Source organism: Lissotriton vulgaris, chromosome 4_1 (assembly GCF_964263255.1).
Source record: "Lissotriton vulgaris chromosome 4_1, aLisVul1.2, whole genome shotgun sequence".
In the NCBI taxonomy this organism is placed as follows: Eukaryota; Metazoa; Chordata; class Amphibia; order Caudata; family Salamandridae; genus Lissotriton; species Lissotriton vulgaris.
Window position 1 is genome coordinate 1,880,879,165 of NC_141691.1, and position 72,089 is coordinate 1,880,951,253.

At 45.2% G+C, this 72,089-nt stretch overlaps 1 protein-coding gene across 1 annotated transcript; it reads left to right on the forward strand.

Moving 5' to 3' along the window:
* Positions 1 to 35,565: 35,565 nt before the first annotated feature.
* LOC147724669 (zinc finger MYM-type protein 1-like) lies at positions 35,566 to 42,264 on the forward strand. The gene is made up of 2 exons (XM_086918079.1): positions 35,566 to 35,590; positions 41,267 to 42,264. Exons 1-2 carry the CDS (start codon positions 35,566 to 35,568, stop codon positions 42,262 to 42,264), a joined length of 1,023 nt encoding a protein of 340 aa, XP_086774205.1.
* The last annotated feature ends 29,825 nt before the right edge of the window (positions 42,265 to 72,089 follow it).

A 72,089-nucleotide genomic window follows, 5' to 3' on the forward strand; every position in this document is an offset into this window, starting at 1 on the left:
CGAAAAATAGTTTACTTTTGTTTTTCAAGTTCGTAATTTCAATTTCAACACTTTGTTTTCATGGTTGAAAAAATCTTTGACATTTCTATCCAATGCATATATCGACAAGTTATATATCTCAATGCATTTCGGGCTATCCTTCAGCCCTTCGTTAGGGGATTGCTCTACAGGAAAAAGAAAGAGGTGGCCGTCAGCCTGTGTACTTCGGATGTTATACAGATTCTGTAATTACAGAATCGGTATTTGCCATTGATTCCTATGGACCTTGAAGCGCATAGGAATCAATGGCAAATACCGATTCTGTAATTACAGAATCGGTAAAATTACCGATTTTGCAAGGGTGACAGGGTGTCACTTTGACACCCTGTTGCACCCCTGTTTCTGGCTTGTGTGCCATGTGACACACAGACATGCCCTTAGGGCATGTCTGTGTGCCACATGGCACAGGTGTACATGCACAGATGTGCATGTACACTGGAATTCGTTATTTACCATGGAATAGTATTCCATGGTAAATAACGATTCGGTAAGGGCCTGTGGTACTGATTACAGTGCCACCTACATCTTGATTTACAGAATCGGTAAATTTACCCATTCGGTATTTTACAGATTCTGTATATTTATCGAATCGGTAAATATACCGATTCTGTAAATAAAATGCCCCCTACATCTCAAAAGCAAAATACCGGTCGGAAACGGCCGAAATCGGCCGTTTCCGACCGGTATTAAGGCTCCTACATCTGGCCCTAAGTTAGATCAGATTGTGACCCACTCTGAATCTGAATTTTCTGTACCAACCTATGTAGGTCAGCATGGAAAATGATTTACTGGTCACAAAAATACTGGTTGCAATTCACGATCAGTGTTTTGTGAGCATTATATACAGCATGTTTCCCCTTCTAATTTAAATGGTAGGTTACTGCTTTTAATTTTCCTCTACTGCATACATAAGGCTATTTTTGAGAACAGTGCAGGCCTTGGCAATCCCACCACTCATGCAGTTGGAAAATTGAAACAAGACATCACAAACCAAACGTAAAGGTTACTTGAGACTGACAACAGTCTTAGTAGTCAATCAGCAACTAAAACAGTTTGTCCAGCTGGGGCAGAGTTGGCATCTATCACCACCTTCTTCTCAGCCCTGTGACCAGGTGAGATAGTCAAAGAATGTGGCTAGTGGCACTGGTAATTAACCCCAGGTAATAGATAATTTGAAGCAGATCTTTTTAAGGTGAATTTGAAAAAGCTTACAGAAGTAATAATAAAGCATGTCAACAACTGTTCATGTCATATGGCTACAGAACAAGGCATGATGGAACTCTGTAATTCTCGTTCACAGACATGGCCCAGGTGATTGGCACTCATCCTGTACAATGTTAATGACAAGGCAAAGGATGTCCTGTAGCCACCTTGTAACTTTTGCTCTCCAACATCCACCAGCCCTCAGACTCGTCAGTCACACACCACAGCTCTGCATCTTTAAATGTTGCAATGGAAGGTTTCTCTTATTTTTAAATGTTGTTTTAATTTTGCATTGAAAACTATGGGAGGTGTAAATTATTTTTAATCACAAGGGGCAACTTAAACTTTTTTTCCTACGAAATAACATAAGAACCCTCCAAAGTCTGTCAAGAGTTAACTAATTACATACGCTTTCCTGTCGCACACCCCCTTTCATTCCTCTGTCAACCATCCTTCCTGCCTGCTTGTCACTTTCTTTTAGCCATCCCATCATAAATTACTGCCCTCTGCTGCGACTAATACTACCCAGTGCAAATCAATCACTCCAGTCCGGACTCAGTTTGTACCGCTCCTGCCACCCAACATAGTCTCCCTTTTGTCTCGGCACCATCCCCAGGCAGCATTCTTTGACCCTGTCTTGGCACCAAAACCACTCTACTTTAAAATGTGTTGTCCGTTCACGCAAGCCATCCCTTCTTCTACCCTCTTCTGCGTCACCCAACACCTGCATTCAATCCTTCCATCTGCCCCTATCCGCAACCATCCTCATCATGCAACTCATGTTCTTTCTTGCCACCTGTACATTAAACCTCCTATCTGTCACAAGTCTCCTTTCACCCTCCCTGTCAGGCATCAGCTATAACACGCTGTTTGCATTGGTTCGCGGCTCCCACCTTTATGGAGTGGAGTGGCGTGGAGAGGCAGATTGCTGCAGCATGGCAGTGAGTGGAATGGCATAGTGTGAGGTGAGATATATGAAGCGTGGAGCAGAGTGGAGTGGGATGAGAGTAGTACTGCACAAAACGTAGAAGCATTGGCAAAGCCAGTAGCTCTTGCCTACGTGAAAGCTATTGGTTTTGCCAATGTATTTCAGTCAGGTTGTACAGTAGCGTGGCTGCTGGTCAGCATGGTTAAAATGTTACAGCGTGGCATACAGGATAGTGACTTCGAGTGGAGTGGTGCAAAGTGGCATATAATAGAGTGGTGAAGAGTAGAGAGGCACAGATTGGCATCGAGTGTCACAGATGCTGCAGTGTGGAGTGGAATGACTCAGAGTCACCCTAAGCAGGGAGCAGAGTGGCGTCGCATGGAGTGGTGCTAGAGCCCCAAGGGATGGCATTGAGTAGACTGGCATAGGATGGAGTAAAGTAGTACAGTATAAGTAACGAAAGCATCAATAGAGACAGATAGGGTGAAAGCATCATAAATAAGAAGCTAGGTGCCTGTGTTAAAAGTAGGAAAGCACATTGCACGTCTAGGAATAATAATGAAACATTTATACATTTTAAAAACAATTGTGCACTGCAAAATGACGAGGAATTACAAACATGAGGAAGAACACATGTATGTGGTCCATGCTCCAGGGAGGAATTAACACAAGAAAAAGAAAGGGAAGCCTACAGGAGCTATGACATCAAAAGATTGCACTTGACACAAACAACTAATGGTATGCTTTGGGTAGGTTGTAATCCCACTGAACAGTTAACAATATTTTTGGAAGCACAGTGCTTGCACTGTGTAGGCGACACCTAAAAAAACATTATCTCATTGCATGAACCATTATTGCAATGTTGTACCAAACCAGAACTACAATGTGAAAACACATTCTCAGGTGGAGGTGTAGGGAAGAACACTGGCGAAGAAGGAAAGAAGCAGGATCCACCTCTTTCTGCTTCTACCTGAAAGATAGGTGGGAGAAGGAATAACATAAGAGAGTGAGGAAGGCGTAGATATCGGGGAGGGATCCAAAGACAGACAATGAATGAGAAGAGTGAAGAGAACTGGAGAAAGTAGGATTAGAGTGCAACAAGGAACATGGTGAGAAAAAAAAGTGGAAAGAGGGGAAGTGGAAGGGACAAAAAGTGGACCTAGAAAGGAGAGTGTAGAAGGGGAGAGAAAGGAAAGTGGAAGAGGAAGACAGGAAAGTGAATAGCAGTTAGTAGCAAGCAAGAGTGGAGAGAAAGAAGAAAAGCAGGCAGAAAATGAATGGAGAGCAGGAAATAAATGAGTTGAGAAGGGGAGTAAGAAAAGCAGAGAGTGAGGGAGAGCTAGAAAGTCTATACATCTGCTACATAATGTATACATTAATAACATATGTAACGCTGAGTGATGACGACTATCGTTCCTGGACCTGCCTCACCTAATGTACAGCTTAACTGTCCAAGACACACAAAAGTGAATATTTCTTCGTTTTAGGGTTTCCTTCCGTCAAAGGAAATGTTCATGGCATCACAATAGGCATTCCTGATAAGGGATGATAAAGTGTTATTCACCCCATCAGGATACGTTTAGGTGGAGAATCACACTGACACTTCAGACAGACACATAACAAGATCAGGCTTTGAGACATACATTCCCAATACCACCTCTTTCAAAATGAAGTCGCACATTCAACTGCATTCAGATAGACTCCCACAGAAACACTTTTACATTTATAAAACATAAAAGTCAACAGAGCCCGCCCCATTTGTGTTGTGAAGCGAACTCGTCATCACCCTCAAAAGTGGTGGGGGAGCCACTGATGCCGTGAGGCAATGTGGTCTCGGAAGTCTGAACCCGAAATGAGCACAACTTTCACAAGTGACGAGATGTTGTCTAGTGGTTAGAAATGCCAACCCTGGCACATGGTGCCAGTAGTATAGCTAATGTGTCATGGGTCCTAGTGCAAGGAAGGAGGTGGCCCCAACCCACACCCATAGCTACTGTTTGAATTGTAAAATACAGAAATAATCAGGGTTCCGTGTGAAACTCAGTCCTACTTGGTTTAGTGCCTCTGCACCAATAGAAGCTATGCCCCTGGGAACCAGGTTTAAATCTCAGCCTTGGCTCAACATCCTCTAAATCTGGTCAAATGTCTCTTTGCTGTCAAAAAAAGGGTGTAATGTAGTCTGTGTGTTTTTGGAGTGCCTTTATGCCATTGGGCGAAGTGTGCTTTGTGCCATATAAAACTGCTACAAAAGTGGTTTCAGACCATCACCTAGACGCATCACATATGGCAACATTTAAAGACTGGGCATTACTTTTGATGGGAAAAAAAGATTCCCATCTCATGGTTGAATGGCTCATTGAAACTAGGAACCCAGGATCAATCATGGCTTCCCAGCTCGACCAAACTGAGTAAGCCTAGGCAAATACTAAGTGTTTCCTTTTTGAGGCTCCTTTTTAGGTCGATCCCTGAGGCAGCGCCCAAGCGCTGCTCTGGGTTTGATCTGGGGTACTTGAGTACGCCCACTCCCCCGCCCATATTTTTCATTGGCTTGGAGCCTTTGTCCTTTCTAAATGCTGCCTTCCGATTGGTTTTTTATAGGCCTGTTAGTCCCTCCTTGTGACGGCCATGTCGTCATTTGTATCATTCCATGGCTACTGGCCCCTTTACTTCGAGTGTTGAACCGTACGTGGTATTTAGATTCTTAGCACTATTTTCTTCCCGTGCCTTCTCTCCCCTCCTACAGTCTGTGCCTTCCCGCCCCCCCGCCTGCACTCCAGTTGGTCATGCCTTCTTGCACCCCTGCCCCCACACTACTGTTTGCAATGCAATAGATCTGGCATAAATGTGAGTCCTATTGCAATGCAAATGCTTGTTTTCATCAATATAAATAGATACTAGGTACTGCGCCACCGTTGCCATTTCAAGGTTAGGCAAATGATTTCGTTTTTCAAGCGTTCTTCGAACCAAGACTTTGTTGCGGCGTTCCGGAGGTCCCGACAAACGCAGCTAAGTCTGTTCTCTTTCCATATCTATTCTTCATTCACGGGCGCGATAGAGGAGAGTCATCAGCTCAGCCAATCACACTCCTGTTTTTTTCTCTGTGGTTGGAAATCTTATTCTCTGGTTTCAGCTGCTGCCTTGAGGATACGACGTCCGTGATTGCTAGTGAAAGCCGGACCTTATTCTTGTTCAGGTGAGGGTTGAGTCCAGAGGGGGGAAGGTACAGAGAAAATAGCAGTGTCGCAAGCTCAGAATGAAAGCTGATGGGCCTAGTTATTAGATTCCCGTTAAGGAGTTGGGTGCGAAATCTCTGCGCCCCCATAAGCAGGTGGTGGTAAGCGGCCCGTTTCCTGCTCACTGCGTGATCTCAGGATCACATTAAATGTAATATTACGACTGCGTCTCCAAACTCTGTAATCAATAGACTCCCATGGGGGCCATTAGGGACTCGGGCAACATGGCATTGTTCTACTAGAATCCCAACCTACAGAGAAGCGTAAGGAAATATATTCCGCTAACATGTCCGTTGAATGTCTGATGCTTAAATACACCAGTAATTGCTGCAGTGAATACAATGGATATGGTAATGTCGTGCCTTGTTATCTGCAGATGCTAAACTCTTTCAGACAGCAATCGTAATCTCTGTTGTTTGCAGACTGAGGCCACTGGCCACATTCATTTAGTCCATTCACTGCCTTGTTTGCCAGAGCTTGAGATACCTATATTCTCTTCTCTTTATGGATTCAACGACAAAACCCCTGGATTAGATTTTTCATATTGCAGTTCCTACTTATTAGGTAGTGTAATAGCTGTACTTATTGGGTAGTATCATAGCTGTAATGATCTCTAGGCTGTTTGTGGGTTTTGATAAAACATAACACTGTGATCTTGTGTTAAAAAATATCACGCAGTTGTGTTTGTGATGATCGTGTATCGAACTTAAAATGCTATTTTTGGCGACCCCTTCTCTGTTCATGCCCCACAATCCGCTGCGTTGCATCGCTGCTTGCCCCAGCCACCCATTCTCTTAAAAATAAAAAAACTATTTGCGTGTTTTTTCATTCCAGTTACCAATCCAACTTCGATCTGTAGTGGTCACAAAATAAGTTTATTGGGACACATGTCCGGAAAACATCCAAAATCATGCAACATCCAAAAACAAGACCTAGACTAAAACCAATACCCAATGCAAACTTAAAATCTCGCAATTCCTACTGCAACATCATAAAGCTGCATTTCACACAATAAAGCCATTCCCTCCCACCTAGAAAGTATCTCATGTTTAAAATATAAGGGTCTTAGAAAGTATATACGAACAACCTTATAAAAAGTACAATCCAACAAGATGTGGCATACAGACCATTGTGTTGAAAGAGGACACACTCAAACTATTATCATTATGTGACTCATTTCACCAAATGACTAGAAAAGATAGCATTACACTCCAATCTTATTTTCAGAGTTTCATTATGAAGCTTAGAGTCCAGCAACTGGAACAAGTAGGGAAATATATAATCCAGGCTATACGTTGTCTACGTAAAAATTATGGATTGTAAACATTATGAATGGGATGTAGGTGACGTCCTGCACATAACCCTCTTTCTGGGCCGATTTCCCTCAAAGCCTCTGTACTGGGGAATGGAGACTATCTTTCAAATTCGAGATCTTGTTCCCTGTGCCAATGTTAACCGCCCCCCAATCTTTCACTGGCAAGCACTGCCGGACTGGCCATAGCGGGCATAGGGCGTTTCCCCGGTAGGCCGCTAGGTTTTTGGTCCCCTGGGGGGCCGTTTTGGTACCGGGGGTCAGCAATGTCGGCCCTCGGTAACAAAATCGGCCGAAACTAGCCCTCGCAAACTGCTCACCTGGACTCTCCCTGACCCAGGGGGTGGCCAGCTGAGCAGTTTCCCAAGGCCGGTTTCTGTTCTCAGTCCGGCCCTGCTGGCAAGGATTCCTACCCAGCATAATTTAGAGATTTTTTTTATTCCTTCATCCTGTCCTAGCTTATTTAAAAAGTTCAGCGTGCGATACTTAGCCAGTATGCACCAAGGAACAGAGTTCAGTTTGCTTTGTATACCCTGAACCATTGAGCCTTGGGGAAAACATAATAAGCCCTTAAGGACTGACCTCTCTACCAAGTCCCAATTAAAAGAAGTGTTGAACGCATGAATTTCAGCACCATACATGACAAGAAGAAGAATTTTACCTTCATAGGCTTTCACAACAGGAAACAAAGACTCCTCCCCCATACTCCTGATTGAACTTAGCCAAACATTTGTATTGTATTAGAGCCCTAGACCTTGTACTCCTCATATGGACGTCCCACTGTAGATTCCTAGTAAATTTGAGCCCCAGATATTTATAAGAATCCACCACTTCTACAGGAGTTGAGTGCTAGACTTGTTTGAACTTAGATGTTCCCTTCCCAAACACCAATATTTTTGACCTATCCATATTTATCTCCGGTCTATATAACGTTTATTATAAATAAGTATGTAGTGAATCCAGTCTCTTTTGTAAATCCAGAAGGTATAATCTAGCAAAATGAAATCATCTGTATACAGCAAACATGGAATGTGCACAGCCCCCACGTTTAAAGAGCAAGAGTTGCATAATTTAAAAACTAAGTGTTGACAGGGGCGGCCGATTTTGTTACCGAGGGCCGACATTGCCGACCCCGGTACCAAAACGGCCCCCAGGGGACCAAAAACCGGCCCCCACCCTAGCGGCCTACCGGCGGCTCCTCCATGTGGCCGGAGAAGTGTCGCCGCACTGCTTTCTCGCAGTGCAAGAAGCAGAAACATAAATTGGTATTTTAAATACCATTTTATGCTCCCGCTCCTAGCACTGTGAGAAAGCAGACGGCAGGGTTTGGTTGGGGGTAGGTGAGTAGGTGATCCTGCTCAAGGGCAGGGGAGGAGTGGAGGGCCGACCAAACCAGTCATACGCACACTGCATTTTCTCTATCTAGGCTGTATCGAGAAAATGGTCTACCCATAGACGCCTGTAGGGTCGACGTACCAGCCAATCACAACGCTACCATTGCAGTGTTGTGATTAGCTTTGGGGAGGGGAGGGAGGCTGCCTGCGGCTGCTTCCTGTTGTAGAGAGGATGACGTGGGACGGGCCGGCAAAGATAAGTTAACGTAACTTTTTTTTTATTAAACCCCTCCCCGCAAGCCCTCCCGCCCATGAATCATACCGGCCACGACTGAGGGTAGATCCACTAGAAAAAGACTAAATGAGGTTGGGGCCAAGACACACCCCTGCCGGAGACCATTATAAATTGGAATCCTCCTAGACTATCACCCAGAGCTATCAAGCTCAACCTGCACCCAATTATTATTATGATGATTGTTAGACTTGGCACCATTGGTGTGGGTCTCCCTTCCATTTTTCCTGTTGCCTCATGTGTTTTTGCTGGTGTTAGATGCTTTGGGCACTGTGCCACTGCTGTCCAGTGCCACAATGCAAGTGCTCCCTTATGTAAATTAATGTACTGATTAGTGATTCCATGATTGACTAATTTGGTTTACTTGTCAGGCCCTAGTATAGTGCACTGAGTGTGCCCAGGGCATGTAAGTACAAATGCTGCTGGTGGGCTGGCAGCACTGGTTGTGCCACCCACAGAAGCAGCCTTGTAAAATGTGTCTAAGGTCTGCCATTGCAGGGCCTGTATGCAGTCTGGTACTGTCATGCTGACTGGGCAAGTACACCCACTTGCCAGTCCCTAAACCTTCCCTTTTTTCACATCAGATACCCCTATGGTAGGCTCAAGGGCAGGGTGCATTGTAAGTATAAGGTAGGACATGCTATAATAGTGAATTACAGCCATTTTTGTGTTTTACTATTGCAAGGCTACCTGTTCTCCAAAGGCCAGAATGGGCAGCTAGATTATTACATTCTTATAATCCTAACTGACTCAGGGAACATGGTAGAAATTCGAGTTTAGTATGCTTGAACTCAGAATGATAAAATACATCTTTTAGTGAAGTTGGTTTTAAAATTCTGTGTTTGAAAATACCACTTTTACAAAGTAGGTATTTTCTTGTCTAACTATCCAAAGCCTGCCTCTGCTAGCTTGTGTATTCCTTGTCTGGAGTTTGAGTGACAGGGCTGGTTGATTCCAAGAGACAGAATGAGTCAGTCCAGTGGTGAATAGAGTGATCTGCATCGAGAAGGGCGGGAGTAGTTGTACCTGAACCTTGAATAGGGATGTGCTGGCTCCAACTCCTGTGGGGCGTCTGATGTTTCTGCCCTGCAGTGTGAAAGGAAAGGAGTCCTTCTGAACTGGTTTGGACTGGGCAAAGGTCCCTCTCCCCTCAGAGAACAAAGGATTTTGGGGTATGAATATTGGGACCCTGATCCCAAGAAATTAGATCACTTTTGGACAAGCAAGAAGAAACCCCTGCTGAGGAGAGGAATCTGAAGAAACTGAGGAGAGAGTATTCCTAAGCTGAAGTGCTGCTTAGGGGATTGGGCTGCAGTGGTTGCCTTACTGAGAAAGAGAGCAGAAATAACTTTGTGTGCTTTACTTTCAACTTGTGAAGGATCTCCAAGAGCTGGGAAAAGAGCTTGCCTCCTGCTGAAGTCTCAGGGACAACAGACTTTCCCCCCAGCTCCCCAGAGTTCTTTGGGTGTGCCTGCTGCTTTTTTGGGTCTTCTGAGGGACTGCCTGTCGCAAGGAGCTGGAAGCACGACTTAACGACAAAGAAGTGTGTCGCCGTCGCTGCTGCTGCCATCGCATCTTTAAACAAGGGTGTCGCCGCTGGAGCTGCCGTATGGCACCGCAGCAAGAGAAGCATCTCGCAACGAAGAGGAAGCGTGTCACCGTTGTGCTGCTGCCGTCGCACTTCTGACCAAGGGCGTCACCGCTGGAGGTGTTGTATTGCACTGCATCAAGAGAAGTATCTTGCAACGAGGAAGAAGTATGTCGCCGTCGCTGTGGCTGCCGTCGCATCCCTGAACAAGGGTGTCACCGCTGCCGCATTGCACTGCATCGAGGAAAGCGCCTCGCATCCCCGGTGAAGCGAGCCGTTGTCGGAGCTGCTGCCGTCGCATTTCTGAACAAGGATGTCGCCGGTGTAGTTGTCGCATCGTGCGGAAGCTTCTCGCAACTGTCGGAGAAGAGTGTCGCAGCTGAAGCTGTTGCCGTTGTATCGCTGAACAAGGGTGTCGTCGCTGAAGCTGACGCATCAAATCGAGGCTTATCGCATCATCGAAGAAGCGTGCCGCATCTGGAAGATCTTCACGTCTTTATTTCTTTGCACCTGAACTTTGCTGCATTTCCATCGCTGCAACATTACTTGTTGTGGAAGCGCAACGCATCGTAAGGTACATTGATGCAAAATGTCGCATCTTAAGAACTGAACTGAACTAAGCTAAAACTACAATTTTTAAGTATAGTATTGTGGATTTCTGTTGTTTAATGTTCTTGTGTTAAGTCTATATAAAGAATAATTATTTTTGATATAAACCTTGTGTGTTGTCCATTTATAGGGTTGTCACTGGGTTACTGTATGTGGTTACAAATGCTTTACACACTGCCTCTGAGATAAGCCTGTCTGCTCGTGCCAAGCTACCAAGGGGGTGAGCAGGGGTTATTTTAGGAGTGTACCCCCTTACCCTGACTAGAGGCAAGGGTCCCCATTTGTCACAAGAACGTACCTGTGCCAACTGGAGACCACCAAATCTAACATTGGTGGTTAGCGGTGAGGATTCTGGACTTGCATTTGTGACTCATGTGCAGTGATTGGTGAACACTACTGCAGACCATAATGCAATCACATACTTTTTGGTATATTCCTTTTTGAATTTTTTTTTTTTAAAATGCCAAAGTCATTTGTCATGGATGAAACAGAATCCATAGCCTCTATTGATTGTGATTGGGAAGAGGAAAGGCTGGAAAGCTACAAAGTAAGGCACCTGAAGTACTTCTGCAAGAAATTCAATGTTTCCACTGCTGGATTCAAAAGGAAGGAAGAGTTCTACAAGGCGCTGAGGGCCTGAGTAGAAGCTAGGAAAACCCCTGAAATTGAGGAGGGGGATGACCATGCAGATGTACAGCTGAAATGGCCAGTGGGCTCAGGAGGAAGGAAGGCACCTTCCCCGCAGGTAGCAGTGCTTCTGGCAAGAGTCTATCTCCAGAGGAGCTGGAAGACAGAGAGAGATCTAGGAGGCATGAAATGGAGATGACCAAGTTCAAGGTGAATAGGCAACTGAAGATAGAAAATAGGAGATTAGACATAGAGGAAAAGAAATTACAGTTTGAGCATGAAAAGGTTTGAGGGAGTTGGAGTTTGAAACCAAGAGTTTAGAGGTTACTCCTGGTGGCAGCATACCGTCAGTGCCTGTGGAAGCTAGAGTGTAGATTCCCAAAGATGTGGTGAAAGAGTTTTATAAAAATGATGATATTGGGCAGTGGTTTAGAGCCTATGAGGTAGCCATGTCTTCCCACCGGATCCCTGAGAGAGATTGGGGAGCGGGGTTGTGGGGAAGGTTCTTTAGTGAGGGGCGGGACACACTGTTAGTCTTGCCTTCTGAAGTCCACAATTCATACAGCCACATGAAGGATGCATTAATGTCTAGGTATGGTTTGACCCCTGAACTCTATAGACAGAGGTTAAGGAAATTCAAGAAGTTAGAAAACAGTACCTGGGTAGAATATGTCACTTTCTTTTGCAGAGCATTGGATGGTTGGGTGAAGGGCAGCAAAGTTAATGATTTTAAAGGTCTCTTTGATTTGATTGCATGGGAGCACTTTTCTGATAATTGTTTTCCAGATCTGCGCCAGCACCTGATTGATAGCAAGCTGACTGACCCTAGGAAGCTTGCTGAGGAGGCGGACCCCTGGGTCAGTACCCACAAGTATCACATGGGAGAGTCAGCCAAAGGTGGGCAGGGTCCCCAGCAGAAGAGTGGGGGGGACAAGGGTAAACAAAAGGAGTTCCGCAAAGGGCCCCAAAGTAGTTCCCAAGGGAACCAAGGGAAAGGTTCCCTGCCTCCCCCTGAGAGAAAGCAAGGGGTCTCGACAGGTAGTCCTGTTCCACAGGGACCCCATAAGTGTGGAGACCTGGGTCATAAGGCGAATGACTCCAGGTGCCGCCTGTTTGGAAAACAAGACCCACTGGTGCTGCGCCCCAGCAGATGGCAAGTGTAGCCTTGGAGGAGGAGATTGATGTCCAAGGTAGGTGGGGTCCCACACAGATGACCCTTGTCTCTTTAGGAGACTGTGAGGTGGTCCCAGACACTCAGCTGACAAGGAACACTAAGAAATATGGGCAGTGGGTGACCATCAATGGCCAAAGGGTGGAGGCTCTTATAGATAGAGGAGCCAGTGTTAAAGCTGTCAGGTGTCACCTGGTGTCTCAAGAGCAGATTGTCCCTCATGCATTTTGCTGAGTTGTTGCAGCCGACAACACAATGACCAATGGCTCAGGTTCCCTTTGAGTGGGGGGGTCTCTGGTACTCTTCAGGTAGCTGTGAGGCCCACCATGCCTGTTGACTGTTTGTTGGGGAACGATTTAGAGTGCTCACCTTGGGAAAAGGTGGAGAAGAGTACTCACTTGAAGATGGTGGGTTTGCCTGACTGGGCGTGCGTGACCACCCGGTGAATGGCAGCCAGTAGGGGTGCTCAAGGGGACCTGGAGCCTGAGAGGGAGGCTCAGGAACCTGCCTTGGAGAGAAGAGGCAGGGGCGTAGGAAACCGCCCCCCGAAGTTCCCACGGCCCAGGAGGAGGTAGACCCTGAGGGGGATGCCCTGGAGCTACCGGGGAACAGGTAGCTGAACTGGGGGACCTGCCTGAGCTGACCCATTGGCAGCAAGAAGAAGGCCCCTCCAGGGAAGAATACTGCAAGGAGCAGAGAGAATGTCCTTCTCTTGAAGGCTTGCAGCAACAGGCTGTAAGCCAAGCAGCAGGTGATCAGTCAGGAGCATATTGGATCTACTGGGAGAATGGTCTCCTGTATAGTGAGCCTAAGGTTGCTGAGCCAGGGTCAGCCCATGTGTTGGTGGTACCCCAGAGCTTCAGAGCCTTCATAATGGGGCTGGCTCATGATGTGCCATTGGCAGGACATTTGGGGTAGGACAAGACCTTTGAGAGACTTGTCACCCACTTTCATTGGCCCCAAATGTGCAAGAGTTCAGATAGTCTTTGCAGGACATGTCAGACTTTCCAGGCAAGTGGTAAGAGTGGGAGGAAGCAGAAGGCTCCTCTCCAGCCATTCCCTGTGGTCAGTACCCTCTTTAAGTGGGTGGGGATTGGCCACTGGACCCCAAGACAGCCATGGGCAACAGGTCCATCCTGGTCTTGGTGGACCATGCCACCCGATACCCGGAAGCCATACCTCTGAGGACAGTGACTTCCCCCGTGGTGGGATGAGCACTTATGGGAATTTTCTCCTGAGTGGGATTCCCTCGCCAGGTAGTGTCTAACCGGGGAACCAACTTAATTTCTAAAGTATATGAAGTCCCTGTGGCAGGAGTGTGGTGTAACTTACAAGTTCACCACTCCTTACCACCCCCAAGGAAACGGGTTGGTTGAAAGGTTCAACCAAACCCTAAAAGGCATGATTCTGGGTCTTGAGGAACCAATGAGGCATAAGTGGGACGTCCTCTTACCATGCCTACCGTAAAGTGCCACAGAAATCTCTAGGGTTCAGTCCCTTTGAGCTTCTCTATGGACACCCAGTCAGAGGACCTCTGAGTCTGGTCAAAGAAGGCTGGGAGCAATCTCCCAGGACACCTCAAACAAGATGTACATAGCTACATGCTGGCCTTCAGGAACCAGACTCAGTGTTTCAGACAACTCGCTGAGGCGAATCTGGAAGCCAGCCTGGAGGAGATGAAGCGATGGTATGACTGTCTGCAACAGAGCAAGATGGGTCAGTGGATGGTGTTAACCTCTCTTCCACCCTGACCCATGAGCAATAGAATGACTGCCGCCAGTTGCTGGGACAGTTTTCTGATCTGTTATCCCTAGTTCCTGGTGTCACAGATTGGTACGTCCATGATGTGGACACAGGAGACAGTTTACCTGTGAAGCACAAAACTTACAGGATAACTGACAGGGTAAGGTCTTGCATCAAAGAGGAGGTCTCAAAGATGCTTGCGCTAGGGGTGATTGAGTCCTCTAGCAGTCCTTGGGCCAAGCCAGTGGTCTTGGTCCTGAAGGCTGTAGCATCGGGTGCCACACCCGAACTCCGGTTCTGTGTGGACTACAGAGGGCTCACTTCAGTCACGAAAACTGACGCGCACCCCATCCCCAGAGCTGATGAGCTCATTGATCGGCTAGGGGCTGCAAGGTACCTCAGCACGTTTGACTTGACGTCTAGGTCCTGGCAGATGGCCTTGATTGATGGGGCAAACAGAGGTCAACATTCTCCACACCAGATGGGCATTTCCAGTTCCGTGTTATGCCCTTAGGGATGAAGAATGCCTCTGCTACCTTTCAGAGGTTGGTTAACCAGGTGTTGGTTGGACTGGATGATTTCAGTGCCGCCTACCTGGATAACATCGCAGTGTTCCGTGTCAGCTGGGAGGAACATCTGCGCCACCTCTGGGAAGTGTTGTTGGCACTGCCGAAGGCAGGCCTCATGATCAAGGCGAGTAAGTGCCAGATCGGGTATGGTTCCGTGGTGTACTTGGGACACCAAGTTGGGAGAGGTCAGGTGGCGCCCCTACAACCCAAGATTGAAACCATCCTGGCTTGGGAGCCTCCCAAAGCCCAGACAGAGGTGAGGAACTTTTTAGGTCTCACAGGGTAATACAGAAGGTTTGTCAAGGGGTATGGCAACATTATTGCACCCTTGACAGAGCTGACTTCCAGGAAGCAGCCCAAGAAGGTGATTTGGACTGACACCTGTCAGAAAGCTTTTAAGGCCCTGAAAGCTGCCATGTGCACGGCGCCCGTGCTCCTAGCACCCAACTTCTCCAGAGAGTTTGTCATTCAGACAGACGCTTCAGAGCATGGGGTGGGTGCTGTTTTGTCACAGATGAATGAGGAGGGTATAGATCAACCTGTAGCCTTCATCAGTTACTTCCACTGGAACAGAGGTGGAGTGCTAGTGAGCATGAGTCATTTGCTGTGGTCCGGGCACTGAAGAAGCTGAGACAAACCTGTTTGGGACTCACTTCCTGGTTAAGACAGACCACAGGCCCCTCAGATGGTTAATGCAGATGAGGGGTGAGAATCCAAAGCTGTCGAGGTTGTCCACTTCCCGACAGGGTATGGACTTTACGGTGGAACACCGCCCTGGTACAGAACACGCCAACACTGATGGTCTGTCCAGATTTTTCCGCCTTAGTGATGAGAACTCCCAGGAGTTAGGGTAGTTCTCCCCACATTTCAGTTGGATGGGACACGTGTTAGACCTGGCACCATTGGCGTGGGTCTCCCATCCATTTTTCCTGTTGCCTCATATGTTTTTGCTAGTGTCAGATGCGTTGGGCACTGTGCCACTGCTGTCCAGTGCCACAGTGCTCCCTATTGTAACTGTTTTTATTTTTTATTTTTTATTTATCGTTTTAGCAACAGAAAACCACAGTACAGCTGGGAAGTGTGCATGCATTCCTTTCTCAGATAATACAATAATCAATTAGTGTGTCGCAGTTGCATAAATCAAGCATGAATATCGTCAGGAGTGAGAACATCAGTTAGGGTTGAATCAATGCAGCCATAACAACTTTTATATGCAGCATTCACACAGTCACTCACAAATTAGGGCATCAGATCCGGTAACCAAGATCCAGCAGCGGCTTCTAGCTGCCTATCCCGAGGCAAGCAATGTAATATACAAAGAACTTTGTATACATCATCCTGTACTTAGTCAGCATCCGACTGTGTCAGCATATATGTGGTATAAGGTCCCCAGATGTCTCGCGGCCGAGACGTTGACGGTAACCCCTCAGAATAGCAGGTAAGCTGGTCACGGCAATATGCCAGGTCCTGCTGCCATTGCTTCAACTTATACGCCTGCCTTCCACCCCAGCATAGGGCGACCCTTTGTTTGGCTAATTGCAAAGAAAGCACCACCAATTTGCGCACTCCCGCTGGGACTTTGGAAACTATCCCCAACAGACATACCTTAGGATCACACCCAATCTGAACACCCGTCATGGCAGACAGCACCTCGGTCACGCCCATCCAAAATGCAAATATTCTAGAGCAAGCCCATGCCAGATGTACAAAATCAGCGCCCTCCGCACCACAACGCACGCAACAATGAGAGTCCCTCAGACCGTATTTATGCAACTGTGCAGTAGTGTAGGATGTCTGGTGGAGGTATTTATAATGTATGAGCTTAAAATTGTCAATGACGGCAAAACTCCCGGTCATTCTACAACTTTCCTCCCATTCTTTATCTGTTAGCGGTTGTGGAAGGCTTTCATCCCATTTAACTCTGGAGTGCGACACTGCAGCACCTTCGTCCAATTGTGAAGCATGATATAATCGGGAGACCAATTTAGATCTATTATTGGCCGTATAAAGAAGCTGTAACGGCTCCAAGGTGACCGGCTCTTCAGGAAAGGCCGGGTACAAGCTACGCATGGTGGCCCGGAGTCCGGCATAGATAAACATGGCCATGGCTTCATTCCCCCCATCTTTTAAAAAGTCCTGCAGCGTGAGAAATGTCCCATCGATAAAGGCATCACCCGTGGCCTGCACCCCGGCAGTCTGCAGAATCCTAAGTGCCCCTGCTTTGCCCGTCACCGATATGTCGGCATGATACAACAAGGGCATTGCTGGAGCGTACAATGGCAGCCGACCTGCTCTTTTCCCCAGCTCCGCCCATGCTCGAGTCGTACATTGCACCGTAGCCACTTCACCTTTGTCGTACACTGAGTGTGGATTCACTATCATAGCCTTAAGGGGCAATGGGTGTACCGCGCCAGCCTCAACCGCCACATGTGGCATGAATGGCGGCGTCGACTGCCAGTATGAGGCAAAGTGTGCCTGTGCACAAAGATATATAAGTGCATATCCGGTATCGAGAAGCCGCCCAGTTCATAGGGCTTCGTCAGCGTTTCCCATCCTATGCGGGGTTTCTTACCCCCCCCCATGCGAGCGTGATTAATAAAGAACGAAGAATGGCGAAAAAGTGGCCTGTCAAAATAATCGGGATGTTAACAAATAAATATAAAAACTTGGGCAGCACCACCAACTTGATCAGTGCAACTCTGTCTGCGGCAGACAAGGGTAAACGTATCCACCGAGAAACCTGATCTTCAAGTTTTGACACTGCCACCCCATAGTTAGCCCTAATAACTTCTTGCGGGTCCCGATGCACCCAGATGCCAAGGTACCGTACAGGATTAGACGCCCACAAACGTTGTGGTACTGTGCGTGAGCAGTAATATTATTGATTTAGCCCAATTAATGGTTAAGCCTGAGAACCATTCAAAATGGACATCCGAATGACCTGTTACAAATATTGCTCTGGCTCCCGTACATACAGTACCATATCGCCAGGATACATTGATACTGCTAATGGCCTTTGAAAAAATCGGAGCGCTAAACTGGCATGCCTCTGCCGCAGTATACACGACAGCGGCTCTAGCACGAGGGCAAACAGAAAGGGCGAGAGCGGGCACCCTTATCTAGTACCCCGTTGAATTGGAAAGGCCTCTGAGACATGTCCATTAACCCGCACCCGAGCCACCGGGTCCGTATAAAGTAATTTTATCCAGCTAGTGAAAAAGAAAGGCACCCCCATGCGGTGAAGCACTGCGAACATGTATGGTCATGCGATCAAATCAAGCGCTTTGGCAGCGTCTAACAGAACCGCCGCCGCCGGTAGTTCTAGTTTAAGCAAGTGCAGGACAGCGAATAGGTCTCTAAGATTATGCGCTGTGGACCGCGTTGGAATAAACCCTGATTGGTCCGGAAGAACCATAACATTAAGCAGTAGGCGCAGCCATGTCGCCCGAACTTTGGCAAGGATTTTCACATCAGTGTTCATAAGTGACAGTGGTCTGTAGGACTCGCACTCATCCCGCGGTTTACCTGGCTTTGGTAACGCAACTATCAACGCCTCTCTAAGTGTAGCAGGTAGCCGCTGCTGCTCAAGTGCCTCTGCATACATGGCCGTTAGGTGAGGCAATAACAGTTCAGCATATTCCTTGTAAAATTCAGATGGAAGACCATCAGTGCCTGCTGCCTTCCCATTCGGCAGGGCAGCTATTTCATCTTTAACCTCGTCTGCAGTCAAATGGTGCATCAAGAAGTCCTGCTGTCCCTTTGACAGCCAGACCAAGGCCACATCGTCCAGATGTTGTGCTATGTCCTCCTCACTAGCCGTTTTCCTACGCCCATACATTGCTTTGTAGTATTGGACAAATTGTCCCAATATATCAGCAGTGTCTGTCATGACCCCTCACCATAGTGTTGGACCCTGCATCACCTTGCCAAATGTCTCACTTCCTGCTCAGCCAACTCATTGTATTCATCCACTTTCAGTCGTATAGCAGCCAGGAGAGCTGCAGCTAGCGCTTCATCATACTGACGCTCCAACCCTGCCAAATGAGGCTCCAACCGTCCCATGGAGTCGCGTAAGGACTTAAGCACCCCTGCCTGCAGGCCTATGCATGCCCCCTGATGGTCACTTTGAACGCTTCCCAAATGGTGCCCATACCTTCCACTGACCCGGTATTCTGTGCAAAATAATTCTCTATAGCCTCCCGTATGCCTTCCCGAAACACTAAATCTAATAAGGCCGAGGGTTGCAGTTTCCATGTAAATGGGGCAGGAGCATAAGCAGGGAGAAATGTGTCAAGCAAAAAAGGTGCATGATCTGATAGTGTGCGGGGTAAGTGCATGGCCCTCGCTAACCATGCATTAACATCACGTGTCGCCAACCAGTAGTCCAAGCGGGACCATGTGCATACGTGTAACATGTCCCATCCCGCACACTAGGGTGCCTCAGCCGCCACACATCAACCAGTCCCAAATCACCCATGCCATCCCACACCACCTGCGCCGCCTTTTTGACATGACCAATGTTGCACGACTTCCTATCTATGTAGTGATCTAACACCACATTAAGGTCCCCCCACAAATAATGGCAGATACCGGCAGGGCATATACCTTGTTCCACTGTACAGTATAAAACTCAGGATCATCTATGTTTGGTCCATACACATTTATCATCATGATCAATGTTCCACACAGTTTCCCTTGCAGTATTATGTACCTGCCCTCTTTATCAATCTCCTCATGCGTGCTCACAAACGGGACATTCTTCTTTATCAATATCATGACCCCCCTTGCATAAGAAGAAGAAGCAAGGCGCACCCCCACCCATTGTCTGGCTACAGATGCCGCAGTATGCCCTGTGAGATGTGTCTCTTGCAGGAAGGCGATCTGAACATTATGACGATTCAAACATGCCAGAACCTACCTAGTCTTTTTCGGGTTATTCAAACCCCTAACGTTCCATGTGAGCCAAGTGATTTTACCTGCTCTATCCATTAAAGGTCATTATTATTATTATTATTCTGAGTTTTATATAGCGCCTGGTTACCAATAGGCATCCCAGCGCTCACCAGAGAATGAAACTACAGAGTAATGCGGGGGTTAAGCAGAAAACAGAAAAGTTTTTAAAAGCTTGCGGAACCGAAGCAAACTAGCTTCCGAGCGGAGTTGTAGGGGAAGGGAGTTCCACAAAGTGGCTACATTTATCGAGAACCTTCTGCCACCAGTTCTTACCTTCTTCACCCTCCCAACCTGCAAAAGATGTTGGATCATAGTGAAGTAAACTGCAACAAAATAGATCAAATAGCACTCTGTCGCGATTGCATGGTTGAGGCAGGGAATGTTATCAGACCCAAGCCCCGCGCGACACATACACCTTCCTTACCTACGTGAAAGCCCATATGGCCGCTGCCACACACACAGAACTACCAAGACCAGAAGTCCCTGGGGCGCACTAACTGGAACGAGACTCCAAGCCAGCAGGTGCCACCTGGCCGCATTTAAGCCCCGCCTTTACAGGAAATCGAGGCTTGACAACCTTCGCAGATCACAGAGCGGATGGTGTTCCCCGCTGGAGTTCTGTTCGTGGCAGCGTCTCTAGTACGCTGCATTCTTCGAGAAGAACGTCGGAAGCCGTGTAAGCACTCGGGTGCTTTCGAAGTGCACAGAGGTCGCGTGAACGTTACTCCTTGCCCGGGAGTGCAGGTATTAAGAAGCGAGGGAGTGGAAGACTGTGCACGGAGCGCTCTCCTCCCCGTTTCATTGCTGGGTGTGTTTGAAGCCGAAGCGTTACTTAAGAGCTGGTGGCCATTAGCTCTTGTAAGACGCTTTTTCCTGTGCGAGTGAAACCGTGTGTTTTTCCTTTTTTTTTTTTTTCATGAATATTGACCGTATGCTGTGAATTTTAACTGCGCTGCTTACCTGTTGTTTGGATTATTCAACTGGTACCAAGATATGTATATTTATATTCCGTTTTTGAGAGGACTCTGAATACAGGACATTCTGATTATATTCCTTAGAGTATCTAGGTGGACTTGCTGCGAAGCTCTATGTGAGTTGTTTGATATTCGGCCATTGTATTACTATTTGTGTGTAATGGGCTTTCATTGTGTTTTTTCTTACACCTTTCAACTTTCTGTGTACAGCGCTGATAGAGAGATAGGTGTTCTGTCCTAGACCAGACCAGTCGACCAGAGCCATCACAGTACATCTTTCTTATTTTATCCCCTTCCCTTTTCCCCGGTGTGCTCCCTTCCAGAAGTGTGTATTCAGACACCTTGTGGGGGTTAGTGCTCAGGGTAAGAGGGAAGCTTTTTTTCACGACATCGTTCCTGCTGGCTGTTGTGCAAGGTTAGTGGCGTAGATTCTTTCTTGTGCTGCTGACAACCTGACATACACCTTCAAATACTGTTGACGAAACTTGTGAGTACCCAGCCCACAGCTGTACTCATGAAACAGCCCCAAAACAGTCACCTCTTCCCCTCCCCAGCACCAGAGCATTGTAAAGAACAGACCAAACTTCCCCTTCCCCCTCCACTTCAGCACCCCAAACATGCCAAAGCCTCCCCTAAACCCTACCGATAACCCCCCTCCCCACCTGAAAAACGAGCCATTTGTGGGGTACACCCATATGTGGGGGGCGTAGAGACAATACACTCCCACTTTAGTAGGAGTTGACCAAGCATTAATAACAGAACAGTACAACATGCATCCCATACATAACAACACACAGCTTCTGCTGCTACGCTAGGATTGCCGGCCATGCACTTTGGAGTAAACTTGATTGCCACAAAATGGAATGAGAAGAAGGATCTCCGGCCCTGGACCCCAATCCAATCGTAGCAGATAGACTACCAAAGGTGTCGAACCCCCACTGAGGTCTCATGTACTAACGGATGTCTACATGCCCAAAATAACAGTTGTCCTGTACAGGCTGATCGGTACCCAATCCAACACAGAGTAATGTAGGCAAACCACCCAACAAATGTCCCGTCGTATTCCGGAAATAGAAGTGAGAAAGCATACATATCAGAAATGGTATATCAAAACCAAAGTCCAGCCTTGTAACCACCACCTCCTCCAGTTGTTCGTCATATTCCCTTTGTCACCTCCCTTCAGTGTGGGCCAATCGCGTCCTACAGGCACCAGGAGGGCAGTGAGCACTAAAGACCGTAGCCATAAACTGCACATGCACATGATAAGCGGGCATACAGTGAACACTTCACATCGGGGCAGCCAAAGAAGAAAAGGAGAACTTCGAACCACTTGCCAGAGTCCAGGACACGGACTGATACACCAGCCGGCTGAATGCCACGTTACTCCACCTCCTCCAGCACCGCCTCAGAGTCTCGCTGCCGCCGCTTCAATTGCTAAGCATGTTCCATGGCCGCTTTTGGCGAGGAGAATATTTTATTATCCTCGACAGTCCCAACCTGCAATCGGGCCAGATACAGCATGGCATATGGAACACCTTCATTTCTCAAAAATTGTTTTACCGCTCCAAACTCCCTCCGAGCTGCCTGGACTGCCACTGTAAAATCCGGGAAAAAGGCCAGCGTGTTACCCAGATGTACAATGGTGCCCCTCTCCCTAGCCAGGCGTAGGATAGCATCTCTATCCCTGTAATTCAATACACGGGCAATTATAGGGCGAGGGGGTGCCCCCAGAACCGGCCTAGCCGCTAAACAACATTGAGCAGGCTCCACACTAAACATTTTGGATAGCTGTTTCACACCAAAGATGTCGGAGATCAGGCGCTCAACAAAGGTCTCCATTTTGACAATGTTGGTGGATTCTGGCAAACCAGTCATTCGGAGGTTATTGCGCTTGGAGTGTGCCTCCAAATCCTCATTTTGAGCTTGAATCAGGGCCAGAACCTTTTTCATATTGAGGGTTTTGTCCGCCACCATACTCAAGCCGTCCTCGGCTGCTGACGCTCTCTGCTCCACCTGCCACACGCACGCCGTCTGCTTCTCGAGCTGCGATGACAAATGATCCAGGCAATGATTTGCCACTGCCATCGTGCCCTCAATAGATTGCAGCATGCGTTGCATGGCCATCAACGTGGTTTCCAAAGTGGGGGGAGTATCCACCTGCATATCTGCTTCAGAGTCGGTGGCCGCATTTTGTGCTCTCCTAGGGGATTTGCGCTGTTCAAAGTTCAGTCGCGGCTGGGATTTATCAGTCCTCCCCATCATTGGTAGGCCCTACACAAGCACGATGCGACACGGAAAGAAGTCAGCACCACTGGGGGCCAGAATATGCAAAGCACAGGCTAGGAGCCACCCTTCACTCAACAGGCCGTCGCAGCAGGCCTCTCGCAATAATTTTTGCAGTGTTGTGATAGCTCCCGGGTACAAAAAACAATGTAGAGTTTGGGCCCCCCAGGTACACCAGGCAGAATATGCAGAACAGCTGTGAGGCACGCGGGCATACAGCAGAACCGGGGCAGATTCACCCCCAGCAGCTCACATGCAGGGCTCATCCCCCCTGGGCCAATGCCGATGTCCTCCTTGCCATCGCATCTCTGAACAAGGGTGTTGCCGCTGCCGCTGTCGCATTGCACCGCATAGAGGAAAGCGCCTCGCGCCCCCGGGGAAGCGTGCCGCCGTCGGAGCTGCTGCCGTCGCATTTTTGAACAAGGATGTCACGGCTGTAGTTGTCGCATTGTGCAAAAGCTTCTCACAACCGTTGGAGAAGAGTTTCACAGCTTAAGCTGTTGCCGTTGCATCGCTGAACAAGGGTGTCCCCGCTGCAGCTGACGCATCGAATCGAGACTTTTCGCATCATCGGAGAAGCATGCCGCATCTGGAAGCATCTTCAAGTCTTTATTTATGTGCACCAGAACTTTGCCGCATTTCCATAGCTGCAACATTACGCCACACCTCAGGAGCCTCACCGTGCCCCCAAGAGGCCTCCGACGTCCCTCCCAGTCCTCCGACCCAGCACCCAGCACCGCCCGCACAGGCCACAGCTCGCAGGGCGAGACCCGGCGCGAGGCCCAGCCAGCCTCCACAGCCTGGGGCGGCGCCAGGCTCTGTCCCCACTCACCGCCACTGGCACTCGCAGGCACCCAGCACCACAGCCGTCGTTGTCGCACCTCCCGGCAGGTCTTCCCGGCAGGACAGAGGCCTCCAGGTAGCTTTTCCCGCGGTGCCTCAGTCTGCTGCCTCCAGCGATCACAGTGGCAATTCGCCCCTCTCCACGCTTGACCACAGACAAGGCCAGGCCGCAGACATCAACACCCCGCAGGCACCGCCGCCAGCCACAGGATCGGAGAATGCAAGACAGCAGCGCAATGTCGTTCCGGCCGGCAGCAGGGCCCTCTACACGCCGGCAGACGCCATGCCATACGGCCCCAATGGTAGTACCCTCACTCTCAGTGGGCCAGTTAAAGAGGCTCAGCAATGCCACAAACCCTTCACTACTGTTCAGGAGGCAGTCAGATGTCCATCCCAGCCGGCAGCAAGTCGCTCTGGTAAGGGATGCAGCGAATATTTGATGAATAGAGGCTTGGTCAGGCAGAGCCTCACATCGGTGCGACCATCTTGCCGTGCACCCTCTAGCGCCCCTCCCTATTGTAAATTAATGTATTGATTAGTGATTCCATGATTGGCTGATTTGGTTTACTTGTCAGACCCTAGTATAGTGCACTGAGTGTGCCCAGGGCTTGTAAATACAAAAGCTGCTGGTGGGCTTGCAGCACTGGTTGTGCTACCCACAGAAGCAGCCTTGTAAAATGTGTCTAAGGTCTGCCATTGCAGGGCCTGTATGCAGTCGGGCACTGTCATGCTGACTGGGGAAGTGCACCCACTTGCCAGTCCCTAAACCTTCCCTTTTCTTCATATCAGACACCCCTATGGTAGGCCCAACGGTAGGGTGCATTTTACGTATAAGGTAGGACATGACCTGGTGTATGTGGCATGTCCTAATAGAAAATTACAGCCATTTTCGTTTTTCACTATAGCAAGGCTACCTGTTCTCCATAGGCAGAATGGGCAGTTAGATTATTACATTCCTATAATCCTAACTGACTCAGGGAACATGATAGAAATTTGAGTTTAGTATGCTTGAACTCAGAATGATGAATTGCATCTTTTAGTGAAGTTGGTTTTAACATTCTGTGTTTGAAAATACCACTTTTAGAAACTAGGTATTTTCCAGTTCCATATATAGAGTCAATCAGTTGAATATAACTGTTAGTTTGGTCCTTGGCAGCCAGATCAGTAAATAGTGGTACCTGCCGTACTTCCAAAAGGATCCTGGAATTTTAGCAGCGTCCTAAAAGCATTCGTGGTGTATCAGCAGTGGAAAGCTTCAAGCTCAAATTCTTTGAGAAATGCAGGTTTGCGTCCAGTAGCAGTATGGATGATATTATCCAAAGACGTGCGCTTGCGTTAAAGGACCCAGTTTGATATCCTCCCCGTGCCGGTCCAAAGGTGGAGTGAAACACTGCTTTCTTTTCTTTTGGAGACTCCGGGGGACGTCGTCCTGACAGCCTGACAGAAGATACTGATAGAGCGTGGTGGCTGGTTTTTTTCAACTCCTGGAGCAAAGAGACGGGGCCCAGCCCGGCTTCGAACGGGCTATGTGGCATGTCCTAATAGAGATTACAGCCATTTTCGTTTTTCACTATAGCAAGGCTACCAGTTCTCCATAGGCAGAATGGGCAGTTAGATTATTACATTCCTATAATCCTAATTGACTCAGGGAACATGGTAGAAATTCGAGTTTAGTATGCCTGAACTCAGAATGATAAAATGCATCTTTTAGTGAAGTTGGTTTTAACATTCTGTGTTTGAAAATACCACTTTTAGAAAGTAGGTATTTTCTTGTCTAACTATCCAAAGCCTGCCTCTGCTAGGTTGTGTATTCCTTGTCTGGAGTTTGAGTGACAGGGCTGGGGGATTCCAAGAGACAGAATGAGTCAGCCCAGTGGTGAATAGAGAGATCTGCATCTAGATGGGTGGGAGGAGTTGCACCTGAACCTTGAATAGGACTATGTCTGCCTTCCACAATGCTAGCTCCACCTCCTGTGGGGTGTCTGATGTTTCTGCCCTGCACTGTGAAAGGAAAGGTGTCCTGTAAACAGAGTGCTACAGAACTGTTTTGGACTGGGCAAAGGCCCCTAGCCCCTCAGAGAACAAAGGATTTAAGTGTATAAATATTGGGGCCCTTAACCCAAGAAATTAGATCACTTTTGGACAAACAAGAAGAAACCTCTGCTGAGGAGAGGAACTTGAAGAAACTGAGGAGAGACTATTCCTAAGCTGAAGTGCTGTTTAGGGGATTGTCCTGCAGCGGTTGCCTTACTGCCAAAGAGAGGAGAAAGAACTTTGTGTGCTTTACTTTCAACTTGTGAAGGATCTCCAAGGGATTGAAAAAGAGCGTGCCTCCCTGCTGAAGTCTCAGGGACAACAGACTTCACCCCCCAGCTCCCCAGAGTTCTTTGGAAGTGCCTGCTGCTGTTTTGGGCCTTCTGAGGGACTCCGTGTTGCAAGGAGCTGGCAGCATGATTCAACGAGGAAGAAGTGTGTCGCCGTCGCTGCTGCTGCCGTCGCATCTCTGAACGAGGGAGTCGCCGCTGGAGCTGTCGTATTGCACCGCCTCAAGAGAAGTGTCTCGCAACAAGGAAGAAGCGTGTCGCTGTGGCTTCCGTCGCATCTCTGAACAAGGGTGTTGCCGCTGCCGCTGTCGCATTGCACCGCATCAAGGAAAGCGCCTCACGTCCCCGGGGAAGCGCGCCGCCGTCGGAGCTGCTGCCATCTAAGCATGAGCGAATTTTGCGGATCTCGCGTTCGCGAATTTTGCGGATTTGCGGATTCGCAATCCGCAAAATCCGCGAATTCCCGCGAATTTGCGGATTTTTTTTTTTTTTGTGTTCGCCCGTGTTTCTGCCAGTTCGCGAGGGTTTTTACAATTTCGCAATTTGCGAACTTACCTGTCGGGTCGCAAGTTTTGCGAACTTGTTGTTTCTACGTGTCCAACCTGTTTGGGACACTCTTCTTCATCACTGCCACTCTCTGTCACCACTGCCACTCTCTGACTACTCATGCCACCCTCTGGCCCACCCATGCCACCCTCTGTTTCATCACCACACCCTCTTTTTGTCCAGTGTACATTATTTTCGGCAAAGCAAAGCACACCTTCCCTGCCTCAAGTGACCTGAATTAATTTGGGGCTGATTAATGTGTCACAGAATATTTTTTTAGCTGGCACCTGCTTCCTTAGTGCGCCCTGATTAGTGATCTTTTGCACTTGCTAAGTGCTTTCATTGTTGCAAAATTAGTTACAACACCTGCCCTGCCCCAACTGACAATAATGAATTAGGGGCTGATTAATGGATTTTAACTTCCAGCCTGGCTCCTGCTTGTCTCCCTTAGCTGTAATTCATGACCTTTGTGGCATATGTGTAACTATTCTGAGGTTCAGAGCAGGGTCACATAATAGTTTCAACTGGCAACTGAACTCTGGAGGGGCCCCTCAGGAAGCACTACAGGAAATGGCTACTAATGATGTGCCTGAACTTTTGAACCTGGTAAGTAGTTACTTTCAGTTTTGCTTAGATCGTATTTCTGCAATTTCGCACTTATTCGCGGGGCGCGAACTCACGCGAACAGTGCGAGCAGTGCGAGCAAAATCCGCTGCTCGCGGATTTGCGGATTTTGCAGGAAATTCGCAAATCTCGCGGATTGCGGATTTCCCGAAAATCCGCAAAATCCGCGAGCGGAACGGATTTTCCGCCCATGCCTACTGCCATCGCATTTTTGACCAAGGATGTCACGGCTGTAGTTGTCGCATTGTGCAAAAGCTTCTTGCAACCGTTGGAGAAGGGTGTCGCAGCTGAAGCTGTTGCCGTCGCATCGCTGAACAAGGGTGTCGCCGCTGCAGCTGACGCATGGAATCGAGACTTTTCGCATCATCGGAGAAGCATGCCGCATCTGGAAGATCTTCACGTCTTTATTTCTTTGCACCAGAACTTTGCCGCATTTCCATCGCTGCAACATTACTTGTTGTGGAAGCGCAACGCATCATCAGGGGCTTTGACGCAAAGTGTTGCATCTTAAGAACTGAACTGAACTAAGCTAAAACTACAATTTTTAAGTATAGTATTGTGATTGAAACCAAGGCTGGGTTTTCAAAAAAGTAGTAACTAGTACTAGCTGACAACTGTCTCCTCACCTGTACCAACACTCTCTGAATCTTTGAGAATGGGGGAAGTGCACAGCATCTAATTCCCCTCCAATCCTTCATAAAAGCATCTATCACCACTGCATCCGGATCTGGTCTCCTACTTACATAACTTGGCATCTGAAAATGTCAGTCTGGAAGCAAACAAAGTCTATTTCCAAAGGTCCCATCAGCCTCTAAATATTGAAAATGATCCTCTCTGTTTCCAATCGCTGTAATCTAGCATGTTTCTTGAATTCTAATCTGCTATCATATTTTGATTTAAAGACGAATACACTGCTTTGAAATCTATTTTGTTGTCCAAGCAAAATTCCCACATTTCTTTGTTAATTTGGTCAGGCACAATGTGCTTTCCTTACATTCAGCGCACCATGTGCGCTTTCACTTTCAAGGAGCCTCGGACAATTGCAGCCGCTTCTTTGAAGTGAAACAGGCCTCGTGTTTACAAGAGTTTGAGCTATTGCCATTGTAAATGCCAATAGCTTAAACTCTCGTAAATGTGAGACCTATTGCCTTGCAAATTCTTGTTGTTGAATATCTCATGAGAGAGGAAGGGAGAGAGACAGAGAGAGAGAGAGAGGCAGCAAGAGAGAGAGAGGGAGTGAAAGGCAGAGAGAGGGAGGGAGAGAAAAACAGAGAGAGAGATAGAGAGAGAGAGAGAGAGAGAGAGAGGGAGGGAGCTTCTTCAAATAATCGAGTGCAGGATATGTTAAAAAACTCTAGTGTTTCATTTTATTAACTATGATGCTACTCTAAGAAGAATTAGAATCTAGCCCACATATACATTTACATGACAACGTAGTTTCCTCGTAGTTTACTAACATTGTTAACAGGGAGGAGGCATGAATGTTTCTCAGATCACGTCACTTGCAATAAGCACTTATCAATACTGTGATATTATCTGATGTTCTAATAAGAAACACTTTTGCAAGTGAAAGAAATTATTTTCAAGACACCTTATCATATTCTAGCATGATATTTGTTGCTTGATTTACATGCAAACAATTTCTAAAGCTAGACACGTACATAGGTTTTAAGAGCCAGATCATCTCTTGGCTCAGGTTTAGCTCGGCTCCCCCTTTTAACTTGCTAGCTCTTCCACCTCTACCCCACCATGCAACTGCCTCATTCAATGGTCCATGCAGGGTTTCAAAGGCCCCACAGTCATGCAAACCATTCCAACGTTTTAAAAACCAAAGCCACAATTGGTAAAGATCTCCCAAACAAAGCAGTGGGTTCAAGGGCTGCAATTTAAATGACAGGCTCCTCCTGCCTTTTAAACAAAGCACAGTACTTACAAAGAACCCAAAAGGGGGAGGTGAGGTGGTAAATCACACCCCTTACTTTCTGTCTCTCTTCATCCACACCCCCACCAAAAAGGCGGAACAAAACTGGACAATAATTTCTCCTTCTCTCTAGGAATGCAGCACCAAATCCATGCGTGGATCGACACAGTAGCACCTTCTCTTTCTCCCAGCCCTCGCACAACCATACTGCATCAGTACTTCCGCTCTGATGCAAAAGATACACATTTGCATAAAGGAAACAGACAAAGGACTGCAGCAAATGCACAGTGCAATACTTAACCTGGTGGTCATAAAGCAGTGGCAATGACAATACCAGTGTCCTAATTTATAAAACATGCTACCTAAAACCTCTCTGCAGATGGGCGCACCATCTATAGAAGCTTTAGCTTGTTTTCTTATTCGAGCCAACTATCTTAGAAGCAGGTGAGACTCTGCTGATATTTTAATTTGTTTCAAAGTGAAGCATTTAACTGCAGTTGTGTAAAGCTCGAACTTGACCAAATTGGCATCAGAGCGCTTACACGAAAACTCAATATTTGTACACTTGAGAGGCAGACATTGTACTTTTTTTTAGGTACAAGGAGGATCAGTTATTTACACATAATAACGGAATGTGGAGCAGAGGTCAGGACTCAGAGAAACAGTTGTGTCAAAGCTTCACTTGGAATATTATTCATTTAATATAACAGCCACGCGTATTATTACTATAACAACCACATATATTAGTTATTCTTAGAGCCATTGGAATTATCCTCAAATTATTATGAAAAAGTATTTTTAATTTGAAAACTGTGGTGGTATTGAAGTAACCCGACAGTCATTGCCAGACAATCTTAAACCACCAGTAGCAATGCATCTTGTGAAATAATCAGGTACTCAGTTTCAAGTAATCCTCAAATCATCAGGAACAGTCACACCTTGTGAAGTCATCAGATAATCATTTTCAAATTATTGGGCTCAAGTTTCTAAAGTCTGCTGATGACTTTAAAGAGCTTGATGATGTCTGATGACGTGAAAATGACTTCTGATGTAGTTGGATAATAATCCAATGATTTCTAAAGCCATCCTGGGTGACCTGGATACAACTTAGCCCTGCATACCTGTCTCAACCAAAACACCCCAAAAGAAAAAAAACTTTATAACCGCTATAACCCCCCTCCAAAAGCCAAATTCAAGAAACGGGAGGGTGAAGACACAATGTGATTCTACTCCCTGCCACCAGGTCACCACACATAAAATAGTGACAGGGGACCCCAAAGCCAAGTCATTAAATAGCCTTTAGGCTATACTGGGCTACTCCAACACAGCCCAAACATAAAAAACTAAGTTGGCAGTTCTCTAGACTGCACGACAGCCCCAATCTGCGGGGATGGGGGGGGTGTTGTAGACAGAAGCCGACACAGGAGGATGATGAAAGGCTTTTATTTGTGAAATACAAAGGCTCAGAAGGAACCAATAGGAAGCATGTGTGCACGGCTGATCGGAACAGCTAAATCCTCGATAGAGTGTGTGACATCACATCAATACCATCTGTAACATTCTGAGATGGAATTTAGTGAAGTAACACAGTAAACATAGAAAACATATGGTGCATACACAGGAAGAAAAGAAATACAATCTCAGCATCTCCCTTCCTCAATTATTAAAACAAAAATGTCATTCTAATACATAACCGTCGAAAAACGCTTAGGAATACATATTTCTCTCCCAGATTTAGTTTGTGTGCGCATGGCATATTGTCTATTGTCAATAACATTTTCATTTCTTTCGCACACTTCTCTGCCACTAAGTTCATAATGGTTACTGTCACCTGACCTTCCTTCTAAACTGTTGTGTTCCACTTCCTTACACTTATTTCTCTCTTCCTCGTGAGTTGATATATTTACGCTGTCATCACCTCTTTGGTCACTTTGATTGACTGGAGTATCATCCCATTCAAGAATACTGTCATCAAGACTGCTTTCATTTCTATCCATTTCTCTCATTATGATCATTTCTTGCCCTTTTTTCAATTTTACCACATCGTCTTTGCTGCGCCATCCTTTGCCATCTACATATACAGCACCTTTAGATGTACCGCTTACTTGTTCTGGTCTTCCAAATACGGGCTCTCCTTTGTAAACTTTGAATGGTTTCTTAATTAGAATCCAATCTTCTCTTGCTACCTCTTTATTTTTGACTTTGTTGGTCTCGTCTGAATACTTTTTAGTCTTCCTTTGTTTACTAACAATGTTTTCTTTCACCTTGAGTGCCTTGTCTTCTATGGTTTCAGCAGACACTTCATCCTTGTACCATTTTTGAAACTTGGGTGTCAGTTCGTTGTTGCATCTTCTTCCTCTCATCAAGTAAAATGGGGTGAATTTGATGGTTTCATTGGGTGTGACATTATAAGTGTTTATTTTATCTCTTATAAATCCTTTCACGTCCAGCTTGGAGGCAACTGCCAGTTGGATGCCTTCCTTTATGAACTTCTTCATCCGCTCAACCTTACCATTACTTTTTGGGCTGTATAGTGGCGTCTTTTCTTGTCTGACTCCTATACTATCCAAAAATTCAGTCATTTGTTTCGACACCAGTTGGGTTCCATTATCAGACACCATGACTTTTGGTTGCCCCTCTACAGCAAAAAGTTTCTTTAGAAATTGTATCACATTATTGGTTGTCACACTTCTTACAAATTTATAGTACACTCATTTTGAGTAATAGTCTGTCAGTACTATCATGTATCTGCAATTCTCTTGTAGAATGTTGAATGGTCCAGCAAAGTCTACTGCAATTTTTGACCAAGGTCCATTTGGTATTTCTACCATCTGCAATTCTCCCTTACTAATCTTCCAATGCTTGTCTGCTTTTAGACATTGCTCGCACTTGTCAATGAACTCGCATACATCACTGTCCATTCCTGGCCACCAGTAGTGCATTCTCAAGATGTTTTTAGTCGCACTACTGCCGGGATGACCCTTGTGAGCTATTGTTATTAACTTAGGTCTAATTTTCGCAGGTGGTACAAACAGGTGACATCCTTTCAAAAACCCACTCTCTATGGTTAGCTCTTCTCCAATTTGCTGGAAGCTTCTTAACTCTTTATGTAGATTTCTGATGGGTGGCCAACTTGTTCTTATATGACTCATTACTTTTTCCATTATTTTAACATCGTTCTGACATTTCATCCATTCCTCCTCCGTTATAGATTCACTACACATTTCTGTGGCATCTATCCAAGCTACAACACACTCTGTTTCATCGAGTGTATTATCAGGTGGGCTGTTCACTGGTAGACGTGACAAACAGTCAGCTCTACAGTTCATTCCACCCTTTATGTGATGTATGGTGAATGTATACTCCTGAAACTTTGATAATAGTCTTATCAATCTTGAGCTTGCTTTTCCGTTGCCACGCCCTTCTCCATCCATCATATATATCAGGGGTTTGTGGTCCATGACGATAGCAAAGCTTTTTCCCCACAGGTAATTTTTGAGTTTTTGCACTGCCCAAACACATGCAAGTGTTTCGTGTTCAATAGTACTATAGTTTGTTTCTGTTTCATTTAATCTCCTTGAAATGAACGCTATTGTGTTCTCTTTCTTTCCTTGCCTTTGACAGAACACTGCACCTATGCCTTTTGCACCTGCGTCCACTGTGATTACATTTTCTAATTCGGGGTCATATGGTTTTAAAGCTGGTGCTTTGGCAATATCAGTTTTAATTGCGATGAAAGATTTATTTTGCTCTTCTGTCCAATTGCAATTCTGTCCAATTGTCATTCACATTTTTCCGGAGAAGTTTCCTTAATGGTTCAACTTTGGCTGCATATGCTTGTATAAACTTTGAATAATACACGCTTAACCCTAGGAAAGATTTTAATAATTCTTTATCTTTAGGTTGTGGTGGATCCCTAATTGCTTCCACTAAATCATCTTTTGGCATTATACCTTCCGAGGTTAACACATGGCCTAAATATTCAATTTTACTTTCCATAAATGTGAATTTTTTCTTGGACACTGTCATTCCCCTTTTCTCCAGTGTGCTCAGTACTTTGTCTACTAACTTAAGATGTTCTTCTATTGTCTCGGAATGTACCAAAATATCGTCCTGGAAGGATATCCATAAGTTTTTGAAATACTCCAGATGAAGAGCCAAGACCAAACGGCAGTCTGATATATCTGTACGCTCCAAAGGGAGTTATGAAAGTGGTCTGTTTCTTTGACACTTCTGTCAAGCAGACTTGATGGTAAGCCGCTTTTAGGTCGATTAATGTAAAATATTTTGACCGTGCAATAGACTGTAGTATGTCCCCTATTTTAGGAAGTGGATGACAGTTAACAAGAATGTTTCGGTTGAGTGATCTTAGATCTACACACAGCCTTATTTCCCTTGTCTTCTTTTTCTTGGAAACAACGATCGCTGACACCCACTCAGAAGCATCAGTTTCCTCTATCACACCTTCTTCTCTCAGTTTTTCTAGTACTTCATTTAACTCTTTTCTGATTGACAGCGGTACAGACCTCACTTTATGTTTAGTTGGCATTGCACCATCCTTCAATTTTATTTCATGTGTGAAACCTTTTACGCACCCTATCTTGTTTCTGAAAACATCTTCGTACTTGTTCAGTAGCTCTTCTATCCCATTTTCTTTTGCATCAAGACTTATGCTGTTTATAAAATCCTCCCTTAGCATTATAGGATTTTCTGCTCCTGGTTGTAGGATCACTCCTAGCTTAGCTAGATCCTTCCAGCCTACCAATATTCTACCTCTCCTGGCTACATATACTTTGGCATTAATCATTCTTCCCTTGAATGTCAGCGTGCCACAGAAGTAACCCACCATATCGATGTCCTGTTCCCCAAATGCTTTGGGGTTTATATCAGTTTCTTGTAATTTTAAATTTTCCCATTTTTCCTCAAATAATTTGTCAGATATTATTGTTATAGGTGAACCAGAGTCCGCAGTAAATTGTAATTCTACATTCCCTATCATAACATCACCTATAGGTCCTTTTATTTTGCCATCTACCACTTCCACATATAGCACAATGTTGGCACACATTTCCTCATCAAAGTCTCCTACAGTTTTTACATTAACATTACCAGTTACTTTCCTGTTTTTGCATAAGGCAGTATAGTGACCGTATTTTTTACATTTCATATACTTTTTCCCAATTGCTGGACATGACTTAAAATCAGCTAGGTGCTCTTGTGAACCACATCTAAAACAATTCACATTTCTTCCTCCTACCTTTTTATCACTCCAGTTTCTTTCATTACATTTACGTTCATTTTTTCTCTTGTCCTGTAAATAAAATACATTAGAATTACTACTGGTACAAGCCAATTCTTTTGTCGATATCAATGACCTTTCAATTCCTTTGGCAATGTCCACTACTTCCTGCAATGTGGGTTTCCTACATGCTAACAATCTTTCCTGCACCTTTTTAGAGTAACAGTAAAACCACTTGGTATCTTATATATGTATCTGTTAAGTCTTCATATTCACAATCCCTTGCTAGAACTCTTAGGCACGCTATGTATGCTTCAACTGTCTCTCCTTCCTCCTGCTTCCTTAACGTAAACTTGTGCTTTCCCACCATTATGTTGCTCTCTTCATCATATTAGTTTTTCGAGTCGTTTTATAGCCTCCTGATACTCATTCATTGGTATAAAAATTCCTGGTGGGTATTCAAATTCTGGCAGGCTATCGAATACCTCCTGACCAACTTTACCTAATAGTCCAAATAATAGTTAATTTTTCCGTTCTGCATCATAACACTTGCCATCTATAGATACTATGTAGTTTTCGAATGCTCTTAACCAACTCTTCCACTTCATGGCTGGCTTCCCTGGTTCATCAAGGAAAAGAGGTGGCACACATATATTATTACTTTGTGCCATTTCACTTGACGTTTATATAATAGTTTTTACTTTACTTATAGTTAATTGACAAGTTTTAGTTTATTCATACGCTATTTCACTTGTTATGTCTTTCAGCACTGTTGTCCACAAAATATATGGCAAAATTTAATTTTCCTAACTTTTGTTTTCAATGAATCTGTTGCTTTGCTTAATAAACTTGTTCTGTTTACACTTCCATACAGCTTATGCTTTGCTTAGTGTTAGCGCGTCATTTATTTACTTTTCTCAGGCTTAGATTTCCTCAGTTAGTGTTCAGCTGCAATTTTAACGCTGAGCGCCGTTTCTGATTAGATTTCCTGAAACTGAAATCAACAATATGGCTCCACGCACGCTGTTGTAATGACGTGTAGAGCTGTATAACCAATGGCAAGGGTTTACACGCTCATGTCACACCCAGAATGCCTCACGTGTGCTCCGTGACTGAAATCCTTTGCGCATTTACTTCGATCAGCCCAGCTGACGCATATTGTATCCAACACTTACTTCGTCAGTTTCACTGCTTTTCCTTTACTGGTAAGATGTTTCCCAGTCAAAACATTGCGGGTAAATTTCCTTTTACCCGGTCTTTAAGTTTTCCTCCGTGAGCCTTTTGTTTCCATAAACGCGTTACCCTCGTCGCCAATTGTTGTAGACAGAAGCCGACACAGGAGGATGATGAAAGGCTTTTATTTGTGAAATGTAAATGTATTTGAGCTTGTAAAGCGCACTGCTACCCGTAGGTTTCCAGGCGCTGTATAACGCTGGGGAACCCGTCCTGGCTTTCCCTGTGAGATGGTCCCTATTGGCCACCCCCAAGGTGAAGCCAGGCACCCCCAAGGTGAAGCCATTGATGGGGCCGTTTGTGGAGATTAAGCAAGCTATTGCCAAGAGTTGCTGAGTGGAACCCATGGTTAGAGTGACACTGAGGCGAGATTTATCGAGCCCACTGACATTGGCCCAAACACCCTGCCGCGTCGGGAATTGAACTCTGGTCCCGGGCCGTCCTCTGCTTCTGGGTCTGCCGCTCTAACCAGTGAGCCACACTACTCCACACAAAGGCTCAGAAAGAACCAACAGGAAGCATGTGTGCACGGCTGATCAGAACAGCTGAATCCATGGGTGTAGGAACTGTGGGGGACGAGGGGGACATATCCCCCCCAGATTTTGGAGTGGGGGGGACACAGGGGACAAGGGTGGGGGGGACGAGGGTTCAAACAAATTTCCCCTCTACCTCCTGAGAGGGAAATTGGCAGGCCATTAGCGAGCGAAAAAAAGTGCGAGAGGTGCTGTGTGTCCTAATGGCCCTGCACTTGACCTGGCGCCTCTCCAGTTACCAACCTGTCTGTGAGCCGCTAATGATCCAATAGTCACAGCATAAGGTGACGTCAGAGGCCTCTCGTCCCCCTACCTTGGCCCTTTTGAACTTTTTGTGTGGCGCAGCACCCCTGAGGCTCCAGGAATTATTTAGCTCTCACCTCAGCTGCCTGTAGCAAGTGCTCTGGTTGATTTACTGGCTGACCTGACCTCGTCGTCAGACTCCTCGCCCCGTGTCTGATGGAAGGGCTGCAGGCAGCAGCACGCTCTGATGCTCGGTTAACTTGTAAGTAGGGGCAAGGGCTGTTACACTGCATTGCCAGGGGCGCCTGATGACATTTGAAAGTGGTGGGGGTGTGGGGTTTACAAGTTGTGACTGAGTGGAGTCTGGAGTGCAGCCTGAGCCTCGGCTTAGCAGCCTCGCCCTCACCTCTGCTGCCAGTGCTACTTTTTAAATGTTTTTATTTATAGTGCGTGAAAGCCCTCTCCTCGTCCCATTTTGTTTAAATTGTGCCCACGTATGTTCTGTCTTAATTCCGCACTTTGAATAACTCCTGATAACAAAGGGCCCTTTCACGCCGTGTTCCTGTAATTATTAGATTGGAATTGTGTAAATGTCACTGCGGACTAGTGTTTGCAGGCCTGTCTCTAAATTCGGCTATTCACGGGCATTGTGGCTCAATATGCTTGCTTAAATGTGATACTTTTCTAATTATCTGAATGAGGCTTACAAAGTAGATTTAGTTTTATGAGCGCGGACGTGAGAAATCTAACCTCATAAGGACTGGGAATTAATCAGACGGCCGCTTACAAGGCTTTCAAGGGGCGAATGAAATATCTGCGAGGTAGGAAGATGGGAAAAGATTTTGGAGATTGTTGTGCGAAAATGGACATTCGTGTGTTTTTCACGCATAGGCTGGGGTTGCTAGCGCTACCTTCTGTTCTGTCATTCTTGGCACTGTCCATTTGTGAGCAGTGTCCCGCACCGTTGTTCTTGGCATGCAGTCAGTGCAGTGAGTGTATACATCGCGGCCCCAGGTCACCTCACACAGCCGCAGCTCCGCACACACCTTTGGTTCTCTGGGCACACCAGGTGCAGGCCTCTTCTCGGGCCCGGCGCGGCGCAGCCCAGCCGCAGATTGGACACTTATATAATGCTCTGTGTTGACGTGCTGTAGTGTTCTTTAAGAACTCTGAGGAAGCCTTTTGGAAATTTTCAAGACTTTCTTCCTTAAACTACTGTGATAGTTAAGACTGTCAATGTTTTCAGTATAACTAGATTCGTACTGACACATCTGACATTAGGTCAAAAGGTGTTTTTTAATATTCATTTAGGTGGTGGTGCTAGACATTGCTGTATTACATTGTGTATTCAGATTTGTCAGTGTGTGAAATGATATGTGATCACCTTATGCCTACACTGTAATTTTCATAGTGTATTTTCATTTAAAAAGCAGGGGTGGCTGGTGACATTTGAAAGTGGTGAGGCGTAAATACTGCACTGTGACGAGCGCGCACAGCGAGCGAGGCCCAACCACCTATGGGGGATTCGGGGGTTCTCCCACGAGAACATTTTGAAATGGATTGGGCAAATGGTGCATTCTTAAGCACATTTGAGAAAGAGGTATCTTGGCCAATACATCTCTGGGAGTAGCCAGACAAGTCTCTTTGCACTTGCACAGATACATCTCTCTCCCTGCATTTGCATAGGCACAGTCACCCTGCACTCATAGACCCATAACTCACCCTTCCCTGACACATCACTAAGCCAGCATTCACCCATCCACATCACTCACTCTGGACTCACACAGGCACACTGCTCAACCTGCACTCACACAGACATCACTCACCCTGGACTCACACAGGCACACCGCTCACCCTGCGCTTACACAGACATCACCAACCCTGCACTGTCACAGACATCACTCACCCTGGACTCACACAGGCACACTGCTCACCCTGCGCTCACACAGACATCACCGACCCTGCACTGTCACAGACATCACTCACACAGGCACACTGCTGACCCTGCACTCACACAGACATCACTCACCCAGGACTCACACAGGCACACTGCTTACCCTATACTCAAACAGACATCACTCACCCTGGACTCACACAGGCACACTGCTCACCCTGAGCTCACACATACATCACCGACCCTGCACTGTCACAGACATCACTCACACAGGCACACTGCTGACCCTGCACTCACACAGACATCACTCACCCAGGACTCACACAGGCACACTGCTCACCCTGCACTCACACAGACATCACTCATCCTTCAATGCACTGCACTCAATATGTTTCATGTCTTTCAGCCTGTCTAGGCCCGACATTGCCTGGTGACAGACTCCAGTACATAACTCCACGTCAGCTGGGGCCTCTGAGCAGCTGGGGGTGCTCAGCACAGACCCAAGAATGCAAGCAGCCCCCCTCAGACACTGGTGTTATTGTAGGCTGTTAGTCACTGCAACACCCTACACTGCAAAGGAAAGTGGGACCGTGCTGGCATTCAGCCACTTTTTACAGTTCCTGGGTATCTGGCCTTTTTCTTGAGCTCATCACTTTAGTCCCTTTGCCCACCCTTGCGTTGTATACAAAAGCCTCAAAGGTGAAGCCCAGCCATGTTGGTTGGTGCTGCTGTGAACTAAATGTATTGGCATGCAGATTAGACAATAGTGAAACTTGCCATTTCGTACTTAATTGGTCATATTTCACAGGTATGACATGACAGTGACTTCGTCCGGGAAGGGGGGGGGGGCGAATTACTACTACTAAAACAGCAATGAAATCAGCTGACATGAAAAAATAGAATGATCCAGAAAACCAAAATCCTGTTGTGATTGGATATGTTCTGTGACACACATTACATGTGTTTTTATAATACATGTGAAAAACACATGACTTTAGTTTTGGTTAAAATTCTTAATTTAGGGGAACAATTAATAATTTAAGGAATAAGTTTCTTCCAGTGAATTTTGACATTTTTACACATACCTCCAGTCTCTGCAAAGATTTTGCCTCGTTAGTACCAGTGTAACATACAAATGCAGCAATGAGAAAGGTGACCAGTCAACCTTTGCAAAGGGCCCTCCACTTTGCAGCAACATAAGTCACATTTTATCAGTAATTTTTGATCCCGGTGAGCTACAAACCATTTTTTTGTTAAAATTGTCAGATTATTCAGCAGATGATGAATTATGGGGCAAATATGGTACAACTATAATTATGTGCAAAACATTTGCAAACTAGGATATTTTGCTATTCATATTTGAACTGCAGAATAGAGAAAAGTACTGATGACAGAAACTGCTTGGCTCAGAGCCAAATGGCGTGTGATTCCACTTTTAAGCGTATTTGGGGCATTCAGTGATTGGAAACATATCCCACTTTGTGAATGTATTTTAATATCAATAACTCATATTAACCTTAAATAAGCATGTGCCGCTATTGGTTGAATTAGATAGCGTAGTATTTTGTAACTGGTCAGTGAAATGTCAAACAAGTACTAAAAATAGGGAAGTTTTGCTCTTTCTGGCCCACCTCTGCAGGGGTCACACCTATCGTACAAACAATGAACATAGTATTTGCACAATTTTTTATTTGATTTTTAGGTCTGGGAACTGGCAATTTGGTACTCACTCCTTTACATATTTTGGGAGCAAGGGCAGGCTATGGCAGAGTACTGGTGCAATAAAGGCTAGAGGTTCCATGCACCATGTTTGAGCCTTCGTGCATCTCACACACACTCACACTCTTTCATAGTTCTGTGTTTCACAATTCTCTATTGCTCTCAAAACTATGTGGATTTTTACACATGATGGTATCTTGGCTCAGGATACTGCTAGTGAAGATTTTGTCTCAAGTCCCTCAGTTTCATTTCTTTGTACTTGTCACCATTTAGCAACTGAGCAGGATCATCTTTGAGTAGCCAGCACCTCTTCCAAGTCCACAAACTGAGCTCCGGCTCACCTGAAGCATTGTCTGATGGTAAGTCTCCAGAGTCCCAGGGCAGAAGGAAACGCAGCACTATCAGCCGTCGGAATCCAGTAGTCAGTCCGACCAGCAACTTACTGCCAGTGAGTGGATCAAGGAAATCGCAAAAGAGGGCTACGGCTGCCACTACTACTGCTAATAAGTAAATGCACTATAGTATTGTCTAGTGTAAAAAAAGAATGATTTCTTGGCCAATCTGTTTAGATACTTTTTGTCAGATTGTGGTAAAGCACTCCCTTTCTCAGCATCACATTATTTGTGCATTTTTTCTTTCTATGCTAAGTTCTGAACAATTCTGTAGTACAGTACTTTTATTACTCAGACCAAAAGCCTCACAATGTATTATAATTTTCCCCAACAGATTATTTTTGCTACAAGTACAACAATACTTCGCTTTTGAAAACCTGCTTGGCCACATTGTCTCTCATCTACAGCTAAAAGAGATTTTTTAGGTAGGTTCCTTTGCCACCATAAAACATATACTGCAGTGTCTTATGTATTGCTGAAACACTTTAGTCAGGTAAGATGCTGACTAGAATGCTCTTCTTGCTGTGGAAACCTAAAGGTGTTATAAAACAACTGTGAAGCCTTTGCACATGCATCATTTCCCCTCATTGTTGCACTACATTGGAAGAGGATCTTATACTGGAGGCAGGTTTTGCTCCTAACACTCCCTGTGTTGATTACATGGGAGAGTGCACACAAAAGATTGTTTGCAACTTTTAAACTGCAAGGAAATATTCTGTATGTCCCCAAATTGCAACTGCTACAAACTTTTGTGTTCCTTTTTTCTTAGAATGGATATCCGCAAATTCTTTGCCAAGAAACAGCCCAGTGAAGTGAACCTATATTCAGACAACTCAGAAATTAACTCGATTCATAGTGATGATATGTCAGAACTGCAGCCTGCATTTCAATATTGAGTTGGGGCCACAAATTTAGAAATATCAAGTAATTGCACACCACTCCCAGGAACATTTTGTGGAGTTGTCACTGCCTCAGACGAATCAAGCAACAGTTCTTATGCATCAACAACTAGTCTTCAGGATACAGAGGAAACACTTGTAAGCACAGTGGCACCAAACCAACCGCACGAGAACACATTGCCAGTTCAAATCATTGTAACACAGTCACAAATGAAGAAAAAACGCATTCTACATTTTCAAGGAAGATGGTTCCAGGATTTCCCCTGGCTTCATTACAGCAGTAGAGTGGCAGGAGTACTATGCTTTTACTGTGCAAAGGCTAAGTCACTGAAATTGACTGAGCTTTCCAAGAACACAGAGAAGGCATTTTGCAGCACCGGTTACACCAACTGGAAGAAGGCAATAGAATGGTTCAAAAAGCACCAGACCAGTTATGCTCATTCATATGCTGTGAGTCAACTAGTACAGTATAGAGGAGGCCAGTCAATCAATCAACAGTTATCACAGCAAGTCCAACAACAACAGAAAGAAGCTTGGCTTTGTCTTAACAAAATCATTCATACCATAGCTCTTCTGGCAAAACAAGGCCTTGCACTACGAGGTCATGATGACAGCAATGGAAATTTCCATCAATTTCTTAGTGCACGAGCAGAGGACGTACCTTATTTGAAACAGTGGATTACTACAAATCGAGCAGAATATCTCAGCCCAGACATGCAAAATGAAGTTCTTCAATTATTGTCCCATGCAATTTTGCATCAAATCCGTAAAAATATTGGTGACAATCCATACGCAGTAATTGTTGATGGCACACAGGATATATCTAGTCAGGAACAAGAAAGCTTTTGTATTTGTTACATTGACCAAGATCTGTATCCTCATGAGGATTTTATTGGACTGTATCAGGCTGATAATACCACTGGTACTGCAATTGCTACAATTGTCAAAGATGTTTTATGCCGTCATGGTCTTTCTCTGTCAAAGTTGAGAGCATAAACATATGATGGTGCAGCAAATATGGCAGTGAAATACCATGGTGCACAAGCATTACTACGCCAAGAACAACCATGTGCTCTTTATGTCCATTGAGGAGCACATTGTACAAATCTGGTGATGCAGGCTGCAGCACATAAATCTTCCATAATGGAAGATGCACTACTTTATGTCCACAAACTTGGTAATCTGTTTGGGCAATCTATGACATGCCGTACAATATTCTCAGACCTCATCCAACACAGCGTAGAAGGCCCTGCAAATGTGTTAGAAATAAAGCCTCTGTGTCCAACACACTGGACGGTCCGTGTAAAAGCTGTAAAAAAAAGTCATGTATAGTTATGAACCTATTCTGGAAACCCTAGAACACTTATCAGCATCCAAGTCCAGTGGCGATGTGTCTGCTCGTGGTATGCTGGCACAGTTTCAGAGAGGAACAACTGTCCTAGGTCTTCAGATTGCTCTCCAAGTACTTCAGCTTCTGGAATGTTTGAATATTGCCTTGCAAGGACGCCAGCAAACATCAGGGCTACTAGCTGCTGTTAATGTAACAACAAATGCAATACTAAAGCTCCGTAGTGAAGAGTCGTTTGACAGTCTGCTTGATGCCAATAACCACATGATTGCTACGTACCATCTTAATTCCATTGAAGTGCCATGACTGCGCCGAATCCCTAAACGGATAGATGATGGAGCAGCAGAAACTTTTCATCCTGAAACCGTTAGGGACTACTATCGCCCTCAGTATTTTGAACTTTTAGATACTGTTTCTCTTCATCTCACTCAGCGTTTTGACCAGGAAGGCATCCAAACATGAAAAACTTGAACAAGTGCTTTTAACAGGCAATGACATTGACTCTCTTGATCAGTACAAAGAAACAGAACCTTTGCTGCTTTCTGCTCAATTGACTATGTTATTAAGTATGTTCAAGTACTCTTCAGTTCCAGAACTGGCAGACATTCTCAGAAAAATGCTTCCGGGAGAGAGAGCTTTCTTTTCACCGGTTGAAAAGCTATTACAGATTCTTTTAGTTATACCAGTATCATCTTGTGAGGCTGAGAGAAGTTTCAGTGGTCTCCGCCGATTGAAAAATTGGTTAAGATCAACTATGTCTCAAAAAAGACTGAATCATGTTGCCATATGCAACATACATAAAGAGATGATGGACTCAGTTGACCTGCATAGAATAGCGAAATAATTTGTCCTCTGCAATGAACGGCGCAAGAAATTATTTGGCTTTTCAAAATAAAGTTCATAATTTTAAAACGGATTCCTGCAGCAAGAAAAACAGTTTCTAATTTGTCTGATTGCATTTTGAGATTTAGGAATGTCGCTAAGAGCATTTAGTTTATTATTCCTTTTTTTGTCCCGCCTTTGTTTTCTTGGTGCATGAAGATGCAAGATTCATATACATATTTTTTTCCCATTTGGTCTTTATTGTGAATGTAAATAAAAATAGAGCATACTTGCAGACTGTGACTACTTGCCTGCCTTTCTCAATATTTCTCTTCACAACTATGCGATTGTATACGTTTAACGCGCGTACGGTCTCGCACAATGGGCGATTTGTATAGGGCCACTCGAAAGTCCACAAGGTTGTCCTTGTCCCCCCCAGAAATTTAGTGTCTCCTACGCCCATGGCTGAATCCTCGATAGAGTGACGTCACATAAATACCATCTGTAACATTCGGAGATGGAATTTAGTGACGTAACACAGTAAACATAGAAAACATATGGTGCATACACAGGAAGAAAATAAATATCTCAACAGGGGGCAGACCTCCCTTCAGTCGGCTTGTCCGCCCTGTCCCCCCAAACCCACCACTGTAAAATAACCAACATTCTGAGGACTTTCAAAACAAAGAGGGAAAAGTGTGACTTCGTTTTTGTCTGGGTGTATGTAAAACTCCTTGGTAAAATCAAACTGACATCTTACGAAAGCACCTGTGCCCAACTTTTTTTTTTCTTCCATAAAATGCATTGGCGGGGTGAACGCACGTTTCAGTTTGTTTCGAAAGAACACTTGCGTGCACACTCGAGAACGATGACACAGAAAAGACTTGCCAAAAAGCCGACTGATAAAAAAAAAGTACGAAAGTGAACATTGTAAGAACTAAGACGCGCCTCATGCACCTGGTGCCTTTGATGCGAAACTCGGCTCGGGTCTGGGGAGCAGTAAATGCTGCCGAGGCCTGTGGGAAGCTCTCCACCCAGAACAGGAAGCGCCCGTAACTCACCAATGGGACGAGGGCTAGCGCTAGGGTGGGGGCTAGGCACACCCTCCGTTGCCATGGCAGCCCAACTGAAACCCTGCACTGTGAGGAAAGAGGAGCTGCTAGGACGACCTTCTGTGAGGGCGGAGCCGGAGCCGTCACACCTTTACCTCCCTCCTGAGATGGGAGCAGCCAGCAGCTAGTAAATGATGACTCCGGGCTTAATACGTGTTTACACTGAACCGTGTCTGCGTAGAAGCAACGCACGCCAAGGTCAAAACTCGCGCTCCTTGAAAGCCTGTCAAAGTCACTGTAGTTTGTTGTTAACTCTTCGGAAGAATGGTTTCGAGCTCCGCCTCTGGGCTCACACAGATTTTCCAAGCAGAAAGTCGAGCCCAGCAATATCACGGATTCATGTCGAAATGTGTTTACTACCGATTACATTTAGCCCCGTGTTCCTCTAATATTTGACAGTGAAAGACTTTTCCAAAAACTTCACATCAGACAGTTACCTACGAAGAGCTCGTAGCATTCGTAGAGGACAGGGTTGCAAGGACGTAGACCGCAGAGTTTCATCTTGCGGGAAATATAACCGTTTTTGAGTTGGTTAACGTAAACACGAATTAGTTAACCACCACGTGGCAACCTCGTTTGTGCTGTGCTTGTTATATAAATAATAACAATGTTGTACGGAGAAAGTTCTGTGCCAATTAATCTTGACTCGCAACTGGAGTAGTACTTACACAAACAAGAGTAGACACACAAGTAGCGTGTAAAGCGCTACTTCAATGTAAGTGTAACCGATCACTTATCTCCTTATATGACAACCCTAAACTACAATCATGTATCAATAGTCTAACTGTATACCCTTCCCTAACTTGATCACCCTCTTGGGCCTATCTGTCACCCACAGTGGCAGCTGGTGACATTTAAAAGTGGTAAGCGGGAAAGTATGGGATGAGTGCTGCTGTAGTGAGGCACTGTACTCGATGTAGGCTTTGTAAGTAGATTTATTTTAGCAAAGAAATCGAGCGTGACTTAATCCCTGCGCCAGCTCAAAATAACTGCCACTGTGTGAATGTCAGGCACACTGGTCCCCCGGAGACAACAGAACATTTGTAGTGAGCCTAAACACACGCCAATACAATAGATAACAACTTAACATCTTGTAACTAACATATGGATCATAACATATCTTCTCCCCTTCACTTTACCAGATATTACACTTTGATAATTCCTTTTTTTAACCACTGTCTACCCCCCAAAAAAACAATGTACAAGCTGGAATCACATTACATACTCTTTCAGATATACAGGAGGTCTCCTATCCCTCCTAGCTCTTTCCTGCTTACTATTTCACTAATGTGAGGCTACACATCTTGAAGTTGCTGAGTAAATACATGCGAATCATGAGAAGATGAACCAGGTGCGGAACATGAGGATGCCATATCTTCTTGAGAACTGCCTACAAATGGTTCAACGCCAGGCTGAGAAAATACAGACACCCCTGCAGCATTGCAAAAGCAAGACTCTCTGTCACTCCTTTCTTCTCTTATATCCCCCACCGGAAAACTCTCATACTCATCCTCATACTGCTAAAGACATTTCCGCTCGGCCCACACTTGGCAACTCTCCTGTAATTCCATTTAGGCCCATTGTTGAGCACCATATAGCAGTTGTAGACTTCTCTGACCTCATAAGGACCTCGAAACGTATTCAATCCTTTAACAATCTGTCCGGATCTAATCTTCCGCCAATCACCAAGGCATAATCTTGTCTCTCGCAACACAACAATGCATGATGGGTTTGCTTCAATCTCACCACCTTCCTCAGATTTAAATTCCTTCTACCCATTCAACATTTTTTTCAAACAAAACTAGGTCAATTACTATTGGGCTTCCTACCCCGCATCAAAACAAATAGCAAGGCTTTGACTGTTGCATTCTCCGTAGTGCGATACGCCCACACAAGATCAGACACTGTCTTTTCCACACTCAGTCCATTAGCCAAAGCTAATTGAATAGCCCCTTAAACCATGCTGTTTTCCCTCTCCACAATACCATTGGCCTGGGTTTGTACAGGGCAGTACGGGAATGTTTCACACCATGTGATCTGATCTGGTGGGTTACCAGCAACAGGTAATCTAACACCACATACTCACCTGGGCCCATAAATTAATTCACAACATACTGGCACTAACCACTGGGTCATGTTTTTGTAATTCTTTAGAATAATTATCTTTTAGTCCCTAACTTATCTTTCACTGACCAAAATAACTTTCCTCTGGTCAATAGACCATTATTTGGAACCAGTTGATGGTGAAATGACATAAGGTTTCAGTATACTTACACATTGAAAATGATCAAAGAGTCGGGGTGTATTTTACATTTTTATCTTAGATTAAATTAATGTGAACCACTTACACCGTACAGAACAAACTCTGTCTCTCACAGGAAGGAAGATTCATATAATCAATCAAGATATATTCATTTATAGTTTGCAATGACACAGCATGAAAGGGAGAGGACAGAGATAAAAGCACATAGGTACATACACAGATGTAGATATATTTACCTAGAATGGTGTGAAAACCAACTCAGAGGCCTAAGAATTAGTAAGGGTCCCCCATGAAAGGTCTGACGAACAAAGGCTTCAGGACAGGAAATTAGGACAGGATTCAGGAAAGCTGACCTCTCTGACACTCTCCTCCTCGAGATTCTTCTGCGATCTTCTCCTAAATTAATGTGCTTAAGATAATTGGTTCAGCAATTCGATTCTTCTCAGTATCTCTGTTTGGGACTTCTCCGAGCTCTCTGACAGCAACGCTGTCTCTCAACTAACTAACTAACTAACTAACTAACTAACTAACTAACTAACTAACTAACTAACTAACTAACGCTATCTCAATTATACCTTTCTGTATGCTTGTACCACCCATTAATGTTTCAAATTTATGAAACTCCTAACTCTGAATGGACAGGCAAGGGTAGGAGATCATCACACCATGCATATTTCCCATTATTTACTTTCAGTTCTTTGTTTAAAATCCCACCCCTTAAGTTTTATACATCAGTCTATATTCCCACCCGTATTCACAATGTAATTGTCACAAAATAGAGGGAAAAAAAGTAATTCTCATGCATTTCAGTGGACTGTCGTTCCGGTTCCCATGAAAGTAACCATTTGCAGTCGTGGTGATGTTCAAGTTGACATTGCGTCTTCCAGCTTGGATACACTGCGCATGTGCGGTAGAACGAGAGGGAATAGACTGTAGCGCCTACTTAGATTCCCACAATAGGCACTATTAGAAACGTCAAAAAAGACAAATGTTAAAATCAAAAATAAATGGTTTTACTGTATACCACCTATCTCTACTGTAATTCCATTTACTTAATATTATTCTCCCTGCATTAGCATTAATAGAATAGCTGGGTTTAGTTTTTCAGCAAGCAAGTGGCAAGCATGTGAGTTTCAAGTGGCCATTGTATTAGCTACTGCACAAGTGCAGAAAGTTTCCCTCCAAGCAAAGATATCTCATACTACATATATGCAGTAGACGCGTGCGTACTAAAGATTTCTGGTTAGCGACCATTTTTAGAATATACTCGAGTTACTGGTTAGTAAGACACATAGGCAAGCTTCAATCTTATTCTTAAATGTTGTGTAATGCATTTTATTTCACAAGACAAGTTTAATACGGGGCTAGTGGTTACAGGACAAGATTGCATTCAAGCAAGTCTCTTTTTCATGAGTCCTTGCTCCATGATTTCCAAAAAACTCTTTTATTTCGTGAGACAGCAACTGCATACCATTGTCAGTAATAAGACACATAGGATACCCTTCTTCCTTAAAAGTTTCTGAAAGTACATTAGTCGCAGAGGATGTAGTTACCTCTGCCATGAACTTGACCACTAACCGCCTGGAATGTACATCCAACAATACGAATGCAACGCTCCTTGAATGTCTTAATCCATCTATGGGACCTATAAAATCACCACAAACAGTGTGCCATACCTGACCTGGGTCATGAATACTTCCAAAATCAACTTAACACCCCACCTTCAATCTTTTCTCACACTCAATGTACTCCATACATCTCTCTACCCGTTGGAGCACTTCCTCACCATTTCTGGCCACCTAAATTCATCCCTGATTCTTTTCTTTTTCACCATCTGCCCAATATGTCCCTCATGGGCAATTGCAAACAACTTACTTCGCACGCCAATGGGTGGAATGATCTTTTCCCCTCGGACCATCACCCATTATAGACAATTCATCCAGCACCTTGGCGAATGATCTTAACAATATTGGTAAGGTACTTTCCCTGCACGCTCTTTTAAACACTAAATCAAAGACCCCCTTCAACTCATCATCACGTGACAGGGTATCCTTCCACTCTTCTCCAGTTACATCACTCAATGACCAATATACTACATCACTTACTCACTCCAATGCTCCTTCTCTTTCACTCCTCATAACAGCATCCTTAACCACCCAATCCCAGTCCAGGGGTAAGCGCGAGAGACAGTCCGCTTGGACATTCCTCCAACCAGGAATAAATTGACGTACATAGTTGTATTCCTGTAGTCTGGCGAGTCTGGCAGATCCTTTACCTGCACCACCGGAATACAGAATCCTCATCAACGGCTTGTGATCTGTACGTAGTTTCACCTGACTACCCCATACATACGTTCTAAAGTGCTCATGCCCCATGCTGTCGCCAAGACCTCCCTCTCAATCACAGAAGAGTGACATTCATTGGAGTTCGAAGAACGTGATGCGAACGCCACTGCTCTTTCCCCAGCAATCTGAATCAGGCTGAAAACTGCTCCAATGCCACAGGCTTTCTCATCCACTGTGACTATGTACTTACATCCTGTGCCAAAGGGGACCAAAACATCTGCATTACATATGTTTTTCTTTATATTGACAAAGCTCTCTTGTTGCATAGAAGACCATATAAACTTGACACCTTTCCTCAGAAGAACTTTCAAATCTTCAGTCTTTGAGGCAAAGCTCTTCACAAACTTTGCATAGAACTCAATCAATCCTAAAAAATACATCAGTTGGTCTTTGACTTAGGGTGATGGTGCCAACTTAATGGCATCCAACAGATCCTTCTTAGTTTTGATTCCATTTGCTGATAACGTATGCCCCTAGTACTCAATTTATTTGACAAGAAATACCCATTATTCCTTTCTCAATGTTAGACCTGCCTCTGAAATCTTGCTTAGAACCTATTTCAATGTAAAATTATGATTCTCCTCAGTCTCACCAAAACTAGAATGAGATCTTGAAAATACATGATCTTCGTCATACCCTTGAATACCTCTGACATCACTCTCTGAAAGACACAAGCCGCTGAATAAAGACCAAAGGGCGTCCAGGTAAATTGGAATGTGCCCTCCGTGGTGATAAAGGCTGTCAGAGGTTTGGAATCATTGTGCAATAAAACCTGATGGTAAGTGTGTTTAAGGTCGAGTTATGTGAAAAACTTTGCACATTTGAGCATTAACACAAACCTATTGATGTTGGGAAGGGGAAAGTTGTCCACTAACACACTCTGATTCAAACTTCCTAAGTCGACACAAAGTCTTAAATTACTACCTAGATCTTCTGCACTGACTTCCCACCTTCTGGACCTGCTGCTCCAATTTAACTTTTTCTGGTCCCACTGGTCCATTCACTACTAGAGGGCACAATCAACAACACATGCATGCACAATGTGTAAAAGGCGACTTTAATGCAATAGGTCTGCATTATGCTTAGTTAAATCAATTTACAGCAGTATCTTTATGGTAGTATATCTCCCTGAAATAAACTAAAGTTAAAGGGGTTTTAATGTTGACTGAGTTTAATAGTGGAGTTAAAACAAACAACTAAAAGACATCACTTATGCAAGATGAAAATGAGAAAAAGAGACGCAAATACGAGAGAGAGTAAGTAATTGAATGAGTGTGTTAGAGTTTTTATGATGGGACAAAGTAGCTAGAATTACAAAGAATTGAAATAGTGATTGAATTTTTTGTGTGTTTGTACTGGTATTTTGTAGGAGCATTCAGATTGATGATATCATTGGTCAGTTTGTTGATATGGTCACATTCTAAAATGCTCTTTAAATGTCATGTTATGTTATGTTAAAAATTGTATAAAGTGCATAGCTGCCCCAGCAACGGGGCGTCCCAGCGCTAACTGTCTAGTATAGTGAGAAGCAGAAGCAGCTTAGTGATTGGAGAATAGCCAAGTCTTCACAGTCCTTCTAAAAGTCCAGTGATTGAAGGTGCTACGGATAGAAAGAGGTGAGAGTTCCAAAGGGCAAGCACCAACCAATGCCTTGAATGAGCGGCCACCCTCTCTGGCCCTGCGTACCCGAGGCACTCGGGCCAGATGCAGATCCGCTGAGCGCAGGGCGCGGGTGGGTACATAAGGAGAGCAGATAGCGCTCAAAATCCCAGGGCAAAGGCCTGAAAAGATTTTATGGATGATACAGAGAGCTTTAAAATAAATTCTCTGTTCCATAGGCAGCCAGTGTAACCGGCGGAGGAGATTGGAGACGTGGCAATGCTTGGGGAGTGCGAAGAGAGGGTGGGATGTAGTGTTCTGGGCCAGGTGGAGCCTTTTGATCACTGATTTGTTGGAGCCTAGGTGCAACACGTTGCAGTAGTCCAATCTAACTAGAACAGTAAATTGGACGATCAATTGCTGGGTGTGAGAATTGAAAAGTCCTAGGATAGGCTTTAAGCCACGTAGCATGCTGAAACAGGTACCTGCCACTGATTAAGCATGTGCCTCAAGGGAGAGGGCACTATCCACCCATACTCCCAGGTTCTTAACCACACATTTAGGTGGAGGGGGGTGCACCAAGTGCAGGGGGCCACCACTGGCTGCCCCAGAGATGGGAGTCCCTGCCCACCAAGAGGACTTCTAATTTGGTGGAATTCAATTGGAGGTAGTTGTTAGCCATCCAGTCAGAGATAGCAATTCGATCTTCCTGAAATTTCGAGGAGTCCTGGCTGGGGTTGCTAGAGTAGGTAAGCACCAGCTGAGTGTCATCCGCATATGACACCAAAGAGATGTCCTGGGCTTTAGCCATCAAAGACAAAGGTTGGTTGTAGATATTAAATAAAGTAAGGCTCAATGCTGCGCCCAGGAAGACACCACAGCATAGCGGTGGGTAAGGGAGGAATAAGGGGGGTTGATGACTTGAAAGGTCCGGTCGGACAGAAAAGACGAGAACCAGGAGAGCACCTTGCCATTGATGCCTATCTTTCTCAGCCAGTATACCAAGATCTTATGGGAGACTGTGTCGAAAGCCACGCTCAGATCAAGCAGAATCAGTGCCGAGGTTCTGCCCTCGTCCAAAGAAGCCCGTAGCTGCTCCGTAACTGCCAGTAAAACCGACTCAGTACTGTGTTGAGGCTGGAAGCCATGTGGAGATGGATCCAGTACCGAATTAACTTCCAAGAGTTGGGTTAAGATAGTTTTGACATATAAGTCCATGATTTTAGAGAGAAACAGGAGCAGAGAGATTGGACGGAAATTTTCAGGCTTGGACACATCTAGTGTTGGTTTTTTCAACAAAGAGACAACTTTGGCGTGTTCCTACGATTTGGGAATAGACGCCGAAGGTAAACCAGTTCCAGGCACTCGGGTAGAAGACATTGTTGGAATTTTATAAAAAGGTAAGGTTTCAAAGAGTAATCTGGCGACCATTACTTTATCTTGATAAACAGAGCTTACAGGGCTTTCAGGGAAATAGGAGAAAATGAAGAAAGGGAGTGGGTCTCAAGGCCAAACGGCGGACTCCTCCAAGGGCAGGGAGAAGTGTTCCCGGGGCAGAAACTGCTGTAGATACACTCAACCTTATTAATGAAAAACGTAGCCAATACTTCACACTGCAAGTTGGAAGATTTGGTGCTGTCGGGGGCAGCAGGGGATTTACCATATCTTTCAAGAGTGTAAAAATAGTTTTAGTAGGGTTGCTACTGTATTAATTATGTTGGCATAGTGTAGGGCCCTAGTCTTGCAGACCAGTTTATGGTAGGCTTTAATCGTGTTTCTATACAGTGCTTTAGCAGTGAGGTCATAGGACTGTCTCCAAGCCCATTCTAGGACCTTACAGTTCTTCCTTGCTAATGTTAATGACTCATCAAACCAGGCATTGGCCCATGAGCGTTTGCGGTGGGTTAGTTTGATCGGGATGCAATTATACAGTTCTTCAATGACCCACCCCAGGAAAGATTTGTTTCGGCTGCCTCCATATTAGAGGGCCGTTCTGGGAGCTGGGTGCTTAGGGCGGCTTTGAAGGCTGCAGGGTCCAGTTTGTGCCAAGAACGTTTAATCGAGGGGTTGAGACGAGGTTGTGATTTGGGGCCAAGTAGCGGTATCTGCATGGAGATGACATTGGAAGGGGGTGGGCCTGCACCTCTAGGGACTGGAGGTTCGAGAAGACGGGGTCAAGAAGATAGCCAGCTAGGTGTGTCAGCCCAGGGACCAGTTGCAGCAATTGGTAGGCTGCCATATCCCCAAGGAAGTTGAGGATGTCAGAAGCCTCTTGTGACTCCAAGGGAAGGTTCAGGTAACCTATAACGTTAAAATTGGCTAACTGAAGAACTAGGGTGGTGAAAACATTAGCTAGGGCTTCTCTAAAAACTTTAGATGGGCCAGGCAGGCGGTAGATGAGGAGCCCAGAAAATGTGAAATTGTCTGTCAGTGCAGTTTTAAAAAGTGCGCTTTCACAATCAGAAATATCTTTTGGGATAAAGCTACACGTGTAGGCAACATTGTGTATGATTGCAATTCCCCCCTCCCAGCCGCTCTATTCAGGTTGCTCTTGGCATAGCTGGTGGGAAGGGCCAGGGCTGGTATAGCAACAGAGACCTCGGAGAACCACGTCTCCCTAAGGAATAAAACATCAGGGGACCCTTCATGTAGGAGGTCAAACACCTCTGCATAGTGCTTGGCCAAAGAGTGGCAGTTTAGCCTTCAGATTTTAAAATCCTATGCATTGGGGGTGGAAGTTACAGAGCACAGGCAAGAACTGACCTCAAAGTTGCACTGATTACAATATGATGGGCATGCATCAGGGGATTAGTTGTGTTTCCCACAAGAAGTTTCAAAGTGTAGAGAAAACAAGGCTTCAAGCGAGTAAACTAACCCGTGGGGTGGTAGTGGAGCAGAGTGCCTGGCGCATGGTGATGCCCAGGCGTGGATCGGCGTAGAGGGGCTTGCCTTGTTCATGTCTGATAGTTCTTTGTGTATAATACTGTGTTGTTACATGTTTTTTGTCTGTCTTTGTAAATGTCGATGACCATGTGATTTAGTTGAATATGACTTTTGGATCGGATATGTTGTGTAATGTGATATTGTATGTGTCAAAACATGTTGGATGTTGAAAGAGTTTATGGTATGGGTAGATGTTAAGTATTAGTGAGTTCAGGTAGGTGGGTGCTAATAATGTTATAGACTTTACCTTTGAAATTTCATGTGTTTTTCAGTTTTGTTCTGTAGTCAATGAATTAGCTGTAAATACTGTGCAGAGGTCTTGTCCTGCACTACCAACAACCTTAGCTCAGAGCGAGTGGTGTATCTTTTTTAGACCTTCACTCCACCTTGCTCAAGAACAAGAGCCTATTAAAATATCTCCTAATATTTGAACATTATTAGAGAACAAAAAACACATTTTTAAGTTAGTCATTATTTTCAAACCACCCAGCTTTATCAATAGCAGTTGGTGTTTAAAGTAATTAACCGCCTACCCTGCCAAGGGTGGGTGGGTTGGTTTTTCTACCTCCTAAGTTGCCCAAGGTTTGGTGTGCATTTCCACAAAATGGCAAAAGGGCAAGAGGGAGACATTGTTTTCTTAATCCCTTTCCCCAGTGATCCTGGATTGATTTTTAAATCTCACTACCTTTCCCATTGATGAGGAAAGCTGGGGTAATCCCTCACATGCTTTGCCAAAGGTGCAAGTGATATTTTTATTCCCTTTGGCCTCGCAAGAGGTGAGAATATATTTGTTACCCTCTTTGCGCAAGGATAGAGTGGGTTCCTTTAACCCTTTTATTCTTGCCTTGCTCATAGGGAATGGGGTATTTTCAAAAGTTTAAGGTCAGGCACAAGCTCCCTGAATACCCTCATCACAAATGCTGCATGGCATGGTGGAGAGGAGCAGCTGCCGTTGATCCTTCTTACAGCATTTGTGAACTGACTTTTCTCTGTAGTTTGTAAGCATTTGGCCAACTACAGAGTAATGGGTCAGACCACAGCTGCCCAGAGCCCTTTTTGCCGCTGATACCCCAACTCCCCAGGATTGGGCAAGTTGGCAAGCTTGAATGACATCTCCTCATTCCCTGCATTTGGGTCATGATGAGTAAAAGTGTGTGGGATGCTAAAAAGCACCCTACCCTTGGGGAAGACATGCTGTTGTAGCAATTACCACTATCAACCCCTCGCACCATAGGTAAAGTGTGAGCTTGAGGAGCCCTCATCAGCTCTTAGACAAGGTCAGTTGGTTTGAAAAATAAACTCTCTGGCATTTAGTAAGGCAGGTGAGATGTTTTGTGTGGAAATCTTGGCGGTCAACCATTCTACCCAGCTGATTAATAAGGCTGTGGAGAAAATAAAACTCTGGCTTTGCATGACTGAAGTGTCCTTCTCATCAATGCTGATTCGAACACAGGCCAGTGCATCATAGGAAGGTATTTATGTTTTTTCTAATATCCCCCAAGCTTGGAATACATTGTCAACAATAACTACAAAAGTGTGACTGCACTTCAGTAATAGATTCAATTATACAGACCTCACTACCTCCATATTCACCCTCAGCTTGCTCCTTCTGACCCTACTCCCTTTGAACCTAACAGTCCAAATGTAATATCTGTCTTACTTGTTACTTACTTTACATACCAGTCTTCCTTAGACATTCTGAACCTACAGATTTTCCTTCCCTCGCTCGACCTAATGTTCCGACTTCACAGCTCACCTCTTCTGACTTCTCAACTCCTTGTGATGCCCATCGGACTTTCCATCTTTCTTGTCAACATACTATATATTTTATCTACTGTAAGTAACAGTCCTAATTTACTTCTTAGACCTAGTGGTGCTTTTTCTATCTCTTGGACCCTCCAAAATGTATTCCTTTTCTGTCTGTCACTAATTGTCCTCCTGAGTCTGCTTTGTATCAACCATTGTTTCAGAGCCTGCTTGCTGTGTGCCCTATGCATTAAAAGTTTGGAAGCCCATGTCTCCTCGTGCATGTCCAAATTTATTGAAGAATCCGAATACCTGGAACCTAACCAGGCCGGCTTCCGCCCCTGTCATTCGACGGAAGCCGTGATCCTAGCTGTCCAAAACACTCTAAGACACAATGCTGACAGAGGCATCCATCAGGTCCTTGTGCTTCTTGACCTGTCGGCAGCGTTCGACACGGTTGACTATTCCATTCTCATCAGCCGAGTCGAACAAGCCGGCCTTAGGGGCCCGGCCTTAAGCTGGATCACTACCTTCATCACAGGACGCTCGCAATCAGTGAGACTTGGCGCTTTCACTGCTTCCACAACTCCCATTACATGCGGGGTACCTCAAGGCTCATCATTATCACCTTTACTTTTCAATCTTTATCTTCGCCCACTATTACATTTCTTAAGGAACGCCAAAGTTACCATCTACAACTATGCGGATGATCTCCAACTTGTCTTTCCTTTGAATAACACAGATTCCGTGGTGGAATTCCAGAACATCATGACATACATTCAGAGATGGATGAACCTTAACCACTTGAAGCTGAACCCAGGCAAGACAGAACTAATCTTGCCTGGGAAAAGTGATTCAAGTTGGAATCCACTCTTTTGGCCATCTAGTATGGGAGTTCCACCAACAAAATCTGTCTCGGTTAAAAGTCTGGGAGTCACACTTAGTGATGATCTCTCCTTGAAGGGACAAGTTGCTACAGTGGTCTCCGCTAGTTTCTTTCAACTCAGGAAAATAAAAAAAATAGCCCAGTTTCTGACACTACCTGCACTTACCCAGGTTATCATTGCTCTTGTTCTGTCCCGACTGGACTTTTCAAACAGTATTTATCTTGGACTTCCAGCGGGCCTGTTAAAAAGACTCCAACTTGTACAGAACCAAGCTGCCAGGCTTATCCTGCAACAACCAAAATGGCAGTCTATTAGACCGGGTCTGAAATAACTGCATTGGCTGCCTGTGAAAAGCGGATTGCCTTTAAAACAGGATGTATAATTTTTAAGACCCTACAAAACATAGGCCCAAAATCCATAAAAAATCTTGTTTCTAGATACAATCCTTCTTTGAATCTTCGATCTGCCCACAAAGCTTTACTGGTTGTCCCGACCTTTAAGAAAAAACACCTGGGCGGCTGCTGCTTTGACCATCTCACAGCCACCTTTTGGAACTCTTTATCACTTTCTTTGAGAATGAGTCCAAATCTTCTTACTTTCAGACAATCTCTTAAGACATGGCTATTTCATCAGGCCTATATCTGAGTATTTTGCGTGTTATGTTTCCCTTCGATAGCACCATGAAGCCTATGGGCGTACGAGCGCGTAATAAATAAATTGTTAACATAACATACCATAACATAACACACACCAACAGATTTATGTGTCTGCTTTGATACCATGTGTAGCTGAAGCACTAGCAATGAACATCTGCATGCGCTGGAGTACCCTCCGTTATGATATTTTCTCTTCATAGCTACAGTTTTGTCACCTAACCAGCAACTCTTCTGTTATTATTAAATTGCTCCAAAAGTGAAGGTTGCACAATTTTCTTTTTTTTTGTCCTCATTTGTGCGATTTTTGTAGTTTTTAGCAAGCAGGGTCTCCTCTTGAAAAGGTGAACCGTCCAAGGTAGAAGAGGCAAGACCATGTCTAAAACTGCCAGCGAATTCTTTAGAATTCTTTAGAATCCAACATCTCAAGGCCACTCTGATGGATCCTTTTGGAGTCACATAATCGCGTATTGGTAAAATCATTAGACAGTCCTTCCTATTCTATGCCATATTTTTGTCCCACAAGTCCCAATATCTTGTACGTTTGCTTACCCCTCTGAGGGCATCTAAGCTCCTAAACTTATTGACTTGAAGAAGCCAGTCATCTATCTTAGGAGGAGATGGGAGAATCCAATTTCTACATATTTCACGTCTAGCTAATAACATCAGGGTAAAGAGGAGGTATTTCTGATTCTTGTTTAGGGGTCCAGACGCACTTGGGGGCTTACCTTGCCCAACACCCAGGTCCCACGAAGCTCCAGCGCTCCCCTCCGCCGCCGCACACACAGACCAGCGGCCGCAGTGCGAGGGGGGCATTTCTTTGAACAAACTACACTACCCAGACGCCCTAGCGGCGGGACACGCCGCCGGACGGGAAGCCCGCGCCAGGAGGCGCTTGAAAAGGGACACCAGGAGCGGGGAGCGGGGGGTCCAGACGCACTTGGGGGCTTACCTTGCCCAACACCCAGGTCCCACGAAGCTCCAGCGCTCCCCTCCGCCGCCGCACACACAGACCAGCGGCCGCAGTGCGAGGGGGGCATTTCTTTGAACAAACTACACTACCCAGACGCCCTAGCGGCGGGACACGCCGCCGGACGGGAAGCCCGCGCCAGGAGGCGCTTGAAAAGGGACACCAGCACCCGCGTCGCGGGACCGCGCGCGGATCGGCGCCGGGCGAAGCCCGGGCAAAGGGCGGGCCCTCTGTTGCCCTCGGAGGCACAAGGAGGACGGGACGGGCCACCACTCTTGGCCCCATCATATGAGAAGGTACAGCCACTTATTCATCTTCTCAATCCCTACCGGTATAACTATCTACATTGGTCACCGGGATCCTGTCTTCCACCTACTATGTCCATCTGGGAAGAGCTGAACGCACTGTGCGGCACAAACTATATCCCGGATGCTTCTACCCCCCCCATTGTGACCAGAGCCACTGATCAAACAATTAGCACTCCCCAGGCTTCCCCTCTTATCACCCTCTCTCCATCCTATAACTGCAGCCCCTTTTTACCTGGCCCCAACCCAGCCTCATCAACGTTGGATAAAGCTGAGACCCGACCAAATGACTTTGTATCCCCCTACAATTGACTCTTTTGGCCCAAATCGAGCGCCTATTATACACTGCTCTATCTCCATTGATAGCAAAAATCAATGATTTGGGGGACAGGCTGTCCAGGATCGAAAAATCTGTAACAAGGTCAAATCCAACTCCTGGAAATGCTGTTATATCTACATGTTCTATCTCCGCTAACATCCAGGAAAGGCTTATCAACAATGCTCCTAGGATACCTCAAACCTGTGACTCCCCTGTTATACCATCCACTCTATCTGGTCGTAGTGATACTCTGAATCCTGAACATGCCCCACATAGAGTCCCTATTAACTCAGTAGAAAGAGGGCATCGCATTGATCTACCCCCTGAAGCCGCCCCATATGTCACCGTTCTTTCTGGGGTCCCGGCACTCAGCCCAGGCACACGTGAATCACACCAGGACCTACTGAATAAAGCCATTTATTGGCTCAATAACAAAAGACCATTACCATCCGCGCTAGATGGTGGGATACTGAGTGTCAGAAGGGTGGGGTGGCTTGGTCATCTGCCCAAAAATGTTTCGGGGGACTTGATTTTAATCAAATTCAAACGTAGGAACATTACCCCCTTTTTGCGTTCTACCCAGCCCAAACTCGGAGATGGTTCCATCTGTATTTGGGACCTGCATGACTTTTACCCTGGTTCCCGAGTACCAAATCACTATAACACTGGATGAAAAAGGGGGATTCTGTGTATCTGGGGTTACTGACTTGCTTTGAATCCTTGATTTGTTAAACTATTTTACTTGGGTTAAATGTATTCCCTTTTAATTATGCAATGTTATGCTGAGTTATTTTTGTATTTATGTATTTGTTTTTGTTGCTTTTATGGTTTTACTCTCAAAAGCCGAATAAAGCTTATTTTGATTTGATTGATTTGATTTGTTTAGAGCAACATCATAGTCATCACCCTCTAAGAAACCAAAAATAACATTAAAGGAGCTTACCTTCATATTAGTGTTTAGTGCTTTATTAGTTATCTTACCAATCTCCTTCCAAGTGATGTCAAGGTGTGCACATTGATGAAACATGTGGACATCATTTTCCTTTATTTCACCGAACTTGGGGCATTTTCTTGTCACCTGATTACTTATTTTGGATAGCCTCTCTTGCGTCCAATAAGATCTGTGTAGGGTAAAGAGATGATTTCTCCTGAGAGGTGCAGAAACAGTAATAAACCATAAAAAAGTGCAAGATACTTGCCTTTGCTGTTGCAAGTTTTGGGCCGGGAAGACCTTCTTTCAATTTTCGTCTGGTGTGTTAAAGTCTGCTTCATTCCTTTCGGTCAAGTACCAATACCATTTAGAGACTTCTTTTGGAGCTGAGTCCTTTAGTATTTCCTCCTCTATTCCTTCCATATTGACTGGCATTTTCTCTTGTTCCTTACACCAACTTGCCAGCTGATAGTATTTAAAACTTGAAATAGTTGTGTTGGTCCTCTCCAGTAATTATGCCCAGATTATTAGGTTACTATGTTCTATTAGTTCCCCCCATCTCAGTATCCCAGCTTTTTAAAAGGAGTCTGAGATTGAGTCTCTCATGCATTCGGAGTTCCCTGGGAGTTCCAATTTGGAGCCAGTTCGCTGTAGTACAGAAGTTTCCATGATTTCCTTATTTCATACCATACTTTGTATGCTGAATTTAGGACCTTTAATTTGATTTTTTTTAAATACTTTGGATGGCCAAACTTATAAAGACAAAAATCAGTGTTGGTTGCAGCTTTCCAATAGGCAGTATAGGCGGATTGCGATTTAAAAAGTATCCTAATATTTTTAAAGTTAAAGGTTTTATAATATGTCGTAAGGTCCGAACTAGCTATCCCGCCTCGGTTTTTCTTTTGACATAACTTTTTCCAAGCTAACCTGACTCCTGTGGAAGCCCAGATGAAAGTGTTTATTTTGCTCTGACTCCTTCTTAATATCTGTGATTTAAACTACAAGGGGATGGCATTAGAAAGAAGCGTACATTTTGGCAGAATGGCCATTTTTATAACGTTCGCTCTCCCTATAAACGTGAGGGATAAGCAGTTCCATGCCTTTAGTAGCTTCCTCATTTCCTTAACTATTATCGCCAGATTCACTTGGGCTATTTCATCGATGTTTTTTTAAATTTCTATACCCAGGTATTTGATTTTACTATTTGCTTTTAGTACTGGTGTTGTGATGTTCCAATGTAACACCTCGGTCTTCTGGTGATTAATTTGATACCCAGATATACTCCCAAAGTCAGATAATATGTCAGTTATACTGTTAATAGAATCGTTAAGGTTGCTTGTATATATCATTAAATCGTCTGCGTATAAAGCAACTTTCAAGTTCCACCCCTTAAAGCTGAAAGGAGTGATATCATGGGATTTCCTTATCTTCTCTGCCAAGCGTTCTATATATAAATTAAAAAGGTGGGGGGAGAGTGGACATCCCTGCCTGGTGCCTCTTTTGATCAGAAAACCTTTTGACAACCTCACATTAATAAGTATTTTTAACAATGGGATGTGAATAGATGTTCATGATGGCTCTTAAAAAGTTATTCCCTAGACCATAATAAAGGATGACTTCTTGTAAGAAGGGCCAATTCACACGGTCAAAAGCTTTGGCCGCGTCAAAGGTGAGGACCGCCAAAGATAGTTTCTCATGTACAGCGATGTCAATTGCTCCGATTAGTTGGTGAGTAAGGTCGTGCAACTGTCTTCCCCTCATAAAGCCCTTCTGGTTGTCATGGATAAGATTATTTGATAATGGGCCAAGTCTTCTTGCCAAGATTTGAGTAAATATTTTGTAGTCGGTATTAAGGAGTGAAATCGGCCTGTATGATTCACAATTAAGAGGGTCTTTACCTGGCTTTAAAATTAAACTAATAGTTGCCTCATTCCATGTTGGTGGGGGTAATGCACCCTCCAAATAAATGGTATTAAACAGATCAGTCAATTCAAGAGCCAAAGAGTCTTTTAAGGCTAAATAGAATTTATTTGGGATGGCGTCTGGCCCAGATGCTTTTCCTCTTTTTAATCTCTTTATCACCTCCGCTACCTCCTCGGTTGTGATAGCTACGTTTATTGATTTGCATAAGTCTTTATCTAGTTAAGGGAGGTATAAATTGTTCAGGTAAGAACTTATAGCTGAAGGTGAAGGCGCTAGATCTTCATCACATAGTTCCTGGAAAAAATGTACAAACGCATCCTCTATATTTGATACGTCCTCTACTCTACTTCCATTGACGCTTTTTTATGTTATGTTATGTTATGTTAAAAATATTTCTACCGCGCACGGCCACCAGTTGGTTTCATGGCGATCATAGAAAAAAGCAGAGAAGGTAGGCAGCGAGGATTATTCGTAAGCTAGCTGGAAGAGGTGGGTTTTAAGTAGTTTATGGAAGCAGGTGTAACTGGGACGGAGACGGATAGTAGTGGGGAGGGAGTTCCAGGTTGAGGGGGCGAGGAAGGAGAAGCAAGAGCCTCCGTGCTTTTTACGTTTGAACCTGGGGATGGTTAGAAGGTTATGTGTAGAGGACCGGAGATTCCTAGACGGAATGTGACGCTTGAGACTGAGAGAGGTGAAGGCTGGGGCAAGGGCAAGGAGTGACTTAAAACAGTGCAGCCCAGTTTGAAAATGCAACGAGAGGCTACTGGGAGCCAGTGCAGTCTCCTCAGCAGGGGCGAGACGTGTTGGTGCTTAGGCTGTTTAAAGACCAGCCTGGCCGCCTGGTTTTGCACCTGCTGAAGCCGATGAAGATGGTAAGCAGGAATCCCCACATACAGGGAGTTGGTATAGTCAATACGGGAGGTGACAAGGGCCATGATGACAAGTGTGAGAGCCTCGGTAGTGAGAAATCTATGAATTTTGCAGATCCTGCTCAGATGGTAAAAGCAGGCAGAGGTAACGGCGTTGATTTGGGGTCTCATAGATAAATCACTAGAGATGATAACGCTGAAGCTCTTCACAGTATTGACAGGACAGGGAGGGGGGCCAAGAGAAGGAGGCCAGAAGCTGGAGCTCCAGGGGTTGGAGGATCCTCCTGTCAGTACCAACTCAGTCTTGCTGGGGTTGAGCGTTAGCTGGCTGAAATGCATCCACTCAGAGATGGCAAGCATAGTGGATTGGAAATTGGTGCAGGAAGAAGGGGAGGAATCGATGGGAAAAATTAACTGTAAGTCATCCGCATAATTGAAGATGGTGACAGGGGTGTGGCGGAGAGAAGCTATAAGGGGTTGCATATAGAGATTAAATAAAAGGGGCGAAAGGGCAGAACCCTGAGGGGCACCACAGGAAAGTGAGGAGTAAGGGGCAGAGAAAGTGGATAGGTGAAGCGATTGGGAACGCTGATGCAGGAAGGAACTGATCCATGTTAAAGCCGAGCCCTGAATGCCCGCGTTTCTGACACAGTCGATCAAGATAGCGTGATCGCCCGTGTCAAAAGCAGCCGACAGATCTAATAGGACAAGGGCTTGGGCCAGGTTCTTATCGGCACCTCTTCTCAGCACATCCATTACGGCCACGATGACAGCTTCGGTGGAGTGAGCCGGTCTGAACCCGGCTTGCTGGTCGTCTAGAAAAGAGGATTTTTCAATGAAAGTGCTGAGGCAGCGGGTGACATAGGTCTCCAAAACCTTCCCCAGATAGGGGAGGAGGGAGATCGGCCGATAATTACTCAGGACAGATGGATCAGCACCGTGCTTTTTGAGTATAGGTACAACAAGTGCCTGTTTGAAAGCATCAGGGACAGAGCCTGTGGCAAGCGAGTTGTTGAGAAGTGCTAACGGGGGGCCCGGACAAACCAAGAAGGCAGCTTTCAGAATTTGAGGGGGACAACAGTCGTTGGGGGAGCCTGAGCTGACCGCATGTAGCAGGGAAGTGAACTCAGTCTAGGAGATGGGGGGAACTCGTTAAAGCAACAGGGATTAATGGGAGGTAAGGAGCAGGCAGTGGATGAGGAGGGGGAGGGAATATTGTATTTGATAGTGGTGATCTTGTCAATAAAGAACGAATTGAGGGAGTCACAGAGGGCCTGTGAGGGTTGGGGTTGAATAGTGACGCGGTCGGGCAGGGAGAGTTCTTCTACAATTGAAAAGATATCCTTGGTTTTGGATGCTGAGCTTAGGATTTTCTGGGAGAAGTAGGAGGATTTGGCCGATAAGATAGATTTTTTGTACAGTTTTAGTAGATCAACATAGGCGGTTTTTAGTAAGGGTTCGTAGTTACGCCTCCACCGGCGCTCAGCTTGTCTAAGGGCTAATTTATCCAGTTTTAGTTGGTCTGTGAACCAGCGCTGAGCATCATGCAGGCGTTTAGTTTTAGTGGTTCTCAGCGGGGCGACCACATTGCTCGCCTGTTTCAGCCATTGATCAAGGGCGTCTGTTTGGGTAGATGTCATGGTAGTGTCGCTAGGGGTTGTGGTAAGTAAGATGGAGTAGAATTCAGAAATATCGGCTCGCTTCCAGTTTCGTGCTGTGAAGTTGGAAGTGGGTAAGGGACAGTTGGGCAGAGCAAGCTCCAGTGAGAAAGAAATAAAAAAGTGATCTGACCAGGTGCAGGGATAGACTAGGGGAGGGGAGATATCAAGGTTGGCCGTCCAAACTTGGTCAAGAATATGACCTTTAGTGTGGGTAGCCAGTGAGATGTGCTGTTTACAGTTCAGGCTGAGTAGCAGGTCTGTGAATTCAGCAGAGAGAATACTTTCCTGGGGGTCCAACGGCCAGTAGTTAAAATCGCCAATAATGAGGATTTTGGTGGAATTAATAACTAACCGGGAGATGAGATCGTCGAACTGATGGGAAAAGAGAGACATGTTATCAGGGGGACGATAAACAAGAACACGGATAAAGGAGAGCTTGGGAGAGGTGAATTTCAGCCTAAGGATATCAGTGTTCAGAATGGTGGTAGTTTCCAAGTTAGTGAAATTATATTGAGTGCGGATGATAGCAGCTACCCCCCCCACCCATTCTGCCCGTCACCCTGTTGGACTGTAAGATGTAATAGCCCGAGGGGATAGCAGCAAGGATGTCGGGGGTAGAGTCATCTGTTAGCCATGTCTCAGAAAGGAGAAGAATATCAATATTGCTGTTGTCCAGTAGCTGAAAAGTTTCAAGCTGATGCTTGACCAGCGAGCGGGTGTTAAGGTAAACAACAGAGATGGAATGAGGTACTGGTGGGCCATCCGCGAGTGACAAGGGGGAGAAGTTGTTACATGAGGTGGAAGTAGGCACATCGGGGGAACTAAAGGGGGAGCAGTAAGGTTTCAAGATACCGCATTCTTGAGCAATGCACACGGCGCAGTGGTCAAGAGGGCCAGGGTGTTGGAGGGAGGACAGGTCCTGAAAGGAATATGTGATGCGATGGGCATAGTGGGTGGCCACTGGACGCGGCCGGCTGTGGACGGGTGCAGACGGGCTTAACTTAGGCGCAACTTCTTGCCATAATTTTATTCCTATTGGAGTCGGTCTTAAGCCTCCAAGCTAGGAGTTTTCCAATGTTTTCTCCATACTCATAATGTGAAAAACAACCAGCTTGCCACTTTTTCCTTACTCTTTCCTCCAAGAAAAGTGTTAAATCCCCTTCTTTTCTAATAATCCCTCCTTGATCTTCCTTTTTTCTTCCTCCAAAATGTTTGAGTCTAACTTCTCCTGTCTCTTTAATATTTCAGATTCTAACTGGGAGATTCTCTGTGTTCTTCCTTTTTTGCTACTTACTGTTAAGCTAATTAAGACCCCTCTGAGTATAGCTTTTTATGCATCCCAGGTTAGATTAGGTGGAGTTTCCCCCTTTTTGTTCTTCTTAAAATAATTCATGGTTGAGATTTTAATTTTTCCCACCATTTCCGAGTCTAGTAGAAGGGTACGATCTAGTGTCCATCTTTTCTCACCCTGTGTTTGATTAAGTTGAGCCTCCAATTGGATTAACAAATGATCTGACAGGTGAGCGGGAAGGTGTACGATCTTTTTAACTAATTTACTAAAAAGTTTATCAACTAAAAAGAAATCAATTCTTGAAGCGTGGACATTTTTGTGGTTTCTGTAGGTAAATCTATGATTTAAATCCCCTTTAGTTTCCCAAATATCAACCAGCCCCAGGACTTCTCTTAATCTGTTTACCCCCTCTCTCATTTTAGGTAGGTTTGAAGCTCTATTTGGTAGGTGTCTATCCTTTGTGGGATTTAATAATATATCAAAGTCCCAACCTATAATAATCAGAGTGGTTATTATTATTAATTGTGCATATAGAGCTTGTAAGGGTGTGAGGTCATCCGTGTTAGGGCCATAATACCCTACCACCGCTAAGGATATATTACCTACCCTGACTTTAGCTAAGGCCCACCTGCCTTTTGAGTCTACACAACTATCCGTTAATGTTATGTTCGAGTGGTTTTTAATAATGATTGCAACTCCTTTAATATTGCACGACTGATTTGTGCAGACACTACTTCCAATCCACTTTTCGTGTTTTGTACTTGCTTGCCACTCTTCCTTAAGAAGGTGGGTTTCTTGTAGTATAATTATGTCACTCCTTACAAGCTTGAGATATTAAAAAAAAATGTGTTGCCTTTTCCTTGTTCTCAGCCATTAACGTTCCATGACATGATTTTTAAATCGCCTAGCATATTAGGTTATAATTCTACATTTTACCTTGATCCGACTTGCTAAATTCCTATAAACTGGACACAATTTTTTTTCTTTTTTCCCTAACGCTCCCCACCAAAAATAAACTTATTAAAAATGTGCACAAAAAACAACGACCCCTTAATCCTATCCCCACCCTGGAGAACCGCCCCTATATTCATCGGGCAAGTTAATGATCCTATATGAGGTTCCGCCGTTGTGAGGTATTAAGTGTAAAAAAAGAAAAAGAAAAAAGCTGGCTCTTACAACTTCACATCATGGTTTCTTTTTAGCTTTCATTTGTTCTAAAAGTGATTCTACATATTTGGGTTCACCTATATTATAAGTGTGGTTATCCCACATTATACGCAAAAGGGCCGGGAATTCCATTTGTACTGTTGCACCTTCACTTCTCAAGTCTGGCATGTACTTTCCCAAAGCCCATGCCTGTCTGCTGTAGCCTTTCAGATATCAGAGCGAATTTTATAACTGTATCCATCTTTTTCCTACTTTCAGGGCCATGCTCAGAATCTTTTCTTTTAGTGTGTATGTTTTAAAGTTGACAAGAATTCTTCTTGGGGTTTTCCTCAGTTTGTTCTGTCTAAAAGAGTCCCTTTGTACTCTCTGTATGTCCTCATTTAGGCTTTGTTCGTCCAGTTCCGAGACAGCTTCTTTTAGTAGTTGTACTATAAAACTCCTGATAATTTGTCCCTCGGTGCCTTCCGGAACCTTCAACAGCCTAAGATTGTTACTTCTCGAGGTATTTTCCATGGCCTCGATTTTGTCTCTCAATTCTTTTTCAGTTGCACACTGCCCTACTAAAAACAAACAACTCCTAACCATTACCGTCCTGTTAACTACACTATACCCCCTTTCAAATTGGCTCACTCACTTTTCTTCTCCAGAGGTCCTATCCCCCTTCTATCCAGCATCTCCCCATGATACACATTATCGCTACGTCAACATCATCTCTTCTGTTTAATTAAATGATCCACTGAGTAGACATATCTGCTGACTATGCAAATTTACTCTGCACCAACTCAGTTATTAGGTCATTCCAGCCAAATCTTCACCTATTCATTTAAAAAAAAGGAAGGTAGAGGAAAGTTGTTGCCCAGACCATGCTCTGTCCCAAGCAACTGCCCTTAAAATTTGGAATCCCCTCCTCTTTATTATTACCTGAATGTCTCGAATACAACCAGAAGCCTTCATTACTGCTGGGTCCATCATGTGCATCCCATTTCTTATTTGATTAAGTAAATGCATCTCCATACAAGCATCTCTTATTTTGTATTCCCCCCTCCTCTCACCCAGGGAGGTGACATAAATACTTTATTTACCATGCTCAATTTCTGAGGGATAGAAACCCACCCATCCTTAAGGTCAGCAGGCAATCAAATATCAAAGGGTAGAAAGAAGAAAATTTTAAAGAATGGGGCATTGATAGTGGCCCGAGGAGTAATGAAGATTACCTGTAATAAATCTATATTACCTCCTGGATATACCAAGTTCCTGCAGGAGACCAGACATAATTGTATCACAACAACCCAATATAGCACCACAATTGCAAAAACACGTAGTTGATTTAAGGCTTCCAAGGAATGCCTGTCTGCTTGTCTGTCTGTCTATCTATCTATTGGAAATTAGCATCTTTTGCTTGCCATTCGCCCACATTTTTGCCTTCTTTTGCTATTTGCTATAACTCGTGCCTTTACCATACACTGCTTATACCCTTTCATATTACTTCACTTACCCCATGTGAATTCATAACACTTATGACATCTCCAATGACATAATTTGAACTTTGAACCCCAACCGATTAATTTACACATCCTCCTCGATCCAATGGAAGCCTATCCTGATCAGCCACTCACCACTTGGGAACAGCTCACCATGCAAAACACCTGAGCAGTCATGAGCTCCACCCACTCGAGAGCACCCACAGTCCCCTGACCCCACCACCACTTCAACTTTGGCGGCAAGGACATCAGCCACCAACTCACCACCGCCTTCAATGCACCCATGACCACAGCCACCTTTCCCAATGTTTGGAGATACTCATAAGTCAGAGCTCTCATCCAGAAACCCTTCACTGACCCCAGCTAACTCCAGAACTACCGCCCCATCTCACTGCTCACTTTCCCCACCAAAGTCCTCTAGAAGGCCATCAACCAGCAGCTCACCAAATACCTAGAGAGAAACAACCTTCTTGATGCCTCCCAATCAGGTATCCACACCAACCAGAGCACTGAAACCGCCCTGATCACTGCCACTGGCGACATCCTCACCTTCCTTGACAGAGTAGAATCAGCGGCCCTGATCCTCCTCGACTTCTCTGCAGTATTTGACACCGTATCCCACCACACACTTATCAAGAGACTGCACCACATTGAGATACAGGGAGATGCCCTCTGGTGAATCGCATAATTTCTCAGAGGACAAACGCAGAGAATCCGCCTAACTCCCTTGGCATCGGACCCCAAGAGCACCATCTGCGTCATCCCTCAAGGTTCATCCCACAGCCCCACCCTCATTAACACCTACATGATACCTCTAGCCAACATTGTCCGAATCCAAGACCATAACATGATACGTTATGCCGACAAAAACGAGTTCATCCTCTCGCTCTTAGCAGACCCCACCACCGGAAAGGCCCACTTCCACAACTGCATGAAGAACATCAGGGAATGGATGAAAACAACTGACGAGACTGCAGTATGATCTTTAGCAACAGCACCTTTCTTTAGAATGGCTCCTTGTGGCTCGGTCCCATACCGGCAGACTATGCCTGCAACCTCTGCATCATCCTGGATAGCAAGCCCACCATGAGGCGAGAGATCAACAGAGCCTCCTCTGCCTGCTTCCACATCCATTGCTTACTCCAGAAAATCTTCAAATAGCTCCCCATTAGCATGAGGAAACTAAAGGCCGAGTGATCAGCTGACTTGACTACGGCAACGCACTGTATGCAGGAACCACCACTGAACTCATGAAGAGACCACAGACGATACAGAACTCAGCAGCCAGACTTATCCTCAAACTGCCTAAATGGACCCACATCACTCCCCATCTCAAGAACCTCCACTGTCTCCCCATACAGAAAAGATGCCTATTCAAGATATTGACACACTCCTACATTGCCATCCATGACCTAGGAGCAGGGTTAACTCAACAACCGCCCAACCATCCAGAGCCCTTCGCTTAACTGCCCCACACAGACACTTCACATCCGTCAGAAGCCGCAATGGAGTCCATTCCTACTTGTACCCCACCAAGTCCTGGAACGGCCTTCCCCTCCACCTCCATGCATCAACCTTGCTGGCTGATTTCAGGAAGTGACTCCAGACGTGGCTGTTCAACTGACCCCTGCAACCTAGTGCCTGGAGACCCTCACAGGTGATTAGTTACGCTATACAAATTCTGAGCGGTTGATTGAATGTAAGAGCCCTGTGCATGATAGAGTGGCGAGTTATAGTTCATATGGTGTGGCTAAATCTCCACCATTTCGAATTTGACATTTGTAATGGAGAACAAAAGTTGACGGTACAGTCTAGGAAACAGCCCTGAGCATATAAAAAATAGAAACTCCTAAAGTTTGATCCCAATGAGCTGCTATCTCCCGTGTGGACCTTCCTTGAATGGTAACCGAAAGAGGAGAATCATTAGAAGCATAAGCCGGAGAAAGGTCTTGTTCCTGATTCTCTCTAAAGCCACTGAAGACCTAACCTGAGAACTACTGTGTCTGAAAGAATTAAGTAAGGCTGAACACTGGGTAAATAACCTAATTCTGCCGTGCATTTAGGAAAAATAATGGCTGCAAGGAACGCAATTTAGTGGGATAAGAACTATAATGACACCTGCAAAAGAGTTTCAAATGATAGAAATTAGAGAGCTTGTGGATCAATCAGTCAATCAAACGTTTTATACAGTGCACAACTGCCAATGAGTCCTGGTGCTAAGACGCAAGATAGGAACCATCGGCACTAACAGATTATTCCAAGTCAAAGAGCCATGTCTGAACTGGGGTGGCAGAGTGGGCTAACGTACGGTGATGGATTAAACCCAGATCTGTTGACTGGGTGTGAGTGTTTGATTGGTTCAAATGCTCCATCAATCACCACCCCCTTTTGTACCGCTTTGTTCGCCATAAGTTAGCAGGGTATGCTCAGACGTGAGTCCCTTGCTCACTTTGCCACTGGATTCAAGCAAGCCTGGCTGAAGACGGCTGTAATGCCAGAAACCGGTCCTAGGGAGCTTGTTTCTGGTCCAGGGAAGGCATGGCTTGGCAGTTCGGGCTGGACTGTTCCCATGAGGCACAGGGGCGGACTGATTTGCATATGGCCATGTCTGAACTGGGGTGGCAGAGTGGGCTAAAGAACGGTGATGGATTAAACCCAGATCTGTTGACTGGGTGTGAGTGTTTGATTGGTTCAAATGCTCCATCCATCACCACCCCCTTTTGTACCGCTTTGTTCGCCATAAGTTAGCAGGGTATGCTCAGACGTGAGTCCCTTGCTCACTTTGCCACTGGATTCAAGCAAGCCTGGCTGAAGACGGCTGTAATGCCAGAAACCGGTCCTAGGGAGCTTGTTTCTGGTCCAGGGAAGGCATGGCTTGGCAGTTCGGGCTGGTCTAATCCCATGAGGCACAGGGGCGGACTGATTTGCATATGGCCATGTCTGAACTGGGGTGGCAGAGCGGGCTAAAGAACGGTGATGGATTAAACCCAGATATGTTGACTGGGTGTGAGTGTTTGATTGCTTCAAATGCTCCATCCATCATAACCCCCTATTGTACCGCTTTGTTCGCCATAAGTTTGCAGGGTATGCTCAGACGTGATTCCCTTGCTCACTTTGCCACTGGATTCAAGCAAGCCTGGCTGAAGACGGCTGTAATGCCAGAATCCGGTCCTAGGGAGCTTGTTTCTGGTCCAGGGAAGGCATGGCTTGGCAGTTCGGGCTGGATTGTTCCCATGAGGCACAGGGTCGGACTGATTTGCATATGGCCATGTCTGAACTGGGGTGGCAGAGTAGGCTAAAGAACGGTGATGGATTAAACCCAGATTTGTTGACTGGGTGTGAGTGTTTGATTGGTTCAAATGCTCCATCCATCACCACCCCCTTTTGTACCGCTTTGTTTGCCATAAGTTGGCAGGGTATGCTCAGACGTGAGTCCCTTGCTCACTTTGCCACTGGATTCAAGCAAGCCTGGCTGAAGACGGCTATAATGCCAGAAACTGGTCCTAGAGAGCTTGTTTCTGGTCCAGGGAAGGCATGGCTTGGCAGTTTGGGCTGGAATGTGCCCATGAGGCACAAGGTTGGACTGATTTGCATATGGCCATGTCTGAACTGGGGTGACAGAGTGGGCTGAAGAACGGTGATGGATTAAACCCAGATCTGTTGACTGGGTGTGAGTGTTTGATTGGTTCAAATGCTCCATCCATCACCATCCCCTTTTGTGAAGCAGGATAGAGTGCATGTAGATTAAAACCTTAAGCCCATATGGCATGGTCAGCTCCCTGTTGGGGAATGAGGCGTGAATGTTTTCTATTTTATCAACAAAGAAGGTGGTCGGCTTATTGCATAGCTCTTGGGAAGCCAGAATGCTGGCGCAACATGTTTTGGGATGAAGAAACTGAAATGTTTCATGCACTGAATTGTCTCCCTTTCTGATTTTTGTAGTAAAAAATGTTGCTTGTGCTATCTTAATCTTTCTCTGATATTCCTTTAAGACCAGTTTGTAAATGGTCTTATCATCCACACTATATCTCATACGCTAACAGCGTTTTAGCTGTTTACAGCATTATTTCCCCAGTACAAGGTCCAAAGAAAGACTCTGATCTCACTTGTCAAGAACAGTGAATAGAACGAAGGGGAGCTGCATGTTTCTCTGCTCACATGAGCCAGGTGGCAACTGAAGACCACG

Coding starts and splice junctions, on each gene's coding strand:
- LOC147724669 (XM_086918079.1), top strand. CDS start 35,566: ATGTTTCCCAGTCAAAACATTGCGG. Junction 35,591..41,266: donor TCCCAGTCAAAACATTGCGG/GTAAATTTCCTT, acceptor TTCAATATTGAG/TTGGGGCCACAAATTTAGAA.